This window comes from Triticum urartu, chromosome 6A (genome assembly GCF_056163025.1).
Source record: "Triticum urartu cultivar PI428250 chromosome 6A, HENAU_Tu73, whole genome shotgun sequence".
In the NCBI taxonomy this organism is placed as follows: Eukaryota; Viridiplantae; Streptophyta; class Magnoliopsida; order Poales; family Poaceae; genus Triticum; species Triticum urartu.
Genome location: NC_141878.1, coordinates 493,373,966 through 493,445,088, shown reverse-complemented (window position 1 = coordinate 493,445,088; position 71,123 = coordinate 493,373,966). Strand labels below are relative to the sequence as shown.

General features: G+C 43.3%; 8 protein-coding genes across 8 annotated transcripts in view; 2 read left to right on the top strand and 6 right to left on the bottom strand.

Moving 5' to 3' along the window:
• The window catches only part of LOC125527654 (pyrophosphate--fructose 6-phosphate 1-phosphotransferase subunit alpha), a 5,385-nt gene extending 1,378 nt beyond the window's left edge, over window positions 1–4,007 (top strand). Inside the window, exons 4-18 of the mRNA XM_048692164.2 lie at window positions 247–435; window positions 523–590; window positions 702–785; window positions 1,023–1,076; window positions 1,499–1,579; window positions 1,666–1,759; window positions 1,868–1,941; window positions 2,122–2,232; window positions 2,318–2,362; window positions 2,463–2,519; window positions 2,634–2,738; window positions 2,818–2,934; window positions 3,052–3,155; window positions 3,329–3,494; window positions 3,604–4,007. Of these exons, the coding sequence (XP_048548121.1) occupies window positions 247–435; window positions 523–590; window positions 702–785; window positions 1,023–1,076; window positions 1,499–1,579; window positions 1,666–1,759; window positions 1,868–1,941; window positions 2,122–2,232; window positions 2,318–2,362; window positions 2,463–2,519; window positions 2,634–2,738; window positions 2,818–2,934; window positions 3,052–3,155; window positions 3,329–3,494; window positions 3,604–3,729 (1,475 nt within the window). The 3' untranslated portion in view covers window positions 3,730–4,007. The remainder of the gene's footprint in view (window positions 1–246; window positions 436–522; window positions 591–701; window positions 786–1,022; window positions 1,077–1,498; window positions 1,580–1,665; window positions 1,760–1,867; window positions 1,942–2,121; window positions 2,233–2,317; window positions 2,363–2,462; window positions 2,520–2,633; window positions 2,739–2,817; window positions 2,935–3,051; window positions 3,156–3,328; window positions 3,495–3,603) is intronic.
• Window positions 4,008–9,100: 5,093 nt separating this feature from the next.
• On the top strand, window positions 9,101–10,541 carry LOC147965864 (uncharacterized). Its single transcript, XM_087527797.1, has 6 exons — window positions 9,101–9,322; window positions 9,582–9,658; window positions 9,742–9,844; window positions 10,116–10,216; window positions 10,319–10,397; window positions 10,491–10,541. The coding sequence occupies exons 1-6, from the start codon at window positions 9,101–9,103 to the stop codon at window positions 10,539–10,541; spliced, it is 633 nt and encodes a 210-aa protein (XP_087383923.1).
• A 4,137-nt stretch (window positions 10,542–14,678) lies between these two features.
• Window positions 14,679–16,424, bottom strand: LOC147965863 (UDP-glycosyltransferase 92A1-like). The gene has a single exon (XM_087526972.1). It carries the CDS (start codon window positions 16,367–16,369, stop codon window positions 14,927–14,929), a length of 1,443 nt encoding a protein of 480 aa, XP_087383098.1. The 5' UTR covers window positions 16,370–16,424; the 3' UTR covers window positions 14,679–14,926.
• Window positions 16,425–17,157: 733 nt separating this feature from the next.
• LOC147965862 (uncharacterized) lies at window positions 17,158–18,012 on the bottom strand. The gene has a single exon (XM_087530638.1). The coding sequence runs from the start codon at window positions 18,010–18,012 to the stop codon at window positions 17,158–17,160; it is 855 nt and encodes a 284-aa protein (XP_087386764.1).
• Window positions 18,013–34,247: 16,235 nt separating this feature from the next.
• On the bottom strand, window positions 34,248–34,832 carry LOC147965861 (uncharacterized). Its single transcript, XM_087528189.1, has one exon. It carries the CDS (start codon window positions 34,830–34,832, stop codon window positions 34,248–34,250), a length of 585 nt encoding a protein of 194 aa, XP_087384315.1.
• Window positions 34,833–35,602: 770 nt separating this feature from the next.
• On the bottom strand, window positions 35,603–36,041 carry LOC147965860 (uncharacterized). Its single transcript, XM_087526971.1, has one exon. It carries the CDS (start codon window positions 36,039–36,041, stop codon window positions 35,640–35,642), a length of 402 nt encoding a protein of 133 aa, XP_087383097.1. The 3' UTR covers window positions 35,603–35,639.
• Window positions 36,042–39,306: 3,265 nt separating this feature from the next.
• On the bottom strand, window positions 39,307–39,708 carry LOC147965859 (uncharacterized). The gene has a single exon (XM_087526969.1). It carries the CDS (start codon window positions 39,706–39,708, stop codon window positions 39,307–39,309), a length of 402 nt encoding a protein of 133 aa, XP_087383095.1.
• Window positions 39,709–43,761: 4,053 nt separating this feature from the next.
• On the bottom strand, window positions 43,762–44,163 carry LOC147965858 (uncharacterized). The gene has a single exon (XM_087526968.1). The coding sequence runs from the start codon at window positions 44,161–44,163 to the stop codon at window positions 43,762–43,764; it is 402 nt and encodes a 133-aa protein (XP_087383094.1).
• Window positions 44,164–71,123: the final 26,960 nt, after the last annotated feature.

Sequence of the window (71,123 nt, the reverse complement as noted above, 5' to 3'; positions counted from 1 at the left end):
AGTTTCTCCGAACGATATACTACAAGGTCTCCCTCACATAATTTGTTTTATGTCTGCTATCCAAAATATAAGACACACTGATACTTAAAACTCTGGCCAGGGCCTTAATTCCACTTGGCTGTGGCTGTATCCTTGCATACCTGTTTCCCTACACGGCTACACATAGTTAACATTTCAACTTATATTTAGTTCATTGAAGTATGTAGACCTCTTACATATCCATTATGTGTTTTTTGGTCGATACAGGAGGAACCGACGGTCTTCTTGCACAAAAAACCTTGGAGATCACAAATGAAGTTCTTTCTTCCTACAAAAACCAAGGTGGTTATGATATGCTTGGTCGGACTAAGGATCAAATCAGAACAACGGAGCAAGTCAATGGTGCAATGGCTACTTGCCAGGCTTTGAAGTTGGATGCTCTTGTAATAATCGGAGGTATGCTATGTGACAACATGAACCTAGCAAGATTTTAAGTACACTATACATTTGTTTTAATCCTAAATCAGTGTTCTTTCTTTGAAGGTGTCACATCAAATACAGATGCTGCTCAACTTGCTGAGACTTTTGCTGAGGCAAAGTGCGCAACAAAGGTAACCTGAAAATCCTTGTTAACTGATTCTTCACCTTAATTCTGGATCTCTTGTGTCCAGTGCAAGTATGTACCTTCTGTAAATGATTCTGACACATTCTGTATTGAATAGGTTGTAGGTGTTCCTGTAACTTTGAATGGGGACCTTAAGAACCAGTTTGTTGAGACAACTGTTGGTTTCGATACCATATGCAAGGTAGGGAGTACTGAATTCAATTACTGTGTTGATACTTAACTTTATGATGGTTCCACTATCTCCATACATAGTGCATAATCATATCTTGTGGTTGCATTTGTGAGTTCATCTTATTAGCTATGTAATTGTTTTCCCAGCTTGCAAATTTCTTTGTATTGCTATGCTATCTTTGTAGTTTTTATTAATTTATTTCATGGTTTCTAGTGGTTCCTGAACTTGCATATACTGTTCTAACAGGTGAACTCGCAACTTATAAGCAATATGTGCACTGATGCTCTATCTGCTGAGAAGGTAATATAACGCAACACATAGTAGATGTCATTCTATTTTGGCATACTTTCTTGTCATGGCTTTTTTTCAACCTATAGCTGCTTCATTGATTTATTTGGTTAACACCTGGAGACAAGAAATGTCTGATAGAATAGGATATGCTATTATATTCACAGTTTACTTGACCCTACTATGAGGTCCACATATAGGGTGTACACAAGTTTGGCCTAGGCTATTTGCTCCATAGTGTGGTAGTAAATGTCTTTGGATTCTTCCACTGTTTCCTGATTTTTTGATTTCCTATATGAAGCATGCTCCCTATTTTCTCAGTATTCATATTAGGTAAATACTTAGATTCCCTAGAAGGCTTTCTGCTCGTTTCTGTACAAATTCAAATTACAGAATTAAACTATTCTACTTTGTTGCTTTATTCTTTCTGGCAGTATTACTATTTCATCCGTATGATGGGAAGGAAGGCTTCTCATGTGGCATTGGAGTGTGCTCTTCAATCGCATCCAAATATGGTTTGAATATTTTCATTTCACTTGTCCCTGCTTGTTGTATATCCAAAAATTCCTTACATGTTTTTTAACCCGTATCATATGCTCAGGTTATCCTTGGCGAGGAGGTTGCAGCATCAAAACTCACAATTTTTGATATCACAAAGCAGATATGTGATGCAGTTCAGGCGAGAGCTGAAAAAGGTAAGTCTTCTTTTGTTTTGTTTTGTCTATGAGTTGTGAGATCATGTAACCTTATCTTGCCATTTGAATGTTTTAATTTATCAATGCTTTGAATTATAATTTTCACAGACAAGAATCATGGAGTTATACTTATTCCTGAGGGCCTTGTGGAGAGTATTCCTGAATTATATGCTCTTCTACAGGTAAATATATATACATATATATATATATGTATTTGTTGTATGATTAAGGATTTACGAGATATCCCAGCTCTGAGATAAATAACAGTTTCCCTCCTACATAATTCAAACACAGATCACCTGCTTGTTATGTAAAAAAAAGTATTGATTTACAACTTCACTGATGATAGCTGTTGACTGTAGGAAATTAATGGCCTCCATGGTAAAGGTGTTTCCGTTGAGAATATCTCTTCTCAACTTTCACCTTGGGCATCTGCGCTATTTGAGTTTTTGCCCCAATTTATTAGGCAGCAGGTATGCATTGTCTCAGTTAATTCACAGAATCCCACAATTGACATCAGGTTTCTGTTGCTTCAACATAGTTGTTTTTATAATGCAGCTGCTTCTCCGTCCTGAATCTGATGACTCAGCTCAACTTTCTCAGGTACTGCAACACATGAAATCATCTTTCGATCATTGATGTAAAGTTGATATGTTTTTTTTATCCTTTATTATTGCTGATTCAAACATGTTCATCTGTGCAGATTGAAACCGAAAAGCTTCTAGCTCAATTGGTTGAGACCGAAATGAACAAACGTTTGGTATGCATTTTCTGTGGATTTGCTCGCAACTGCCAGTTTAATTGGATGCCCAGTTTTGATGGCACAAGCAATGGTTCTGTGAGCTCATAATGTGTTTCTCTTGTAATCTTGCAGAAGGAAGGCACTTACAAAGGAAAGAAGTTCAATGCAATCTGTCACTTCTTTGGCTACCAAGCTAGGGGTGCAATGCCTTCGAAGTTTGACTGTGATTATGCCTATGCAAGTTCCAGCTCACCTTACTAATTTTGACTTAGCAAATTGCTTTGCTGTCTATTTATCTTTGAGCTGTTGATTTCAGGTTCTGGGACATGTGTGCTACCACATCTTGGCAGCTGGTTTGAACGGTTACATGGCTACTGTGACAAATCTTAAGAGTCCCCTGAACAAGTGGCGATGTGGTGCTGCTCCTATTTCGGTAAGTTTGTCACTATCACCACAAAACCTTTTAGTTCATGTAACCAGTCCATTTTTACAAGTGTAGTAGTAGCGGGTAAAGGGAATGCGGAACTCACATCTGTTTTCTTGTGATCAGTCCATGATGACCGTGAAGCGATGGTCACGTGGCCCTGCAACCACACAAATCGGGAAGCCAGCTGTGCATATGGCTAGCGTTGACTTGAGAGGAAAAGCATACGAGTAAGTACGGAATTTGTTGATTTTATTTTTGAAAAGAAAGGCTGTCATGTTTTTCAACTCGTAACTATGTTAGCCAAGGAGCTGCTTCTTCATCTGTTAGTTTTATGCTAGTATAGTAAAGATATGTAAACCTCATCTGCAAACGTTTGGTATGCACTTGACTTGTTTTCCAGGATGTTGAGGCAGAATTCATCCAGCTGCTTGCTGGAAGACATCTACAGAAACCCTGGGCCACTCCAATTCGAAGGGCCAGGTGCTGATGCCAAGCCTATTTCACTGTGCGTCGAGGATCAAGACTACATGGGCAGGATCAAGAAATTGCAGGAATACTTGGAGAAGGTAGTTTTCATGAATCAATAAGATCTTAGCTCGAGGCCATCAAAGCACAGCACCTCTCATTGATAACAAGATTCTGCTTCGTGATGTCTAACTCTTGTACGTGGTGCAGGTGAAGAGCATAGTGAAGCCTGGGTGCTCGCAGGATGTTCTCAAGGCGGCACTGAGTGCCATGTCTTCGGTGACGGAGACACTGGCTATCATGACTTCCTCTTCCACTGGCCAGCCCCCACTCTGAAGGCCAAGCACTTGAGTTGGTTACGAATCTACTACGCATTTCCTGATTCTCTTTTGCTCCATCTGACGGTTGGGTTTCGAGACAGTGATCTTGTCATCACATGGTTTATTCTTTTCCTAGATTTTCGGGAAGTTTTATGATCATTTTTGGCTCTGATAGCGTATGCGGGTGTACTATTGGCGAGATTCAGCTTGAATAATTTTGATCAAACTGTCGGCTGTGATCTATTAATAATCTAAATTTTGAGAGGGTCCATCTCTAGCTCTCTCTTTGATTCATAGGAGAACCACAGGAGCAGTTCAATTCTGATGGGAAAAACAAATGGTGGCCGTGATCATTGTTGTGATTTCCATCTTGAAGAAAGGTGGCGGCGTTGCGTCATCGGGACGTGGATGCAATTCCTGTTTCTTAGTTTTTCTTAGGAGATCCTTCAGAAATTTCACTCCATTGGCAGCCACCTAGCTTTTTAATGAAACTACTGTGTCAGATCACTTGCTGCAATTTAGTTTATGAATGGAACCGGCGCTGAAGGGATAAGGTAGATATAAAATGGGAAACGAGTGATTACCGAGGAAAGAGTGGTGTGTGGTCCCAGCATAAATCAGCCGGCTGTTTTAAAGTGTTTTCTTATTTATTTTCACTTGAAGTAAATCCCATGTTAGTCTAAAATTGTCTAATCCTAATTGGACTATGGACGCTTCCGTGTGTTCTAACCTGTGTATATGTTAGTGTCTGATCCTAATTGAACTTTGGATGTTGTTTGTTTTCTTTTCATCTTCCATGGTCGTAGCGGTCCGTGAAGGACACAAACAACACCAAATCCAACTTCATTAAGAAAGATATATACTATATCACTAAGCTCCTCAGGATTAGAGGTCTCTAATTGGAATTTGGCCATCTAATTTTGACCGGGTCAACCACTTCTCAGAACTCTGTCATCTAATTTTTTATACAACATTTTGCTTTCTAATTTTTAAATCTTCACAATAATCGAGGATTCAATTTACAATTGGATTACCAGATTTTGAGCGGGTCAACAATTTCTCAAGGAGCTCCCCCATTTAATATTTTTATTATCTATGTTTCCTAATTTTGAAGCTCTTTCATTTGATTGAGGTATTTAATTTTGTATTTGGTTGATGATTTTGATTGGGCCAATGGCTTTTCAAATCAATCAGCAGCAACTGGCCTATGAAAAACATATCAACCTCTCGCAGACTCCCATCATCCAAAAAAAAGCGCCACCATATGATACTATAGCACAAATATAGTACGTGCAACCATGGAGGAAAAAATATCTCACATAAATATGGGTTGATTAGCGAATAACACAAAATCACGTAGCAAAAGGCCCACCAAATAACCGCATTATAAATAAACATAAAACACACTCCATTATCTCCCAAATTTCAGCGGCAATCGGCCAAACTATATATGGTTATTGGCTTTTTGAAAGTCAAATTTCTTTAACGCTGAGCAAGTTCAGAGCCAAAACTATCGACATCCACAATATTAAACAAAAAATATATAAAAATTCATTTCATGACGAATCTAATAACACCGATTTGATATTATGAATTTTGATATATTTCTCTACAAATTTAATTAAATTTAAAGAGGTTTGACTTTTCAAAAAGTAAAAGACCATATATTTTGAAATAGAGTGAGTAAATAAATTTAAGAATCTCAACAAATTCAAGCAACAAAGCGCGCCAACCCTTGCAGTCATCACTAAACCTGACATGTTTTTTTGTGGGACTTTCACAGCGGCAGCGTGAATTGAGTTTGAATTATTTTCTTCCTTGGCGTACTCAGTCGCCCTAAGGCCATCTCCAACGCAGGAGTGCCACAACCGCATGTTGGCTAGCAGTAATATTTTGTACACATTTTCTAACGTCCAATTCTTAGTGATGCATCAGGAAAATGACTGAAAATCAATAAAAAAATTATGAAAACTGCCGGGATTTAATCCCCCTAGCACCCAGGCCGGTGCAACCCCAACATCATGCAACGTGAGTTATTCTGTTGGAATAATGGCCACCACCATATATATATAGAAGTCTATAATTATTTTGTTGGAATTGTGGCCACCACCATGTATATAGAAGACCCCTTTCATTCCTTATTTTCTCTCTCAAGTTGTGTTCATGCATGTCTCATAATCCATTTAACAGTCCTCTCTTTTTCTTTCCTTATTAATCTGTCACGTATAAAGATGGACAAATTAGCTTCTCTTTCTTTTCTTACTTCTGAAGTTAATTAGACTGTCTTTCCTTCCTTTAGACCCTCTTTCCTTCCTCATATGTCGTAATTCCCGAGACGGGTCTTTTCTCGTTTACAACTCATATTACAATGCTAAGTAGAGTTATTTTTTGTCTCCATAAGCTAACTTGCCGAACTGTCTCTTATGTTTCTCTTTCTCCTAATTTTTAGCACAAAGCTCTTCCCTGAATCTGCACAGTACAGATAGCTAGCACACTATCGCACTAGGTTTTGGGCAAGCATAGGTAACAATTCTTGCATATAGGTTTGGCTGCAACCTGGAACATTTTGCAGCACATATTTGGTTTTGTCTCTCTGTTCATAGGCTTAAACATACAGGTTCATAAATGATCCCTAAAGATCTCACAGACAGGTCTATATCCAATTGCTTTAACAAAGGCAGGTGCATATTACACTGATAATCCTCCATCCCAACTTATCATGAACATATATGAAGTATGTCAAGAGAAAGCTAAAACAACTGCATAGGCCCTACAGAATTTCTTTATAGGTGGCAGGTGCGACAACTATTGATGGCTGGCATTGCCTGTTTCCATACTTGAATGGAAGGATGTACACATACTTAAAAACGATGGAGGATTAGTAAATAAACTGGGATGGTTACATGCTAGGTAATAAAGCTCATCGATCATGAATAAAGCAAGTGAGCAAGCCTAATAGTAACATTGGCTTAAGTAGAAGAACATGATGTTGAACATATATCAGTGGATGCCTTATTTGTGGAGCATTTCTTCAATCACTTCAGAGACGAAATTAAAGTGTCAGGAATTTTCCGAAAAATTTGTTGACATATACCAAAAATTTAGAATAATTACCAAAAGAACAAAGAAAACCAAAAAAGAACAAAATAAACAAAAGAACATACCAAAAAAATGAAGAAACAAAGTGCATAAGAAAAGAAATGAAAAAATAATGAAAAGATGGAGAAGAAAAAAGAAAACAAAAATAAAATAAAAATGTTGACTATGTATCAAGTAGTCCGCGCTTCCCCTGTAACCCCGAACGGAGATAGGAAAAAAAAGTAGAAACAAGAAAAACTCCAAACTTTTACCTCAAGTAGTATGCGCCTCCTTTGCATCCACAAAGGCAACATTGGAGTATTGGCTAGTAGCTCGTATCGCGATTGACGCAAGCCCCCGCACACTCCCATTTTTCTTCATAATTTTTTTATTCTTTGTATGTATGTGCTAATGGGCCGGTCTGATTATCCCACACGCTTCAGCGAAAAAACCATCCCTCTATCTTCGTAATTTTTCTATTCCTTGTATGTATGTGCTAATGGGCCGGGCCGATTATCCCATACGCTTCACCGAGAAAATCATTCTTTCTTTGTAAATTTTCTATTCTTTGTGTGTATGTGCTAATGGGCCGGCCCGAGAAATCCATCTTTCTTCTTAATTTTTCTATTCTTTGTATGTATGTGCCAATGGGCCGGCCAGACTATCCCAAACGCTTCAGCCAGAAAACCATCCGTCTCGCGCTTAAGGCGCGACCTAGTGCTCGCGGCAATTTGTAGGGCTACAAACTAAAACTACAATGGAGCCAATGGGCCGGCCCAGGGTTGAGCGGCGTGGATGCGTCCGCTATAAAGGAAGTGGAAACCTCTCCTCTCCCAAATCGTGTAGTTACAAGTTCAGAAAGAACCCTAAGATTCCGCCCCCTTCAAAAAAAAAAAAAAGATTCCGCCCCCTTCACTCCTCTTCGATCCTTCCTTTTTTTAGAAAAGGAGGATGCACCCCAGCCTCTACATCTGGACGATGCATACGGCCACTTTATTAATTATTAAGTACAAAAGACCTTACAAAGTAGTACATCAGTAAATCTGAAGCCATCATCTAGACAATATCTGTCGCTACTCTTACCCCCTTGATGCAGTGGTGCTGAATGTCCGAGCCTAATACCAAACAGACATCGCACCAAATCCTAACATCTAATGCCGGATGCCCCATCCTAGCCACATACCGGGACTGGGTCATGCGCCGATCCGGCGCACTCACCGAGGCTGCCGCCGTCTTCTTTCACTGATCTATCTTCAGAGCAGGTACTCACGCACAGACCTTGCCAGGCCTGCCGTCGACGCCACCATGGCGCCAAATAGCTCGACCACCCTGCGCTCGTCCATCCAGCTGCATCCGTCGTCGATATGCAGCTGCACCATGCCGCCACCACTCGTCGTCAATGACGCGGTAGATACAACGCCGCACCACCTGACAACCTCCACACCATCGCCACTGCTGGAGCTACTCGGAGCCCACCATCCACAACATCTCTCCCCCGAACAGCAGTTCCTCCCAAGACGACGCCTCCATGGAGGATGCGACGCGCAGGACGCCGCCGCCACCGCCCAATCCAGACTGAATTTTGGACTTTCGTCCGGGAGGGGTTCAGGGGTGGATAGGGGGGACCTCGACTTCACCTCCAGGAAGGGTAACGGCATCAAGTGACGTCGCCGATGCCGGGCCGAACACGCCGACCAAAGTTTCCTCCGGTCCCCATCCTATGTCACCAAACCTCCGTGTACACCGGATCCGGCAAGCCACGATCCGAAACCCGCGATGATGAAAGAGCCATGGGGCTCAACCCACCAGAAAGGAGGATCGAGAAGAACTCCTTGTATATCTTCAGACGCCGAATCCAACGATCTGACGTGGCCAGCGACGATCATCACCACCCCGCAACGGCCGACGGAGTCCGAAGAAAAGATCCCGATGGATCCAATCTGGATCCGGCGGCACCTGCGACCACCGGTCAGGCCAACGTAGCCACCACCTCACAACATGCAGGTCACCACCGCCGCGCCGCGCATGACGCCGATGGAAGACCCGCCCGCCGTGCCGCCGGACTCCACGTTCGCCCGGCGTTCCTCTGGATCCCGCTGTCCCGCGCCAGCCAAGACGGAGAGGATGGGGAGAAGCCCCGCCGCCGCCCAGCCGGCCAGGCTTCGCCCGGCGGCGCTATGGACGGCGGCGAAGAGAGGGAGAGGAGGAGGAGACTCGAGGGGTGGCGGCTAGGGTTTTCCCCCTGGGTCGCCCGCGGGGGCGACGCGACTTCGATCCTTCCTTTGGATTAGTCTTATCGGCGGCCACCGATGCTCTGCATCCCACCATACCAGGTTACGAAGGCAGGCCCCCGGGTACGCAACGGGAGCGGTGATTTCTCCGGGGGGTATTTTCTACCACCATCTCCGGCTTTACCGGACTGGGGGCTGGAACCTGCCGCGTCGAGTTGGATCCGTCTAGATCTTACTACCGATGCACGCCAGGAACACCATCTTCATCTTCACCCACGCGAGGAACGTGAACCAAAGAAGGTGATCCTAATCCCAACTCAGTTTCTACAGATGATACACAGATTCATACAACTACTGAAACTGCGACTGGATCACATGATTTTTGCATCAAACTGGCTTATCACATCAGTATTTTTCCCCATTGGCCTTAAACATTATTCCCTCTTAAACAAATGTAAGATCTTATACTATTTGTTTACAGAGGGAGTGCATCCTCTTTTTTTGATTCTTTCCTAAACCACAACAGCTCACTAATTTTTTGGGACTGTTAATGGCGCAGTCAAGAAATAATGTTGAACCCGAAGTGACCACAATTATGATCTGGAACGTGCCCCACTCTGCCTACTGTGAGGACCTGTAAGTTTGTCTCGCAATGATTTTGGATCAAGATGTTGTCCCTTTTGCCTCTTACCCCTTCCTTTCTTTGGATGGTTGTGTAGGAGGAGCATCTTTGAGGGAGTCAATGGGATCGTTGCTGTTTACTACAGTAGTTTGAGACGTATTATGCTTGTGGATTTTGTGACCAGGCAAGCTGCACGCAAGGTAAATTGGTTGTCATACCTCAACGTTCCTGTGGGTTCTGGAACAAACACCCAGTAGTTGCTAGAGTTGCACAGCAAGAATATTTACAAATAAATATTTATGCAATCTGTTTGAGTTGTTTATGGCATGTGAGGTTTATGCAATAGCACCATAAAACGTCTGTATATATGATTTGATCTGCCTTCACTCCAGGATAATTTTGACACCTACTGCTTATTTCGATTTCACTATGTGAGGTATCTGATTATGGCACTGTAAATCAATCCTGCAGGCTCGCAATTTGCTGAGGGACAATCGGGCGATGAGCAATTGGCTGAGGAATTACTCACTCAACACTGCATTCTTTCACAATAAGAAGTATGTCTTTGACAGGTGACCTCTTTCCCTCTCTTTGCACACCCTTTGCCTTACTTGTTATTCTAGATCTGTAGTGGGTTAGTTTGTTGTTTCTCTTTTGACTTCAGAAAGTTTCAGATATTCGTCATTGCCTTGGGCAAGGTCTGGAACTTCTGTATGCATTCATGGCCTTGATTCATCTCTCCATGTTGACGAGGTAAAATCATCTTGTACATAATTGACTGCTAAGTCCTTGGTCACTTCAGTTTGCCGTTATATTGTAATTTAATTAACTGATTATCCTCTCCAGATAAGAACAATGCTTGCAGGACACTTCGGCCCCAACAATGAAGGAATTTGACTGCTGTTATCCGTATGCAACATGCATCATATTGTCACAAATATCCGTATTGTCGGGTGGCTTAGTTGTAACTCTGCAACCTTTGCAATTTGACTGCTGTTATCACATACATTGCTTTTGTCTGGTGGTGCTTGAAGATATCTAATTCTCTGATATGCCGTTTGTGGTCGGTTGCCTTCTTAGAGCCATTCAAGTGATATATAAATTTGTCCTCGAGAGATGATTTTGAAATTGCTATGGATTCTCTTGGTTGAATGACTCGGTTTTCTTTTAGCAGCCATTTGATCCTAGATGGGACACTGGGACCCATAAATTTGGATGAATTGGTTATGGTTGATTAATTATTCATGTTTACAACACCATCCTCTAGTCTCTCTTATCACGTATGCCTTTATCTTTGCTACTAAGTGTTAAGTTGGGAAAATATTGTACTAAGTGTTAAGTTCACTCATCAAGGACCTTCTGCACACGATCCTGTTCACTCGTCAACTGTGTGGATTCGTGGAAGGGGTGTTGGGACCGGTGCTACACATAGAAAATGGAACATGTTTACATAATATAATACTAGTAAATATGCCCGTGTGTTGCTATGGGTTGATTTAATTGAATTTTCGGGCCATGGAGAATTTAGTCAACGTCAATTTTTCACATATTTGTAATTTGAACCCAAATGTTAACCTAGCATTATTATATGTTTTTTTGAAGTAAAAATATGAACCGGATATTGCTGAAGTTATTTATTTGGCCGCTGCGAGGCGTCATCCGACTGATTTCTGAAAATCAGCAGGGGCATGAGTCGTGCGATCCGTGTTGCATGACCGTCAGATGTCAGTGCGCGTGGAGCTACGGACGCAAACAAATTCTCGTACAAGAATCGTATGCATGGTGACGTATGCATGGTGACGTATGCATAGCACGTCTGAGCTTTTGGCCTGCATCATTAGGAAGCCTGTAAGCCACGACATACTGCTTCCATGAACTTATCAAGGCCACTCCTTCAGCATGCAAAACATTGCTGACAGAATCACAGAAGACGGAGCAAAAAGCTCACCAGTGTCTGTTCTTCCAAGTTCCAACATCCCCAACCTACGTACATGCTGGCTTCTAGAGATGCACATCAAGATAATGCAAGGTGCTTTGCCGTATCCTGCATCAGTACAACCGTATGACTCTGAAGAAATCTCGCAGCGACGTCCTCCACCCATGCCCTCTTCATCACCTCCTGAGCCTCTGCCACTCCCCGCCGCAACACCATGTCCCCATCATCGTCTCGACCACCTCAACCACCTTGCGACTCTTCACGACTGGGATGGTACCTGCACGGTGGATGGTACCACCTGAGGCGGATGGTATCTGCATGACGGATAGATGAGAGGTGGGACGACGACGTAGGCAAAGCGGCACGGTGACTGGGTGGAGAGGCTTGGATGGTGCAACAACGGGCCGACTAGGGAGGAAGTGCATGTAGAACAAGAGGGAAGGGTCGGAGACGCGAGTGGGGTTTTAGGTGGGCCCGAGGTGTTCAAGTCCTAGAAGAAGAAGAAGAGGAAGAATGTCGATAGATGCTCCAACAACAACACCTCCAGGAAGGGAATGGCACTAGATCACGGGTTTTCACTTCGATGGAGAGTCTGAGTAAACTCCATTTAATGCCTTTAACGAGGGAACACTGTTGAAAGTGCAACTAATCCCCGGTGGTTTTGGTAATTCTTAACAACATATACATCATTGAACTAATGCCTATTCAAAGAATATTTCAGGAAAGTTCAGTTTAGGTATGGCTATGAGATATGAATGTGGACCCCTCAAATGCAAAGGACAAAGCATTGGCAAAATCTCCAAGACTCTACATTTTTTGGTTAAGTGATCAAAGATCACATTAAGTTCATAGGAAAGCCAGCACTATTAAAAGAGGACAAGGTTTTGATCATGAGTCATTTGCTCAAGTGCTTAGAGATATTGCTCCAAAAACCCTCAACCACACCCTCACAATCCTATTTGTCCAAAACCCTAAAGTCACTCCCGTCCCACTGAGATACACTTGATAGAGCCACTGCCTAAACCCTAGAAACTCGGTCTCACCGAGATGACATTTGGTCCCACCGAAGTGCATTGGCAAACCTTCTGTAACCTATTTGTTTCATCTCAAAATTTCCGAGTGAAATGGATCGGTGTCACCGAAGCGTGGAAAGTGCTAAGGTCATCATCAATCGGTCCCACCGAGTGGATTCATCCGGTCTCACCGAAATGCCTAAAGTTCAAACTTTTTGCACTGGTCGGTCTCATCGACTGTTTTCACCTGGTCCCACCGAGTTGTGCATAAAGTGTGTAACAATTAGATTTTTGGTGAAGGCTATATATACCCCACCCACACCACCTACTCTCATACAGAGGACGAAGCTACCACTTCCCATATCATTTTCTGAGAGAGAACCACCTACACTTGTGTTGAAATCAACAGGATTCCACTCCAACCTTTGATCCTTGATTTCTAGCCCCCTCAAGTTGCTTTCCACTTCAATCCTTCTTCTACTACTATGCCAAATCTGTGAGAGAGTGATTGAGTGTTGATGAGACTATCTTTTGAAGCACAACAGAAAGGAGTTCATCATCAACAACGACATCTATTACCTTTTGGAGAGTGGTGTCTCCTAGATTGGTAGGTGCCACTTGAGAGCCTCCAAATCTCGTGGAGTTGCATCAAGGAGTTTGTAAGGGCAAGGAGATCGCCTACTTCGTGAAGATCTACCCCGAGTGAGACTAGTCCTTCGTGGACGGAAGTCATGATGTCATAGACAAGGTTGCTTCTTCGTGAACCCTTCGTGGGTCGATTCCTTCGTGGAATCACGCATCCGTTACCCTTCATGGGTTGAAATATCCATCAACATGGACGTATGATAGCACCATCTATCGGAACCATGCCAAAAATCACCATATCTTCATTGCGTTTGATTTCTCCGATCCCTCCTTTTACGTTCATATGCAAAGTCTTTGCTTTCCGTTGCCTACTATCTAGACTTGCATGCGTAGGGTGTTGTTTGACTTGTGTGAATTGCTAAAGCTTGCAAAGAACTAACATTGGAAAAAGGCTAGGTTTTATTTGTCAAGTACCCTAATCACCCTCCTCTAGACCTACTTATGATCCTACAGTTGCGTGAACGACACCATTACTAGGTTCGCCTAATTAAGGTTGTACTTACAATTTTACCACTGGGACTCAAGCCCCTGCACTCAAAAAGCACCGTCGAGGTCGCTCTAAGATGCCACCACATGCCTATCTAGCGTTGCATAGCTGCGCAGACGCACAATCCTGATATGTACCTAGCTAAACAATTAGAACTATACTCACACAACACATGCCGCCGAGCTTCTCGTAGGGATGCCCGTTATCACCTCCGGCCACATGCCGCCCAGAGTCCATACCACCCACACAGAGCCAATTTAGGCCAATCACATGAGGCACTTCAGGCAAGTGGAAAGCCACACATAAAAAAGAAGTTGAGTCGACTTCTTGGCCATGTCGAGCACTCCAATCCTCTCCACTGAGGGATACATCCAATCATCGAAGCGTGCTGCCTGGAACGTGTATTCGAAGGCTAAAACCCACTGACCTTGCGCCCCATAGAGACAGTTGAATAGCGAATGTGCGCAACCATGCCAGTCCGCAAATCACCTTCATGTAGGAGCAAGAAGATGTGTCGCCGCTGCCAACGAGAACGAGAATTAAGAAAATTCACCATGTTGTGAATCAGGAAATAAAAAGCCCCCACCGCAAATCGCCGCCACCGTCATTGACGCCACAACCCGTCGTCGCAGTGCCCCCACAGCCACTATGGCATGGCCACTGCCTAGACGCCTGGGGGTCGCCGCCCTGGCGTTCGACCTCCATAAATTCGTGCGCCGTGCAGGGCCATCACAACACTTCAGCTACGAGAACCTTTTTAGCGCAAGGAGATGTTCCCGCCATGCAGGCTTTGCCGGTCATCTTCCTCTGGCTACAGCAACGTGGGTCGAGAGGGGAGGAGGCGGGGGTGGTGGCTAGGGTTTCGCCCAACCGCACCATGAGTGAGTCATTGTATCACAAGTATATGCACGCCACAACTAGCAAAATATCTTTTTCGGGCGAGTACTTGAACGAAGGTGTTTCCAAAACAGGCGGACAACTTCTCGCAAAAAAACAACATGCCGACAACAGTTTTCAGCGACTTGTAGAAATCGTTGGTACGATGCTCAAAAAAAAAGAAAAAAAGAAATCGTTGGTACCACAGCGTTACAATCATACAAAGAAGTGCAGCGGGGCTGCACGCTCCTGCCAAATTAGCTCACACACGTGCTGTCTGCTACTAGAATTCACACTGCACGCCTGCATGCATGCAGGACAAGATTCAGTGCAGCTGCATGGCTGTGAAGAACTCTCCGAGTGCCGTCCTGGACGATCTGCCATCCTCCGCCCACGCCCTCTTCATCAGCTCCCGGACCTCCACCACCCGCCGCCGCATCGCCGTGTCCCCCATCACCGTCTCGATCACCTCCGCCACCTCGCGGCTCTCCGCGACCGGGCTCTCCGGGTCGTTCCCCCGCGCCAGCTCCACGCACGCGCCCCAGTCCTCCGCCAGCATCTTGACGTTGTAGAACTGCTCCGCCGAGAGCGGCCACCCGACGATGGGCACGCCGTGCGTCAGGCTCTCCAGCACCGAGTTCCACCCGCAGTGGCTCAGGAACGCCCCCGTGGAGACGTGCGCGAGGATCCTCACCTGCGGCGCCCATCCATGGAGCAGGAGGCCCCGGCTAGCAGCGCTCGCCCGCGCCTCGAACCCCTCCGGCAGACACTCTTCGGCGCCGTCGACGTCGAGCGCCGCCGGCAGCCGGAAGGCCCAGACGAAAGGCCGGCCGGTGGACTCCAGTGCCGTGGCCAGCTCCATCATCTGCTTCGGAAGTATCGAGTTCTGCGGCCCGAACGAGATGTACAGAACGGATGCCCTCTGCTGCGAGTCCAGCCAGCGCATGACGGCGGCGTCGGTCTCGGACGGGGCCGTATCCGAACCGGAACCATCGCGGACGAGAGCGCCGATGGGCCAGACCTGGACCTTGCTGCCGATAGTGCGGTGCACCATGGCTAGTCCGGTTGGCTCCAGCTCCTCTACCGTGTTCACCAGCACCGCGTCCGTCAGGTACCCATGCCGTATCTGCCGGTGCATGTACGCAGTCACCCGGTCCATGCCGGGAGACGGGCCGGAGAGAAACACCTGTGACAGCTGGGATCGGTGGAGCTCCACCTCCGGGTGCTCGAGCAGGCGGAGCAGCTGACCGTCGTCGTGGAAAGGCAGAGCCGGCATGTTCTTCCACAGGGCGTGCAGGATGGCCGTGCCGAGCGCGCCGCAGAACACGAGGATAGCGTGCCCGCACCCGCGCCGGCGCGCGACGCGCACCGTCCACGCGACGAACACGTCGGCGATGACGACGCAGTCGTCCTTGTCCTCGACGAGGCCGGAGACGTAGGCGTCGAAGGCGGGCTCGAGCGACTCGAAGGCCTCGAAGAGGAGGAGGAACGCCGGGAGCGGGAGGGAGATAGTGGACTCGCAGTCGGCTGGGAGGCCGTGGTCGGCCGGGACGAACGGCAGCGCGTGGAAGCTGATGACCGAGGACGAGGGCGACGCGGAGGAGGAAGCGCGTAGGGCGGCAACGTTGCGCGGGGTTGAGACGATGGTAATCTTGACGTCGGCGGGGAGGGCTCGGCGGAGGAGCCGCGCGACTTCTAGCAAGGCGGCGAGGTGGCCCTGGCCGGGGAAGGGGAACAGAAGGACGTGCTTGGTGCTGGTCGTGGCCATGGATGCGGGAATGGTACGTGCGGCTGTTTTTCTGTACGCGGCGTACGCTGCTGGCATGAGAGCATCTCCAACAGGCGCCGGTCGCGTCGCGCGCAAAAAGCAGATATGCCGCGTGCGTATCGTCTGGTTTGACGCGGCACGCAGTGCTGGCTCCAGGAGCCGCGTTAAAATGCAGCGCGTGCGCGCCGTTCCAACAGCACACGCGACTCACACAAACAACATATACATTAGAAAACAAAAGCAAAAAAATAAAAAACAAACAAAAATAAATAGTTTAATTTCGTTTATTACAACTCAAACAAACAGTTTATCGTTTAATACAACAAATAGTGCAATTAAACACAACAAATAGTTCAACAATACAATAACGAACGCACAAATCATGATGCTCTTTGTCGTCCATTCCATGCCCACCACTCCCCAATGAGATCCTTCTGAAGATCATTATGCGCTGCAGGACGTCGAATGACATGATATGAGGCAACAAAACGGGCCACCCTTTCAGCCGTCCGTCGCACTCGCATGGGATATCCCAAGAGCTCATACTGAGAGTAGTCTACATCTTGGCCACGCTCATTCTCGATGATCATGTTATGCATGATCACACAAGCGTGCATTATGTACCAAAGCATCTTTTGATCCCAAAATCTAGCTGACCCTCTCACAATAGCAAATTGGGCTTGCAAAATCCCAAAAACTCTCTCCACATCTTTTCTAGCCGCCGCCTGAGCATTGTGGAAATCAAGATTTTTCTTACCTTCTGGCTTTTTCAACGGCTTGACAAAGGTTTACCACTTTGGATAGATGCCATCCGCTAGATAATAGCCATAGTTGCATGTACGACCATTTGCTACAAACTGCACCGGTGGCAACTCCCCATTTGCAATCTTACTCATCAGTGGTGACCGGTTGACAACATTGATGTCATTCAAAGATCCAGGCATTCCAAAGAATGCATGCCAAATCCAAGTCTCTTGATCGGCCACCGCTTCAAGGATTATAGTGGAACCCTTTTTTTGGCCGTGGAATTGCCCATGCCATGCCTTTGGACAATTCTTCCAAGTCCAATGCATGCAATCTATTGAGCCAAGTATGCCAGGAAAACCGCGAGCTTTGTTCATCGCTAAAAGCCTTGCGACGTCTTCAGCTTTGGGAGATCTCAAATACTCCTCGCCAAAGACTTGCACAATTCCGACTGCGAAACGCTTGACACACATGATGGCTTGGCTCTCACCCATAGCCAAGTGATCATCAACTAGATCAGCCGGTATACCGTATGCCAACATACGCAAAGCGGTTGTCACCTTCTGAAAGGTGCTATGCCCGAGCTCTCCGACGGCATTCCTCCTTTGCTGAAAAAAGCGGTCATGACTCGCTAGTTTCTCTGCAATGCGCCTGAACAACTCGGTGCTCATCCTAAATCGGCGACGAAAATACGACTCGGGGTATGTGGGATTCTCCGCAAAATAATGCCTGATCAATCTGTTGTGGGCATCGATCCTATCCCTCCAAATTTTTTGCCGACCCATAACCGAACCACCGTGCTTCGATTTTTTATTAATATGCATAGCTAGGATCATTGCAAGATCCTCCTCCTCTTTCATATCAAATTCTTCTTCGGAAGAATCATACGACGAACTCATCTACAATGTTGAATACTATGCTATAAATAAAAAACTACAATCAACATGCATGAAATTCATGGCTTTTGGGCAATACATACCTTCTAGGCGTTTTGTCGAACACCTTGCGGGCGCCGAGCGGCAGCGAGCGCGCGGGCGCTGTTCGTCGGCGGACCAGCACGCGCGTGGGGCGGCGGGCCTAGAGGGGGGCCGGAGAAAGCGCGCGCGGGGCGGGGATAGGCCGGGGAAGCGCCGGAACGGTCGCCGAGTGGCGCGGTCGGCGGCGGCGGCGCGGCTGGATGGGGGGTGGGAGGTGCGAGCGAGCGCGCGAGAGTCCAGCGCGCGGGAGCGGACACAGCAAATAAGCGGCGCGCGATTGCGTTTCGGCTCGCGCGCTGGACTACGTATGCCGCGCACGTGGTTTTCGCACGTCCGCTGAAGCAATTATTCCGGTTGCGCGCGTGTTAAAAGAGAAGATTTTACGGCGCGGCGCTAGTTTGGCGCGCCTGTTGAAGATGCTCTGAGCACGATACGCATGAGCATTACTCCTATTTATGGTGTCAAGTCTGTTGTCTGCTTCATTGCCGCAACTCAACCGCTTGTCTTCCAGGGAAGCGGGGACATGGTAGTATAAGTTTTTTTCTTTTGGCTTTACAAGAAGTATTCGGTAAAAGGGAGAAAAAAAACCCTCCAATCACTGATTGATGGTGATTTTCAGTTTGATTATGTGTATGTACTCTATATTATGCTGGATGCTGCATATTCATTCATTTGAAGTAACTTCAGTTTCGGGGCAAGGTCTCACGGACTTGCAAGATGATTAGCAAAGCAGTAAAAACAATCTCAATAAATGGAACAGTTCGTATTTCACCGCTTCGTTCAGATTCAGGGGTAGAGAAACTGAGATGACCATTTTACCCCATTAAGCAACAACAACAACCTAATTAAGCTTTGGGTAATATTTAAAGACACCAATACCGTATTTTCCTGCCGCATACTAGACGGGCAGTCATTAATTATGTACTCCCTCCGTTTTTTTCTTTTTTTAGAAAAAGGAGGATGACCTCTGGCCTCTGCATCTGAACGATGCATACAGCCACTTTATTAATTATTCTCATAAGACCTTACAAAGTCATATAACAGCTAGACTAAAGCCACCGTCTAACCAACAACTGTCGCTACACCTATCCAATTGATGAAGGGGCGCTGATAGTCTGGGCCTAATACCAAACAGACATCGCAGCCAAACATAAACATCTAAGACCTGAGGTCCCAACCAGGACGCCTGCCGGATATGAGGCCGCCACAGCCACCTGCCACGAGTCCTTGCATCTACCGTGCCAGGTCTCTCTGCCATCGACACCACCTCGACGCCAAACAACGCCGTCCTCCTGCGCGAGTTGATACGTCAACAACGTATCTATAATTTTTGATTGCTCCATGCTATATTATCTACTGTTTTGAACATTATTGGGCTTTATTATTCATTTTTATATTATTTTTGGGACTAACCTATTAACCGGAGGCCCAGCCCAGAATTGCTGTTTTTTTTGCCTATTTTAGGGTTTCGAAGAAAAGGAATATCAAACGGAGTCCAAACGGAATGAAACCTTCGGAAACGTGATTTTCTCAACGAACAAGACCCAGGAGACATGGACCCTACGTCAAACAACCAACAAGGAGGCCACGAGGTAGGGGGTGTGCCCTCCACCCTCGTGGGCCCCCTGTTGCTCCACCGACGTACTTCTTCCTCCTATATATACCTACGTACCCCCAAACGATCAGATACGGAGCCAAAACCCTAATTCCACCGCCGCAACTTTCTGTATCCATGAGATCCCATCTTGGGGCCTGTTCTGGAGCTCCGCCGGAGGGGGCATCCATCACGGAGGGCTTCTACATCAACACCATAGCCTCTCCGATGAAGTGTGAGTAGTTTACCTCAGACCTTCGGGTCCATAGTTATTAGCTTGATGACTTCTTCTCTCTTTTTGGATCTCAATACAATGTTCTCCCCCTCTCTTGTGGAGATCTATTCGATGTAATCTTCTTTTACGGTGTGTTTGTTGAGACCGATGGATTGTGGGTTTATAATCAAGATTATCTATGAACAATATTTGAATCTTCTCTAAATTCTTTTATGTATGATTGGTTATCTTTGCAATTCTCTTCAAATTATCAGTTTGGTTTAGCCTACTAGATTGATCTTTCTTGCAATGGGAGAAGTGCTTAGCTTTGGGTTTAATCTTGCGGTGTCCTTTCCTAGTGATAGTAGGGACAGCAAGGCACGTATTGTATTGTTGCCATCGAGGATAACAAGATGGTTTTTTTTATCATATTGCATGAATCTATCCCTCTACATCATGTCATCTTGCTTAAGGCGTTACTCTGTTTTCATGAACTTAATACTCTAGATGCATGCTGGATAGCGGTCGATGAGTGGAGTAATAGTAGTAGATGCAGGCAGGAGTCGGTCTACTTGTCTCGGACGTGATGCATATATACATGATCATACCTAGATATTCTCATAACTATGCTCAATTCTGTCAATTGCTCAACAGTAATTCATTCACCCACCGTAAAATACTTATGCTCTTGAGAGAAGCCACTAGTGAAACCTATGGCCCCCGGGTCTATCTTCATCATATTAATCTTCCAATACTTAGTTATTTCCTTTGCTTTTTTACTTTGATTTTTATTTTAGTTTGCATCTTTATCACAAAAATACCAAAAATATTATCTTATAATATCTATCAGATCTCACTCTCGTAAATGACCGTGAAGGGATTGACAACCTCTTATCGCGTTGGTTGCGAGGAGTTATTTGTTTTGTGCAGGTACGAGGGACTCGCCCGTAGCCTCCTATTGGATTGATACCTTGGTTCTCAAAAACTGAGGGAAATACTTACGCTACTTTGCTGCATCTCCTTTCCTCTTCAAGGAAATCCAACACAGTGCTCAAGAGGTAGTAAGAAGAATTTCCGGCGCCGTTGCCGGGGAGTCTACGCAAAAGTCGACATACCAAGTACCCATCACATACCCTTATTTCCCGCATTACATTATTTGCCATTTGCCTCTCGTTTTCCTCTCCATCACTTCATCCTTGCCGTTTTATTCGCCCTCTCTCTCTATCCTCCATCTTTTTCTCTATTTGCCTCTTTTTGCCCGCTTGCCTTTTTGTTTGCTTGTGTGTTAGTTTGCTTGCTTGTCACGATGGCTCAAGATAACACTAAATTGTGTGACTTTACCAATACCAAAAACAATGATTTTATTAGCACTCCGATTGCTCCTCTTACCGATGATAAATCTTGTGAAATTAATGCTGCCTTGCTGAATCTTGTTATGAAAGATCCGTTTTCCGGCCTTCCTAGTGAAGATGCCGCTACCCATCTAAATAGTTTCGTTGATTTGTGTGATATGCAAAAGAAGAAAGATGTGAATAATGATATTGTTAAATTGAATCTATTCCCTTTTTCGCTTAGAGATCGCGCTAAAGCTTGGTTTCCGTCTTTGCCTAAAAATAGTATTGATTCTTGGAACAAGTGCAAAGATGCTTTTATCTCTAAATATTTTCCTCCTGTTAAGATCATCTCTCTTAGAAACGATATTAAGAATTTTAAGCAACTTGATCATGAACATGTTGCACCAGCTTGGGAGAGGATTAAATTAATGATACGTAATTGCCCTACTCATGGTTTGAATTTGTGGATGATTATACAAATTTTTTATGCCGGATTGAATTCTGCTTCTAGAAAATCTTTTAGATTCGGCCGCGGGAGGTACTTTTATGGAAATCACTTTAGGAGAAGCTACTAAACTCCTAGATAATATTATGGTTAATTATTCTCAATGGCATACTGAAAAATCTACTAATAAAAAAGTGCATGCGATAGAAGAAATTAATGTTTTGAGTGGAAAGATGGATGAACTTATGAAATTATTTGCTAGTAAGAGTGTTTCTTCTGATCCTAATGATATGCCCTTGTCTACTTTGATTGAAAATAATAATGAATCTATGAATGTGAATTTTGTTGGTAGGAACAATTTTGGTAACAACGCGTATAGAGGAAATTTTAATCCTAGGCCGTATCCTAGTAATCCCTCTAATAATTATGGTAATTCCTACAACAATTCTTATGTAAATTATAATAAGATGCCCTCTAATTTTGAATTTAATATTAAATAATTTATTACTTCGCAAAAAAAATTCAATGCTTTGATTAAAGAAAAATTGCTTATGATTGATGAGTTGGCTAGGAACGTTGATAGAATTTCTCTTGATGTTGATTCTTTGAAACTTAGATCTATTCCTCCTAAGCATGATATCAATGAGTCTCTCAAAGCCATGAGAATTTCCATTGATGAGTGCAAAGAAAGAACCGCTGGGATGCGTGCTAAGAAAGATGCCTTTATAAGAGCGTGTTCTTCTAGTTCCTATGAAAATAAAGATGAAGATCTAAAAGTTATTGATGTGTCCCCTATTAAATCTTTGTTTTGCAATATGAATCTTGATAATGATGGCTGAATATGATCCACCTTTACCTAGAAGGCGTTCCAAAAACTCGGAGTTTTTAGATCTTGATGCTAAATTTGACGAAAGTGGGATTGAAGAAATTAAAACCCTAGATGTTGCTAAACCCACTATTTTGGATTTCAAAAAATTTAATTATGGAAATTGCTCTTTGATTGATTGTATTTCCTTGTTGAAATCCGTGCTAAATTCTCCTCATGCTTATAGTCAAAATAAAGCGTTTACTAAACATATCGTTGATGTCTTGATGCAATCTTATGAAGAAAAACTTGAGTTAGAAGTTTCTATCCCTAGAAAACTTTATGATGAGTGGGAACCAACTATTAAAATTAAGATTAAAGATCATGAATGCTATGCTTTGTCTGATTTGGGTGCTAGTGTTTCCACGATTCCAAAGACTTTGTGTGATTTGTTAGGTTTCCATGATTTTGATGATTGCTCTCTAAACTTGCACCTTGCGGATTCCACTATTAAGAAACCTATGGGAAGAATTAATGATGTTCTTATTGTTGCAAATAGGAATTATGTGCCCGTAGATTTATCATTCTTTACATAGATTGCAATCCTTCATGTCCTATTATTCTTGGTAGACCTTTCCTTAAAACGACTGGTGTAATTATTGATATGAAGGAAGGAAATATTAGATTTCAATTTCCGTTAAGGAAAGGCATGGAACACTTTCCTAGAAAGAGAATTAAATTACCTTATGAATCTATTATGAGAGCCACTTATGGATTGCCTACCAAAGATGGCAATACCTAGATCTATCCTTGCTTTTTATGCCTAGCTTGGGGCGTTAAACGATAGCGCTTGTTGGGAGGCAACCCAATTTTATTTTTATTCTTTGCTTTTCGCTCATGTTTAGTAATAAATAATTTATCTAGCCTCTGTTTTGGTTGTGTTTTTTGTGTTTGAAAGTGCTAATGGCACTTAAGCTATATTTTGGTGTGATGACAATGTGGTTAGTTGAACTAATATCGGTTGATAAAGTTTATCTCAGGTTATTGGTTCTAAGTGCCCGTGATGGAGATGTGCGACCCCCCCATTTCAAAAAGGACAAAGACGTGGTCTTTTGATGCTTCGAAGGTTTAGTTTTGGTTTGCTTCGAGTCGTAGGAAAGACCGCACTATTAAGAGGGGTTTGTGTGGATAAATGTCGTGTGGGAATGCCTTTGCCGAGCCTTACTCTCTTACCCTTCCCACTCCGACCACCTCAAATGAACCTAGTGTGTGTGCTGTGGTACTCAGAAAGTTGCAAAAGTAAGTTACTGGGTACCCCGTGCGCACGGGGTCTTTTTACCCCCCTGCGCATGGGGTACTGGGTAACTCTCTGGGTACCCCGTGCGCACGGGGGTCAGGGTACCCCGTGCGCACGGGGTCTTTGGACCCCCGTGCGCACGGGGTACTGCGTAACTCTCTGGATACCCCGTGCGCACGGGGGTTGGGTGGTGCGATTGTCTCTGGATACCCCATGCGCACGGGGCTGACTTAGCCCGTGCGCACGGGGTCCAACGGGCAGAAATCCCCACCAACCCATGAACACTATAAAAAGGCCCTTCTTCCACCTCCAACCCTCAACCTTAATGTCTTGTTGAGCTCCACCATTGCTACACCCCATTTTGCTCAATACTCTCAATCCCTCCACCCAAACTTGTTGAAACTTTGGGGATTGGGAGAGCAAGACCCGATCTACAACTTGACCAAACCAAATCGCGTTCCCTGCAACATTTCATCCCCATTGACTTGTTAGGCGGTTAGAGGTTCCTCCGGAAGCTTCCTTGCTTGTGGTGTGCTTCGGAGAAGTTTGTAAAGGTGTGGTGGTTACCTTCAAGACCAACCCCGAGTGGTTCGAGGATCATCCGTTGGGGGTGACTCGAAGGAGAATACGGTGAGCCTTTGGTGGCATTCCGCAAGCTTTGGCTACGGCACCGCTCCAAACGGAGATTAGCTCTTCCCCAAGGAAGAGTGAACTTCGGGTTAAAATCCGCATCCTCGTCTCACTTGTGATTAATCCTTTCCCGCACCTTTCTTTGTTGTTGTATGCTTGTTGGCTTGCTAAGTAGTTTGTTGCCTAGCTTTTCTTCTTGGAGCTTGCTTGTCATATAGGTTGCATTCACCTAGTTGCATATCTAGTGAACTGTTTTATCCGCTAAGCCTTAAAATCTACAAGAAAGATTAAAATTTGTAGTCTCCTATTCACCCCCCCTCTAGTCGACCGTATCGATCCTTTCAGTGTTTAATTAGTGTTTGTGCCAAGTAGAACCGTTGGGAAGACTTGGGGAAAGTCTTGATATCTTAGTGTAAAAAACAGAAACTTTAGCGCTCACGAGAAATGCTTCCATTTTTATTTGGAAGTGCTATTTAGTTAATTCTTTTTGCAGATAATTAATAGATAAATTCCTCACGCCCAGCAATTTATTTTAGAATTTTTGGGGTTCCAGATCTTGTGCTAGCTACAGATTACTACAGACTGTTCTATTTTTGACCGATTCTGTTTTTCGTGTGTTGTTTGCTTATTTTGATGAATTTATGGCTAGTAAAATAGTTTATAAACCATGGAGAAGTTGGAATACAGTAGGTTTAACACCAATATAAATAAACAATGAGTTCATTACAGTACCTTGCAGTGGTCTTTTGTTTTCTTTCGTTAACGGAGCTCACGAGATTTTCTACTTTAAGTTTTATGTTGTGAAGTTTTTAAGTTTTGGGTAAAGATTTGATGGATTATGGAACAAGGAGTGGCAACATCCTAAGCTTGGGGATGCCCATGGAACCCCAAGATAATCTAAGGACACCTAAAAGCCAAAGCTTGGGGATGCCCCGGAAGGCATCCCCTCTTTCATCTACTTCTATCGGTAACTTTACTTGGAGCTATATTTTTATTCACCACATGATATGTGTTTTGCTTGGAGCGTCTTGTATGATTTGAGTCTTTGCTTTTTAGTTTACCACAATCATCCTTGTTGTACACATCTTTTGAGAAAGCCATACATGATTTGGAATTTGTTAGAATACTCTATGTGCTTCACTTATATCATTTGAGTTATATAGTTTTGCTCTAGTACCTCACTTATATTTTTTTAGAGCACGGTGGTGGAATTGTTTTATAGAAATTATTGATCTCTCATGCTTCACTTAGATTATTTTGAGAGTCTTAAATAGCATGGTAATTCACTTAAATAATCCTAATATGCTTGGTATTCAAGAATAGTAAAAACTTTCTTATGAGTGTGTTGAATACTATGAGAAGTTTGATACTTGATAATTGTTTTGAGATATGAAGATGGTGATATTAAAGTTGTGCTAGTTGAGTAGTTGTGAATTTGAGAAATACTTGTGTTAAAGTTTGTGATTCCCGTAGCATGCACGTATGGTGAATCGTTATGTGATAAAGTACAACCTGCCATGTGCATTTGCATTCAAAAGGCAAATTACTTATATGCACATCTTCAGGGGGAGCCCTTGCAACTTATGAAGACAAATTCCTTTACTATTTCTTATGAAGCAGAGGGGTTAGTTGCCACATCAACAGTTGAAGATATTGGAACAGTAGTAGCAGTGGAACATTCAGCAACAGAATTAGCATTATTACGCTCAATGCATTTAAGACATGGTGGTTCAAATCCTTCCTGAGCGGGACTAATCTGTTCGGCGCGAAGTGACTCGTTTTCCTTTTGAAGATCTTCATGAGCCACCCTCAATTTCTCAAGTTCTTGCTTCCTTTGAAGATAGTCATAGGAAAGCTTTTCATGAGTTGTTGAGAGAGTATCATGACGATCTTCAAGTTCCTGATACTTAACGTGAAGGTTTTTTATGTCTTCAATTAAGGATTCAGATCGAGTCATTTCAGCACCCAACAGATCATCGCTTCTGTCTAACAGTTTTTGAATATGTTCCATAGCTTTCTGTTATTCAGTTGCAATTTTAGCAAGTGTTTTGTAGCTAGGTTTTGAATCACATTCAGAGTCATCGTCACTGGTTGTTTCATAGCGAGTGGTGCGTGTGTTTACCTTGCCACCGCGTGCCATGAAGCAGTAGGTAGGAGTGGAGTCGTTCTTGTCATTTGCGTCGGTGTCGGTGATGCAGTTAATGTCTTCAGTGTTGAAGATGGACTTGGCGACGTATGCTGTAGCCAGACTCACAATGCCAGAATCAGACTCCTCCTCAGACTCCACCTCTGCCTCCTCAGATGCGGACTCCTCTTCTGAATCCATCTCCTTTCCAACAAACGCATGTGCCTTGCCAGATGAGCTCTTCTTGTGTGATGAAGACTTTGATGAAGACTTGGAAGAAGACTTTGAGTGTTTCTTCTTCTTCTTGTCGTCAGAATCATATTCCTTGCTCTTCTTCTTCCTTCTGTTCTCATTGTCCCACTGTGGACACTCAGAGATGAAGTGCCCAGTTTTCTTGCACTTGTGACATGCTTTCTTCTTGTAGTCATGAGCAGAAGCTTCATCATTCCTAGAGCTTGATCGTGAAGATTTTCTGAAGCCTTTCTTCTTGGTGAATTTTTGAAACTTCTTCACTAGCATTGCAAGTTCTCTTCCAATGTCTTCAGGATCATCAGAACTGCAGTCAGATTCTTCTTCAGATGAGGAGACAGCTTTTGCCTTCAAGGCACGAGTTCGCCTATAGTTTGGACCGTAGATATCTCTTTTCTCAGAAAGCTGAAACTCATGTGTGTTGAGCCTCTCAAGTATGTCAGACGGATCAAGTGTCTTGAAATCAGGACGTTCTTGAATCATCAGGGCCAGAATGTCAAACGAACTATCAAGTGATCTCAGCAGCGTCTTGACGATTTCATGTTTGGTGATCTCAGTGGCGCCGAGGGCTTGAAGCTCATTTGTGATGTCAGTGATCCGGTCAAATGTGTGCTGGACATTCTCATTGTCATTTCGCTTGAAGCGGTTGAAGAGGTTGCGAAGAACACTGATTCTTTGATCTCTCTGGGTTGATATGCCTTCATTAACTTTGGAGAGCTAGTCCCAGACCAGTTTGGATGTCTTCAAGGCACTCACACGGCCATACTGTCCTTTGGTCAGATGACCACAGATGATATTCTTGGCAGTAGAGTCCAGTTGAACGAACTTCTTGACATCAGCAGCAGTGACACCTTCTCCAGCCTTGGGAACGCCGTTTTCGACGACATACCATAGGTCGACGTCAATGGCTTCAAGATGCATGCGCATCTTATTCTTCCAGTAGGGATATTCAGTTCCATCGAAGACGGGACAAGCAGCGGAGACTTTGATTATCCCTGCAGTCGACATAGCTAAAACTCCAGGTGGTTAAACCGAATCACACAGAACAAGGGAGCACCAAGCTCTGATACCAATTGAAAGTGCGTTATATCGACTAGAGGGGGGGTGAATAGGCGATTTTTATGAAAGTCTTCAAAACGTGAGAGTTATGAAGACAAACAGTGAAGATTATGCCTATTACTATGCAGCGGAAGTTAGATTACACTAGGCCAGCCATGGTCATGTATTCAATAGAGTGAAAGCGCAATGACAAACAGCTTCAGTGTAATAAGGATCAGGTAGGAAGAAGTTATGAAGCCGAACAGATCATACATTCATGTTGTGAAGACAAAAGATAAAGCAAGCATGCAATGGCTTCACAATGAATAACTGTAAGTGAAGGGAAGTGAAGATGAAACCAGTGACACGTTGAAGACAATGATTTGTTGGACCAGTTCCAGTTGCTGTGACAACTGTACGTCTGGTTGGAGCGGCTAGGCATTTAAACCAAAGGACACACAGTCCCGGACACCCAGTCAAGGACGCTTAGTCCAAGACACCCAGTCCTCACCGTTTTCTCCTTGAGCTAAGGTCACACAGACCTCGCTCAATCACTCAGGTAAGTCTTCAAGGTAGACTCCCAAACCTTCACAGACTTCGTTCACTGGCAATCCACAATTTCTCTTGGATGCTCAGAACGTGACGCCTAACCGTCTGGAGGATGCACAGTCCTCAAGTGTAATAAGTCTTCAAATCACACAGACACGAAGACTTAAGTGATGCCCAATTTACTCTGGCTCTGGGTGGTTAGGGCTTTTCTCCTCACTAGGAATTTTTCTTTCAAAGGCTTCGAGGTGGGTTGCTCTCAAACGACAAAAGCCGTGCACTGAAATCTGAGCAGCCAATCGTTTATGGTTGTGGGGGTGGACTATTTATAGCCACTTGGCAACCCGACCTGATCTGTCCAAAATGACCCTGGGTCACTAAGGAACTGACACGTGTACCAACGGTCGAATTTTGAACTCACACGGCAACTTTACTTGGGCTACAAGTAAAGCTGACTTGTCTGACTCTGGACAAGATTTTCTCTCAAAGTCTTCGCTCGAAGACATAGGATTTGAATTAGGCATCACTACAGTCATTCTGACTGGTTCTTTTGGACCCCACTTAACAGTACGGTGATTCCTATGACACTACATAAAATGAAATAAAACTACGAAGGATCTAAGTCTTCGAGTTCCATAAGCTTCATAGGGAGTCTTCTCATGTCATTGTCTTCAATATGAATATCTTCATAAACCACCATTCTCTTCAATGTCTTCGTACATTTTTAGGGGTCATCTCTGGTAATAAACCCGAATCAATGAGGGACTTCTACCTGTGTTTGCCTGCAATTCTCACAAACACGTTAGTCCCTCAACTAGGTTTGTCGTCAATACTCCAAAACCAACTAGGGGTGGCACTAGATGCACTTACAGTGGTTACCTTCAAGACCAACCCCGAGTGTTTCGAGGCTCATCCGTTGGGGGTGACTCGAAGGAGAATACGGTGAGCCTTTGGTGGCATTCCGCAAGCTTTGGCTACGGCACCGCTCCAAACGGAGATTAGCTCTTCCCCAAGGAAGAGTGAACTTCGGGTTAAAATCCACATCCTCGTCTCACTTGTGATTAATCCTTTCCCGCACCTTTCTTTGTTGTTGTATGATTGTTGGCTTGCTAAGTAGTTTGTTGCCTAGCTTTTCTTCTTGGAGCTTGCTTGTCATATAGGTTGCATTCACCTAGTTGCATATCTAGTGAACTGTTTTATCCGCTAAGCCTTAAAATCTACAAGAAAGACTAAAATTTGTAGTCTCCTATTCACCCCCCCTCTAGTCGACCGTATCGATCCTTTCAGTGTTTAATTAGTGTTTGTGCCAAGTAGAACCGTTGGGAAGACTTGGGGAAAGTCTTGATATCTTACTGTAAAAAACAGAAACTTTAGCGCTCACGAGAAATGCTTCCATTTTTATTTGGAAGTGCTATTTAGTTAATTCCTTTTGCAGATAATTAATAGATAAATTCCTCACGCCCAGCAATTTATTTTAGAATTTTTGGGGTTCCAGATCTTGTGCTAGCTACAGATTACTACAGACTGTTCTATTTTTGACCGATTCTGTTTTTCGTGTGTTGTTTGCTTATTTTGATGAATTTATGGCTAGTAAAATAGTTTATAAACCATGGAGAAGTTGGAATACAGTAGGTTTAACACCAATATAAATAAACAATGAGTTCATTACAGTACCTTGCAGTGGTCTTTTGTTTTCTTTCGTTAACGGAGCTCACGAGATTTTCTACTTTAAGTTTTATGTTGTGAAGTTTTTAAGTTTTGGGTAAAGATTTGATGGATTATGGAACAAGGAGTGGAAACATCCTAAGCTTGGGGATGCCCATGGCACCCCAAGATAATCTAAGGACACCTAAAAGCCAAAGCTTGGGGATGCCCCGGAAGGCATCCCCTCTTTCATCTACTTCTATCGGTAACTTTACTTGGAGCTATATTTTTATTCACCACATGATATGTGTTTTGCTTGGAGCGTCTTGTATGATTTGAGTCTTTGCTTTTTATTTTACCACAATCATCCTTGCTGTACACATCTTTTGATAAATCCATACATGATTTGGAATTTGTTAGAATACTCTATGTGCTTCACTTATATCATTTGAGTTATATAGTTTTGCTCTAGTACCTCACTTATATTTTTTTAGAGCACGGTGGTGGAATTGTTTTATAGAAATTATTGATCTCTCATGCTTCACTTAGATTATTTTGAGAGTCTTAAATAGCATGGTAATTCACTTAAATAATCCTAATATGCTTGGTATTCAAGAATAGTAAAAACTTTCTTATGAGTGTGTTGAATACTATGAGAAGTTTGATACTTGATAATTGTTTTGAGATATGAAGATGGTGATATTAAAGTTGTGCTAGTTGAGTAGTTGTGAATTTGAGAAATACTTGTGTTAAAGTTTGTGATTCCCGTAGCATGCACGTATGGTGAATCGTTATGTGATGAAGTCAGAGCATGATTTATTTTTTGATTGTCTTTCTTATGAGTGGCGGTCGGGGACGAGCGATGGTCTTTTCCTACCAATCTATCCCCCTAGGAGCATGTGCGTAATACTTTGCTTTGATAACTTGTAGATTTTTTTACAATAAGTATATGATTTCTTTATGATTAATGTTGAGTCCATGGATTATATGCACTTTTCTTCCTTCCATCATTGCTAGCCTCTCTAATACCGCGCACACTTCGCCGGTATCATACACCCACCATATACCTTCCTCAAAACAGCCATCATACCTACCTACTATGGCATTTCCATAGCCATTTCGAGATATATTGCCATGCAACTTTCCACTGTTCCGTTTATTATGACACACTCCATCATTGTCATATTGCTTAGCATGATCATGTAGTTGACATCGTATTTGTGGCAAAGCCACTATTCATAATTCTTTCATACATGTCACTCTTGATTCATTGCATATCCCGGTACACCGCCGGAGGTATTCATATAGAGTCATATTTTGTTCTAAGTATCGAGTTGTAATTGTTGAGTTGTAAGAAAATAAAAGTGTGATGATCATCATTATTAGAGCATTGTCCCAGTGAGGAAAGGATGATGGAGACTATGATTCTCCCACAAGTCGGGATGAGACTCCGGACGAAAAAAAGAGCCCATAAAAAAGAGAGAAAAGGGCCAAATAAAAAAATGAGAGAAAAAGAGAGAAGGGACAATGTTACTATCCTTTACCACACTTGTGCTTTAAAGTAGCACCATGATATTCATGATAGAGAGTCTCTCATTTCGTCACTTTCATATACTAGTGGAAAATTTTCATTATAGAACTTGGCTTGTATGTTCCAATGATGGGCTTCCTCAAAATGCCCTAGGTCTTCATGAGCAAGCAAGTTGGATGCACACCCACTTAGTTTCTTTTGTTGAGCTTTCATATACTTATAGCTCTAGTGCATCCGTTGCATGGCAATCCCTACTCACTCACATTGATATCTATTGATGGGCATATCCATAGCCTGTTGATACGCCTAGTTGATGTGAGACTATCTTCCCCTTTTTTGTCTTCTCCACAACCACCATTTTATTCCACATATAGTGCTATATCCATGGCTCACGCTCATGTATTGCGTGAAGATTGAAAAAGTTTGAGAATGTCAAAAGTATGAAACAATTGCTTGGCTTGTCATCGGGGTTGTGCATGATTTAAATATTTTATGTGGTGAAGATAGAGCATAGTCAGACTATATGATTTTGTAGGGATAACTTTCTTTGGCCATGTTATTTTGAGAAGACATGATTGCTTTGTTAGTATGCTTGAAGTATTATTATTTTTATGTCAATATTAAATTTTTATCTTGAATCTTTCGGATCTGAATATTCATACCACAATTAAGAAGAATTATATTAAAATCATGCTAAGTAGCACTCGACATAAAAAATTATCTTTTTTATCATTTACCTACTCGAGGACGAGCAGGAATTAAGCTTGGGGATGCTTGATACGTCTCCAACGTATCTATAATTTTTGATTGCTCCATGCTATATTATCTACTGTTTTGGACATCATTGGGCTTTATTATCCACTTTTATATTATTTTTGGGACTAACCTATTAAATGGAGGCCCAGCCTAGAATTGTTGTTTTTTTTGCCTATTTTAGGGTTTCGAAGAAAAGGAATATCAAACAGAGTCCAAACGGAATGAAACCTTCGGGAACATGATTTTCTCAATGAACAAGACCCATGAGACTTGGACCCTACGTCAAGCAACCAACAGGTACGCCACGAGGTAGGGGGCGCGCCCTCCACTCTCGTGGGCCCCCTGTTGCTCCACCGACGTACTTCTTCCTCCTATATATACCTACGTACCCCCAAACGATCAGATATGGAGCCAAAACCCTAATTCCACCGCCACAACTTTCTGTATCCACGAGATCCCATCTTGGGGCCTGTTCTGGAGCTCCGCCGGAGGGGGCATCCATCACGGAGGGCTTCTACATCAACACCATAGCCTCTCCGATGAAGTGTGAGTAGTTTACCTCAGACCTTCGGGTCCATAGTTATTAGCTTGATGGCTTTCTTCTCTCTTTTTGGATCTCAATACAATGTTCTCCCCCTCTCTTGTGGAGATCTATTCGATGTAATCTTCTTTTGCGGTGTGTTTGTTGAGACTGATGGATTGTGGGTTTATAATCAAGATTATCTATGAACAATATTTGAATTTTCTCTGAATTCTTTTATGTATGATTGGTTATCTTTGCAAGTCTCCTCGAATTATCAGTTTGGTTTGGCCTACTAGATTGATTTTTCTTGCAATGGGAGAAGTGCTTAGCTTTGGGTTCAATCTTGCGGTGTCCTTTCCCAGTGACGGTAGGGGCAGCAAGACACGTATTGTATTGTTGCCATCGAGGATAGCAAGATGGTTTTTTTTATCATATTGCATGAATCTATCCCTCTACATCATGTCATCTTGCTTAAGGCGTTACTCTGTTTTCATGAACTTAATACTCTAGATGCATACTGGATAGCGGTCGATGAGTGGAGTAATAGTAGTAGATGCAGGCAGGAGTCGGTCTACTTGTCTCGGACGTGATGCCTATATACATGATCATACCTAGATATTCTCATAACTATGCTCAATTCTGTCAATTGTTCAACAGTAATTCGTTCACCCACCGTAAAATACTTATGCTCTTGAGAGAAGCCACTAGTAAAACCTATGGCCCCCGGGTCTATTTTCATCATATTAATCTTCCAATACTTAGTTATTTCCTTTGCTTTTATTTTACTTTGCATCTTTATCACAAAAATACCAAAAATATTATCTTATCATATCTATCAGATCTCACTCTCGTAAGTGACCGTGAAGGGATTGACAACCCCTTATCGCGTTGGTTGCGAGGAGTTATTTATTTTGTGCAGGTACGAGGGACTCACGCGTAGCCTCCTACTGGATTGATACTTTGGTTCTCAAAAACTGAGGGAAATACTTACGCTACTTTGCTGCATCTCCTTTACTCTTAAGGAAATCCAACGCAATGCTCAAGAAGTAGCACGAGTCCATCCTCCCACATCGAACTCCGAATCTGCACTGCACCACGCCGTCAAGATCCGTCGCCATCAATGTGTAGAATGAAGCACCGCTCCACCAAAGAAGCCGTCCGCTGGTCCCGCGAGGCCGAGTGCACCTCCAAGAATGCTGCCCCAAAGGGGGTTACGACACATGAATGCCGTCCACATCCGATCAGCTGATCTAGGGTTTCCCCCGGAGGTATTGAGTGGAGTTGGGAGCTTCACCTCAAAGGGCATCGTCATCACTGGCTCTGGCCATCAACCGAAGACCAGGTTTTCACCCGGATCCGTCCCAAGAAATCCACCCAACAACCTGTGCACCGTCTCGACCTCCTTCAAAGCCCTAGATCCAGCCGCCTAGATCCGGCGACCAACCGCAGCAACGGTGCCACCGTGGGATCCCTGGCGCACCGGCCACTGCCTGAGTGTGCCACCACTGGAGCCTAGGAGGAGGGCTCCCACCCCGCCTTGCCAAGCCTCGAGAGCCGCCGAGATGGATCCCGCGCGCTCGTCACCGTCTCTGATCCGAACCAATCCAAAGCAGATTGCCGTCACAGATCCTCCTTGGACAGGGACTACACCACGCCATGCCACCGCGGGAAGCCCTAGCTTCACCAGCCGCCACCCTCTAGGGCCGCCGCCCCGGCATCCAGACAGAACCTCGTCGCTGCCACCGGCCAAGTTCCGCCACCGCCGACCGGCCACGGCAACCTCCGCCGCCATGCTGCCGACGGATCTGGGCGAGGATAGCCATCCTCCCCGAGGACACACGCCGCAACCTCTTCTCCGCGTACTCGCACGAGAAGCCACCTTGGCCGCGTCCCCACCCCTCGCCGGATGTCGCGCACGTGCCGCCCCGCCGCCGGCGAAGGCCGCCGCCACGAGGAGACCCGCACGCAGCCGCCACACAGCTCGGCACCGACCCATCTGCAGCCGCGCCATGGGGCCGCCGTCGTCTAGATCGTCGCCGCCGCGCCGCCAGGATCCACCCGCCCCGGTGCCTCCGCTCGGCCTGGCCGCTCCCGCAGGCCACGAACGCGAGGAAGGGAGAAGGACCCCGCCGCCAGCCACCGCGGGGGGCTTTGCCCCGGCGGCTCTGGCCGACGGCGGCGGGGAAGGGGAGGAGGAGGAGGGCTAGCGGCAAGGGGTGGCGGCGCCGCCCGTGTCGCCCGCGGGAGGAGCGACGCGGGGGCTAGGTTTCGTATGTGATTACATATGAAACAAAATGAATAAATCTACACTCTAAAATGCATCTATATACATTCGTATGTAATCCATAGTAGAATCTACAAAGATTTATATTTATGAACAGATGAGAGTATAATACTGTAGGATATAGCTCAATCCCACACTCGCCTCTGCATGAGCACATAGATGGAGTATATACGAACCAGATGACAAGCCTGGTAAGCTATCTCGATCAAAAAATAAAAAAACATACCACCTCCGTCCTGATTTATTAGTTTGCTTTATAATTTGTGCTAAACTTTGACCAAAGATTTAACTAGAAAATGTTAATGCATGTCAATAAAAGTTATATTGCTGGATTCGTATTTGAACATAGTTTTCAATGGTATAATTTTTTGTGACATACATAAATATTTTGTTAGTTAAATTTATGATCAAAATTTGGTATAAAATACAATAAGAACCAATAAAACAGGACGGAGGTAGACGTAGCTACTTTTGTACTGCAGATCTTCATATGGTACGAGTTCTATGCCTGTCGAATGGCAGGAACTTGATTAATTACTGTGCGTAGCCGCAGAAGCCGTAGCTACACTTGTTGTCGCACTGGTTAGAGCAGGTGCCGCAGTTCTTCTTGTCGGAGAGCAGATCCACGCAACGCCCGCCGCAGCAAGTCCGGCCGTGCTTGCACGCCTTGTTGCAGCCGCCGCAGTGCTGGGCGCTGCCGACGGTGTCCACGCACTGGCCGCTGCAGCACGTCGTCCCCGTCGCGAGGCATGCTTCAGCCGACTTCTTCGAGCACTGGTACGCCGACAGAGGCAGGTGGGCAGCGCCACCAACAAGCAGGAAACGGCTCCTCCTTGTCGGCGGCTGCAGGCTCGCGCTGCCGCCGGCCGTGGCTGCGGGAATGCCACCGGCAGTGACCAGCACCGTGATGAGGAGAAGCAGGGCAGCGTTCGCCATTTCGGAGACAAGGAGAAGTAATGCAAGTGTTTGGCTTACTGGCTAGTTGCTCTTAATTAGCAGGGAGCTCAAGGGTGTGCTTGTGTGTGGGGGGAATACCTCTCAACTTTGAAGCATCACGATTTATATATAGAAGAGAGCATGGGTAAGAAAAGTCAGCGGGGTTAGCTCTGCTCTCCTGAGGTTGACTTTTGATGCAAATTCAACTTCAAGATGACACCAAGAAGCCACTTTTGTGCAGAACAAAACTAACTGAAAATAAACGAAAGGTTCCTGGTACAATGTTCACATGGAGTGTAGAGGTTTGAGATTTTTTTTTTTTTTTTTTTTGCGGATTGAGAAAGATTAGTTAGAGGTTGATCAATCCATAGTCCAGGTACTTGCAATTTTGCAAAGCAACCAGTTCGCAACAATAGTATTGAGAACAGAGAATGGCTGCGAGATTGTCGTAGCTCGAAGTGTAACTAAAGTAAACTTCAGTAAAGCTCCACGTAGCATTAGTTTTGAATAAGTAATGCACGGGATGCAATGAACCAAGCGCCGGCTATCCTCGCATGCTAGACGTGTTGCGTGATCATAAGCAGGAAACTTATAATGTGTAAACGACGATTACAAGTATCATAAAATCAATACTCAAACTAATGCACATGGTGGTGGCTGGTGGTTTTACATGCTGCACCCTCAAATCATGCAGAAGGGCAAAGACCATCAAGTTATCCTCTGTTAAATTACATAAACCATACATTGTACTTAGCTGAGATAAAGAAAAACCGTTCACATATATATACACGCCAAGATCATCCTTCCCAAGATTGTGGTGGCTATGGATTGTCTTTCGGTGGTGAACAACATCCATGCGAATAATATATGAGACTATGGAGTGATCATACAGGCGTTACTTGAATGTCACCTAGCTTTGCAGGAAGTCATTTTTATTCATGAAATGTGACAGTTTAATTTTGAAGCCCATAAGCCAGGTAGGGGGCAGATCTAAGCCTCGGGTTTGGCCATCATGTTTAGTTATCACCTGCCATATAATCCGTCCATTCCAAATTATGTTGTGTATAAGTTCTCTTTTGGACAAATCTTTGATCAACATTTACACTATTAGTATATAACTTTTGTCATACACAATCATAATGACAAACAAATACTTTGGAATACATATCTAATGGCATCAACTTTACGTCAAATAAAATACACACTAATAGGTAACAGGGTATTTATTGGTCAAAAACCCATCCTAATGAAACATAATATGTGCAAAGGTGACATTTTCCTGAAATACTATTTTGGGATTATCAAGCTGTTGACATTTTCCCTAAAAAAAGGGTTAATTCATATTGATGTTCTAAAAACGTCTGCAGAAAAGAAAACTCCTCTACTTTGGTATTTACACCAACTATGCGCAAAGTTGTGCCATTATAGAAAGGCCGTCAAGCTAGGAAATAGACTAACAAGTCATCTCACAAGCATACAAATTACCATTTTTACACTGATACTAATCTAAGATGTGACACCAATGACGTCATGACAATTGGTTTCTCCATTGTCATTCACAATTGTAGCGTCATAGTGATGTAGTCTTTAAAGGCGACATCACAAGAATAAGTTGGTAATATAAAATAGTGTCTTCAAGAAATAGAAAACTTGTATGTTCATGGTTTTACATGCGGTTACAAGATCACATTCCGCGTCCACATTTATCGGACAAACTAGCTAACCGCTTGCACTAGCTTGCCTAGCTACCTCACCAAAGAATGTAGCGAGATCACCCTTTAGGAGGCCTGCTTGCTTCTGCGCTCTGCTTCTAGCTTCAATTTTCTAGAGCACCACAATTGTTGATGGAGTAGCACCATCGAAGACCACCGCGTTTCTATGTTTCCACATCACCCAAAGGCCTAGTGCTATCAAGGTTCACAGATCCCTCTTGTCTTTGTTAAGGGCTTGGCAAGATTTATACCAATCGACAAGGGAGCTATGAATAGTGGGCGCCCAATCCGGCTTGCCTAAGGGATTCATCATCACCGCCCACACAATTCTTGCGAGTACACACGTTAGGAGGATATGGTTGATGGTCTCTTGGTGCTGGTTGCCGAATGGGCATGATGCCTGGTGGGGTAGTCCACGTCGAGCTAAGCGGTCCGACGTCCAACATCTATTCCTAGCAGCCAGCCAAGTGAAAATCTACATTGCAGGGGTGCCTTCAATTTCCAGGCGCATACAACTTAGGGAGCACCTACCCCAGAAATTGGCTGCATAGGCTGAGCTTGCTGAGCACTCTCCGTTTTGTTCCAACAAATGCAGAACAATTATTCTCTAGAATTAGTTTTTATTTCACTCTTGATCGGAAAGTTCTTTAATAGAACCTATAGCAAGCACCACCATCGTTTGTTCCAAAAGGACTTGGGCTACGGTTGAACTTATAGAAAACACGCCACCTGTCGCAACCCAACCACTTCCTTACAAGGTAGCGGGAACGTGGTACAAGTTGTATCCGGTAGCCTACATCATGTGATCCGCTGTTAAAAGGAGAAAACCACTAGTCACTAGTTGCTAGGGATTTTCAGTTGAACTGTATGTATATGGAATTTGCAAGTGATAACATTTGTGGATGTCATGAACACCCTTGAAGCTAGGGCAACGGTTATCTGACGGTGTTCCAGAGAATGAGAGACGTCGTCGAACATTGCTTAGGCGCCGGCGGCGAGGGCAGGAGGACAATATTGATATACCCAGGACCCATGTTTTTATTTTCTAATTTTAAAGATGGTCTTGTAAAGCTAGAGAATTTTGATATGTATATGGTTTTGGCCTTCCCACAATTTTTTAATCATTTATGCGTGTACACTCTCTTTTGAAGTAACTGTAATATCATTGCAAGGATGTTGATTAAACTGCGGTTCCGCACTCACGAACTTGTAGATAGCTAACAAAGCACTAATTAATTACAATCTCAACATGCCGGGAAGTTCGGATTTCACCGCTTTCGTTCTAATTCATGGGTTGATAAACTGATATGACATTTATTTAGTTATAATCAACAACATTACAAGCGGATACCCACTGCTACAACGGCAGCAATATACCACTTGCCACAATTTCATGCCGTGCTAGAAGGGCTCTCAATAGTAATTATAGTAAATCAATAATAGGTTGGGAGTTAATGCCTCCCTTGCCTCTGCATGGGCATTTACTATATATGGTGCAGATCTTCAGCTATGACTTTTTAGCTATATATGGTGCGAATAGTGTTGAACTTAGGTTACTGCGCGTAGTCGCAGAAGCCGTAGCTGCACTTGTTGCTGCATTGGTTAGAGCAGGTGCCGCAGTTTTTCTTGTCGGAGAGCAGATCCACGCAGCTCCCGCCGCAGCACGTCCGCCCATGCTTGCACGCCTTGTTGCAGCCGCCGCAGTGCTGGGCGCTGGCGACGGTGTCCACGCACTGGCCGCTGCAGCACGTCGTCCCCGTCGCGAGACATGCTTCAGCCGACTTCTTCGAGCACTCGTACTCTGACAGAGGCAGGTGGGCAGCGCCGCCAACAAGCAGAAAACGGCTCCTCCTTGCCGGTGGTTGTTGGGTTCCGCTGCTGCCGGCCGTGGCTGTAGCGACGCCGATGCTAGTGGCAAGCATCGTGATGAGGAGAAGCAGGGCGGCGTTCGCCATTGTGGAGACAAGAAGTAATGCAGATGTAGGCGGTTGGCTTATTGGCTCGTTGCTCTTGATTAGCAGGGAGCTGAAGGATGTGCTTGTTGTGTGGAGGGAATGTCTCTCAAGGGTCACTCTTTATATAGAAGAGATCATAGGCAGGAAGTCAGCAGGGTAGCTATGCTCTCTTGAGGTTGACTTTCTGGTGCAAAATTTCACTTCAACATGAAGCCAAGAAGCCACTTTTGTCCGGAATAGAAAACTGATTGAAAATAAACGAAGGGTTCCAGGTACAACGCTCACATGGAGTCTGGAGGTTTGAGAAAGATTAATTAGGAGCCGATTGGTCAATCCATAGTCCAGGTACTTGCAAAGCAACCAGTTCGCAACAATAGCGTTGAGCAGGCACAGAGAATGGCTGCGGCACTGTCGTAGCAAGAAGTGTAACTAAAGTAAACGTCAGTAAAGCTCCACGTAGCACTGATTTTGAATAACTAATGCACGGGATGAAATGAACCAAGTGCCGGCGGTCCTCGCATGCTAGACGTGTTGTGCGATCATAAGCCGGAGACTTATAATAAGGTAAGAAAAGATTAAGTATGATAAAATCAACACTCAAACTAATGCACATGGTGGTGGGCTGGTGGCTTTACATGCTACACCCTCAAATCGTGCAAAAGAGCAAAGGCCAGCAAGTCATCCTCTATTAATTTACATAAGCTATACATTGTACTTAGCTGTAATAAATATATACGCCAAGATCATCCTCCCCAAGATTGAGGTGGCTACAGATTGTCTTTTGTGGTGAACATCCACGCGAATAATATATGGGACTATGGAGTGATCATCGAGGAGTTAAATGAACTGTCAACTTGATTTGCATGAAATCAGTTTTATTCATGAGAGGTGACAATTTAACTTTGAAGCCCACAAGTGAGGTAAGGGGCAGATTTAAGCCTCGGGTTTGGTCGTCGTGTCTAGTTATCACCTGCGATATACTCCCTCTATTCCAAATTATCTTGTGTATAAGGTCACTTTCGGACAAATGTTTGATCAAAAATTACACTATTAGTATAGCGTTTGCGATATACAATCATAATCACAAACAAGTACTTCAGAATACGAATCTAATGACATCAATTTTAAGTCCCGTAAAATAAATACATACTAGTAGGTAATAGCGGAACCGAATATGCAGCGTATTTTGAAGCGGTGAAAATATTGGCCTTGTTCCTAAAACTACAATGTAAGGATTATAAAGCCGTTGCTCAAAAAAGGTTTTGTTCATTTGGATGTTCTAAAACCGTTTGGAGAAAAGAAAACCCCTCTACTTTGGTATCGGCACCAACTATGGGCAAAGTTGTGCCAAGGCTGTCAAACTAGGAAATAGACTAACAAGTCAGCTCACAAGATGAAAACACACCATTGCATGCAGGTTACCATTTTGTTACACTGATACTAACCTAAGACGGGACACCATTGACGTCATGACGATTGATTTCTCCATTGGCATTCACAATGGTCGCGTCATAGTGATGTAGTTTTTAAGGACGACATCGCAAGAATAAGTTGGTAATCTAAAATTGTGTCTTCAAAAAAAAAAACTTGTATGTTGAAGGTGTTGGCTTCATGCATTCTCACCTTCTCGAACTCTGAACACCACCTAAAGATGGAAGACAACACATACATAGATGGTGTCGATTAATCAGTGAAAGTTGGATAGAGGTTGCTCACCCTAGAGAAACAACATAAGATCCTTGTCGTGAATTCAACAAGTGAGCCATGTTACCAGACTAACCCTTTGCTAACGGAGCTTACCTAGCAATATTTAATTGGGACTTTAATTTCTAGCTAGCCTAACTATTTTCCAAATATTTGTTGGTAACTGTGTGGCTGCCTTATGACTGCCGACTATTTACCAAAATTTCAAATTATTCGAAAACATAAATTCCAATTGTGATGAGAAACCTCATAGAATAATACTATGGAATATTCCCGTATACATGTTAACTACAAACCCCATCCTCACGTCATTTGGTAACCAAAGTTTAGGTCTCACTTTATCATGGCAACTTATATGCTTGCCTTGTTTTATTTTATTTTCACGGAAAAGAGTGGGGATTTTTCCTACTACACGTATCTTTAATATTTTAGGAGTATTTGTACATGATATATACGAAAGGAAGACAGAAAAGGGCACCAGAAAAGAGAGGCCAAAATGCTAGCCTTATAGAGAAGCAGCATAATTGTATAAGATGTGTTTCATGGTTGCATCATGACAAATCTATTAGTTCACTTGATCAAGTCAAATAAGTTAAATATATTTCACATACTGATAGTCAAACTTAATTATAAAATGTTCTATTGCACACATTTTAGAATGCTACTTGTTTCCTAGTGGATGCAGTAAGTCTTAAAGCATTGTGTTCCAACAAATGCAGAACAATTATTCTCTAGAATTCGTTTTTATTTCATTCTCGATCAATAAGTTATCTTGTTTTGCAACAAAAACTTTCAATCTATTCATCATTATTCATGGTAGTATAAAGAACACCAAAAGTAAGAGAAATTACATCCAGATCCGTAGACCACCTATGAACGACTATATGCACTGGAGCAAGCCGAAGGCGTGCCGCCGTCATCGCCCCTTCCTTATCGGATTCGAGCAAAGCTTGTTGTAGTAGACAGTTGAAAAATCGTCATGCTAAGGCCCCATAGGGCCAGCGCAACAGAACAGCAACCATCGGCGATGAAGAAATGCGTAGATTAGAAGTATCCAATCTGTAGAGCCACAAACATAGACGAACGAAGACAGGATCCAAGTAGATTCACCAAAGACAAATGCCGACCAAATCATGCGAGATCTGCTGGAGACACACCTCCACATGCCCTCCGACGACACTAGTCGCACCGTTGAGATGGAGGCTACGCGAGGACAACCGTATTCCATCTTCAGAAAGTTGCCGCCTTGTCTTTCTGAACAGGACACAAACCCTAAAATGAAACAAAAATACATCTAAAAACGGTGGAGAAGCCTTCCCATGGGTAAAGGCAGAGATCCACCAAGCCTCCATGGGCCAAGTCCAGAGAAGACGAGGTAGATCTGCGACGCAGCCGGCAGGAGGCGAGAAACACGGGTCGCCCTTGCCTCGCGATAGCAAAGGCGAACGGGTACTATCCCTTGTCTGATCAGTAAGTTATCTAACACAACCTAGAGGAAGCACCATCACTGCTTGTTCCAAAAGGACATGGCGCTTCGGGGTTCCTACCGTGACTCAACCGCTTGTCTTACAAGGTGGCGGGAACATGGTAGAAGTTTTATCTGGCAGCCTGCGTCATGTGGCCACAGTAAAAAGGAGAAAATCCCTCCAGTAATTGGTTGCTAGGAATTTTCGGTTTGACTATATGTATATGGAATTTGCAAGTGATAACAATTGTAGATCTCAGAAACACCCTCAAAGCGAGGGTAACGGTTATCCTAGGGTGTTCCAGTGATGTAGTTGAACAGGCGCGGCACACGAGGGCATGAGGAGGACAGTGTTGATATGCCCAGGTCCCATGTTTTTGTTTTCTACTTCCAAAGATGGTCTTGTAAAGTTAGAGAATTTTGATATATATTGTTTTGGGCCTTCTAACAATTTTTCTAATCATTTATGCATCTACATTCTCTTTTGAAATAACTGTAATTCCATTGCAAGGACGTCGATTAAAATACGGGTTCCGCACCCACGAGTTTGCAGGATAGCTAACAAAGAACTAATTAATCACAATCTCAAGATATCGAGAAATTCAGATTTGATCAGTTTCATTCTGACTCACGGGTAGATAAACTGATATGACAATTTTCCAGTTAATCAAAACCACTATAGCGGATACCACTGCTACAGCAGCAGCAATACTAATTATCACAATTTCATGCCTTATTAGCAGACTCGTCAATAATTATAGTAAATCAGTATGTTGGTAAACTGTAGCTCAATGCCTCCCTTTGCCTCTGCATGCGCATGCACTATATATGGTGCAGTTCTTCAGCTAAGACTTTCGACGGCAGACAGTAGTGTTGAACTCTGATTATTGCGCATAGTCACAGAAGCCGTAGCTGCACTTCTTGCTGCATTGGTTAGAGCAGGTGCCGCAGTTCTTCTTGTCGGAGAGCGGATCCACGCAATGCCCGTCACAACACGTCCGTCCATGCTTGCACGCCTTGTTGCAGCCGCCGCAGTGCTGCGCGCTGGCGACGGTGTCCACGCACTGGCCGTTGCAGCACGTCGTCCCCGTCGCGAGGCATGCTTCGGCCGACTTCTTCGAGCACTCGTACGCCGACAGAGGCAGGTGGGCAGCCCCGCCAATAAGCAGGAAACGACTCCTCCTTGCCGGCAGCCCGGGGCTCACGCTGGCGCGTGCCATGGCTGAGGCAATGTCGCTGGTCGTGGCCAGCACCGTGATGAGGAGAAGCAGGGTGGCGTTCGCCATTGTGGAGACGAGAAGTAATGCAGATGCAGGCGGTTGGCTTATTGGCTCGTTGCTCTTGATTAGCAGGGAGCTGAAGGATGTGGTTGTTGTGTGGAGGGAATGTCTCTCAAGGGTCACGCTTTATATAGAAGAGATCATGGGCAGGAAGTCAGCAGGGTAGCTATGCTCTCTTGAGGTTGACTTTCTGGTGCAAAATTTGACTTCAAGATGACGCCAAGAAGCCACTTTTGTCCGGAACTAAAAATGATTGAAAATAGACGAGAGGTTTTAGGTACAATGTTCATATGGAGTGTGGAGGTTTCAGAAGATTAATTATAGGTTGATCAATCCATAATCCGGGTGCATGCTAAGCAACCAGTACGCAAGAATAGTGTTTGAGAACAGAGAATGGCTGCAGAGATTGTCGTGGTACAAAGTGTAACTAAAGTAAACCCACAGTAAAGCTCCACGGAGCACTAATCCTGCACAAGTAACACACGGGATACAGTGAACCAAAATGCCGTCCTTCCTCGCATGGTAGACGTGTTGCACGATCATACGGTGAGCACTTAAAATAAGGCTAGCAACGAGTAAGGATGATACAATTAACCCTCAAATTAATGTATAGGGCGGTGGCTTGACACCCTACACCCTCTTCTCGTGGACAAGGAAAAGACCATCATCAAGGCATCCCCCGTGGATCAAACGGTACTTTTTCTTTTTTTTGAAAGCAAAGCAAAGCTTCTTTTACTGTACCCCCTAATAGATATGAACCGTCTATTATCAAAATCTAAGGGTGGCGATCCATCCATACTGCTCAACTGCGGGAGGACCATCGCCAGCGGCATAGGTACCATTGGCCGCTCCAGGTGGAGCAGTATACTTGCCGTGAGGATGATTTAGGAAGAGAAAAAAGTCAGCCCGCCTCATGACCGAGCGAACCCGTTCTCTTCACTTGTTCTGCTGGGCCGTAAGCACGCGCCCGTCGGCTAGGATTCCAGCGGCCGCCTCATCACTTCCATATTGTCGACCATGCTCGTGGACCGATGCTGCTACCACCGCCCGTGCACCTGTAACGTCTTCCTCGACGAGGCCTTCTTTCGTCCCGGCTCCCCTTCCGCTCCTTCCGGCGGTCGCTGCTGCATCTCATCTTCTTCCGCGTCCTTACTCAGCCATGGCCGTGGACTGAGCGCGATTCCGACGAGCTCCTCTTCTTCGGCAGGGCCGCTCGCGACCGCTGGGCGCCATATAGCTAGGGAAATTAGAGGTGGTATTTCAGAAGCCACCAATCATCGACTCTATCAATCAACCAAAAATAGAACATTTCCATCGAGAACGTGATCTATACTGACTAGGACGTGGACGTACAACAAGGGTGATACGAGGCACGGCTGGAGGTTCGAGAATACTACGGCCAGGTCGACCAATGTCCGACGGTCAAGGTCAAGCACGCGGGCGGAAGCCAGTGGCGAGGGCGAGCTGGGAAGCCAGGACGTAGTGGCGAGTTCGACGACGGCGGAGCCGACTAGTCGTCAAGTGGGCGGCGGGGAACAGGGCGACAGCACAACCAGGACGAACATACCAATTGCTGATGGGTTAGCGTTATTCTAGAAAACGGAAATCTGACGAGACTGCCCTCGGGAAATCAACGGCGTGGATAATTGTATACTGCTCACTTTCATCTATAGCAGTATAGGATACCATAAAAAAGCTCTTATAAATTAGCGGTGCGTAGGCAAATCACCCAATGCACAAGCAGCCACTGAGGGCGGTACATCATTTTCCCACTCCATGCATATACCAGGCATACACATACGACCAATCTGGCCCAATTCATGTGCTGCGGTATTCTCACTCCGTCTACATGCGCGAACCCTATGTCTCGCAAACCAAAGCTTGAGCTGGAGCTTAATGTCTTCAAGGGCGACAGTGTAAGGCGACGAGTCATTTTTGCGTACGTCAAGCGCCTCGGCCAGCAGCTGGGAGTCGGTCTCGAATATAACCCGGGCAGCGCCAATGTCAGCCGCAAGAGCGACGGCTCCAGCCGTTGCCTGGATTTCCGCTCCAAAGGCATCCTCATTTTGCTCTTGTCGACTTGCTCTAGCCGCAATGATGTGCCCTGTAGAGTCCTGGATCACAGCGCCCCACCCGCAGAAATTATTGCCGGGTATAAAAGCTTCGTCGAGGTTAACTTTGAGCTCGTCTGCACTAGGTGGCTGCCATTTCCCCGCCTGTCTATCCTTCTTCTTAGGCACAAATCTTTCCTCATACTCCAAGGCGCTGCATCTCATCCTTTTTATAGTTTCAAAGACCCCTGGAGCTAGCTCCCCCTCTCTGGTCTTGTTTCTAATGTTCCACCAATGCCACCACAAAGTGATGACAATTACCCGTCTGTTTTCAGAAAAGCCCCACAGGGCATCCAGCATGGCGCGCACACTTGTGAATTCCTCTAGCTTGCTTCTCTCCTCCTCCATGCCCAGCTCCCTCCAGGCTTGCTTGACGTGCTTGCATTTTATGAACAGATGCACTCCATCTTCCTCAGCTCTACTGCAGAAGAAGCACTTCGACTGATCTAACTTAAGGCCCCTCCTCATCAAATTTACACATACAACCAACGATTCATGGCACGGCCGCCAGACAAACATTTGAAGCTTCCGTGGGCACGACATTTTCCAGATCCTTTTCCAGGACTGATCTCCGGTTGCATCCAGTCGCCCTCTGCCAGCTGAGCTCGTCCCTGGTGCCCCATTCTGCTCATGTTTGCCTAGCTCGACGTGCAACTTATAAGCGCTTTTGACCGAGTGGTTCCCCTTGCTATCAAAGTGCCAGGCGATGAAATCATCCACACCGTCTCTCAAGGGGATTTGTAAGATATACCGGGCATCTTCTTCATAAAAAGTGTCTCGCACTAGTTCTTCGTCCCACTGTCTGGTAATCGGGCTTATAAGTTCCTCGACCCTAGTCAGCAGGCTCGCCCCTCTCGGCGCAATGACACGTCTCGACCAGGTCCTTGGAAGCCACGGGTCGCTCCAAATATCCACTATAGCCCCATCACCAATCCGCCATATGTATCCTTGTTTCACAAGATCCAGCCCATGTAGGATGCTGCGCCAAGAATATGAGATGCCATCATGAGCTACCGCCTCAATTGCACTGCTATGCGGGAAATACCGGGCCTTGAGAACTCTAGCACACAAACTCTCAGGGTTTTGGATCAATCTCCAACCCTGCCTCGGTAGCATAGCAATATTGAAACTATGCATGTCCCGGAAGTCTAGACCTCCCATTGTTTTGGGTTGAATAAGTTTGTCCCAGCTTAGACAGTGCATCAGATTCTGTTTGTCTTGTTGACTCCACCAGAAGTTGCCCAGTAATGTGTTCAGTTCCGCGCAAAAGGTTTTAGTCAGATCGAAGCAGGACATTGCGTAAGTAGGAATTGCCTGCACTACACCTTTAACAAGCACTTCCTTGCTCTCCTTTGCCAGTAGCCTCTCGTGCCAGCCATAGACCCGCCCACACATATTCTTCTTTATGTATGCAAATGTCTCCCTTCTAGAACGCGCGACGTGTACAGGGAGGCCAAGGTACTTCTCATTCCAATTTTCACTCATTATATTGAGTGTATTCTTGATGCTCTCTTTAAATCCATCCTCTGTATTGGGACTGAACATGAGGGCTGACTTCTCTACATTGATGCATTGACCCGGACGTTCTTTGTACAGCTATAGTATCTCATGTAGTGCCTCGGCCTCTTGTTGCTTCGCCTTTATCAACAACATCGAGTCGTCTGCAAAGAACAAGTGTGATACGCATGGTGCTCTCGGGCACACCTTGATCCCACTTACCTTCCCTTGCTGTTTTGCATGATGGAGTAAGGCTGACAGCCCCTTGACACATATCACAAAAAGATAAGGGGAGGCCGGATCCCCCTGGCGCAATCCTCTAGATGGGCAGAACTGGTGTGTAAGACCCCCATTAACTTTGATCTGGTATCAAACCGTTCTGACGCATTTCATGATTAAGTCCACCCACTCTCTCCTGAAGCCCATCTTGCACATCATCGCCTCAAGGAAGCACCACTCCACTCGATCATATGCCTTGCTCATGTCAGCCTTCACCGCCATGTACCCATCCTTCCAACTCTTCTTGTTCATGACATAGCGATAAAGCTCATAAGCGATAAGTACATTATCCGTTATTAATCTTCTCGGAACAAACGCACTCTGGTTGTCAGAAATCAGCGATGGGAGAATCATCTTCAGTCTGTTGGCTATCACTTCGGAGACTAACTTATACAGAACATTGCATAGGTTGATCGGCCGTAGATCCTTTATCCTCTATGGATTCTTTACCTCGGGAATTAGGATCACATGCGTGTCGTTCCATCCTTCAGGCATGTCTCCTCCATTTAGCACTCGCAGCACCTCATCCATTACTTGGTCCCCCATGAAATGCCAATGCCTTTTAAACATAATCACCGGCATGCCATCCGGTCCCGGGGCCTTTAGATCGCCGATATGGTCAAGGGCCGCCTTTACTTCCTCACGAGTGAATTCAGCAAGCAAGATGTTGTTCATGGCCTCAGTTACCCGCGCCTGCACCTTTTCAAGGAGTTCCGGCAATCGATGAGGATTAGAGGATGCTAAGAAAAGGTCCGGAAAAAACGAACACACATAGTTAGTTAACTCCTCACCTTCCTCTACCACCGTTCCATCCTCCTTCCACAACTCCTTTATTCGGTTAGTTTTCTTCCTAGCCGAGGCTTCCGACTCCAGATATTTAATGTTCCTATTGTCATCCCTAAGCCACCACATATGGGCCCGTTGCTTCACTTGCGCATGCTTCTTCTCCTCAAGCTCCTCAATCAGACACCGCAGCCGAGCCTCTTCTTTGATTTTATGCTCCGACACTATCTCCCTCACGCACGCTTCCAGCTCTTTTTTTGCCCTTTTTAGTCTTCCCCAAACTCCCCTACTACCTCCCTGCTCCATATGCTCATATCTCCCGCCACTTTTTGTAGTGCTTTGGCCACCTTTCCACCCCCCGTCTCCCAGCTCTTCTCCCAGGCTCCACGTACTATACCTTCACACCCTTCCTCTTATAACCAGTGAGCCTCAAACCAAAAACTCCCATCCCCTTTCTACCACTCCCTATCAAGAGCTTCTGTATTCAAAATAATAGGCTGATGGTCAGAGTGTCTGGGCAGGCCATTAATCACCGTGTACTCCAGGAACTGCTTGCACCATTCTGCATTCAATGTGGCCCTGTCCAATCTCTCACAAATATATGTGCGCAGCTCCTTGCTATGATTCCTCCACGTGAAAATGTCCCCCTCAAATCCAATGTCACCAAGCTCGCAGGTCTGCAAGGCCTCCCGGAAGCCATCCAGGTAATGTTGGGGCCGGGCTGCCCCTCCTGCTTTCTCCATGGTCGTCAAAATCTCATTAAAGTCGCCGAGACATAGCCAAGGCCTTCCACCCTGATGTTGTTGTTTCAGAATGCGCATCATTCTGCAGGTCTCCTTTTTCCTATCCATTTCCGATTCTCCGTACACACCCGTGAGCCTCCACACCAAACCATCATCCCTCCTTACATCAACATCTATATGCCTCCTCCCAGACGATCTCAGAGTCACATCCACTTCCTTCCTCCAGAACTATGCCACACCTCGACTCCTCCCCTCTCCCTTCCATGAGCACATGTGGGTGAGCCCTAACAGCCACCTAAACCGGTCCAACTGCTTCTCCTCCATCCTAGTTTCACACAAAAACAGAATATCAGGTTCCTCCACTCTTCCCAGATCGAGAAGAGAACGAACTGTCGGGCCATTCCCGAGCCCCCACCAGTTCCAACTTACAATTTTCATTGGTTCCGATAGGGCTGCCCTAACAGCCCGGCCGATATAGTCGTGTTGTTCTCTTCATCCTTCTGATCTTCTGCCTCTGCCATCCTCTCCCCCGCTTGCCCCTCTTTGCGTTAGCAGCAACATCTATGTCCATCTCCTCCCCACCTTGTTTACCCAACTCAACACCCAATTTCTCTTGTTTATCGTCTCCTCCTATGCATACCTTACACCTGAATGTTTTGCCCCTATTGCCTTTACCTTCCTTCCCTTCAGCCCCTTCCCATCGCTCCTGCATTCTGTTCTCCAACGCCCCTTCCTTACTCTCCTCTACCAACTGACTACCACTCCTTGCATCCACTGAATCCTTTCCAAGCTCATAGCCAACCATTTCCTTCGCTCCTTTATCAGCACTGTCAGGTCCAAAAGTAAGCTGTTTCACTGTGTGATTCTTCCCTGCTTCTATCTTCTCCCTGACCTATTTGCCTTTGATTGGACTATTGACATCCATCTCCTCTCCTACCCCACCATTATCAATGTTTTTAGATGATGTTTGATCCTTTCTCCAATTTGATGCATCGCTCCCCGAACCACCAGTGCCCCTCTCCAGGTTGTACTGTCGCCGCTCGCCCACTAACTGACTGCTTCCGGTGCCTCTACCCGTACTGTTTGATCTTGTGCCACTACTGCTCCTACTGCCTGATACGTCTCCAGCGTATCTATAATTTTTTATTGTTCCATGCTATTATATTATCTGTTTTGGATGTTTAATGGGCTTTAATATACTCTTTTATATTATTTTTGGGACTAACCTATTAACCGGAGGCCTAGTGGTAGTTTCTGTTTTTTTTGCCTATTTCAGTGTTTCGTAGAAAAGGAACATCAAACGGAATCCAAACGGAACGAAACCTTCGCAAGGATCTTTCTTGGAACAAACGCAAACCAGGAGACTTGGAGTGGAAGTCCGGAACTCCGTGAGGCGTCCACGAGATAGGAGGGCGCGCCCCCACCCTCGTGGACCCCACTGAGCTCCACCGATGTACTTCTTTCATCTATATATACTCTTATACCCTAAAAGCATCAGAGGGAGCCACGAAACCACTTTTCCACCGTCGCAACCTTCTGTATCCGTGAGATTCCATCTGGGGCCTTTTCCAACGATCTGTCGGAGGGAGATTCGATCACAGAGGGCTTCTACATCAACACTATAGCCTCTTCGATGATGTGTGAGTAGTTTACCACAGACCTTCAGGTCCATAGTTATTAGCTAGATGGCCGCTTCTCTCTCTTTGGTTCTCAATACAAAGTTCTCTTCGATGTTCTTGGAGATCTATTCGATGTAATACTTTTTGCGGTGTGTTTGCCGAGATCCGATGAATTGTGGATTTATGATCAAGTTTATCTATGAATAATATTTGGTTCTTCTCTGAATTCTTATATGCATGATTTGATATCTTTGCAGGTCTCTTCGAATTATCGGTTTAGTTTGGCCTACTAGATTGATCTTTCTTGCAATGGGAGAAGTGCTTAGCTTTGGGTTCAATCTTGCGGTGTCCTTTCCCAGTGACAGTAGGGGCAGCAAGGCACGTATTGTATTGTTGCCATCGAGGATAAAAAGATGGGGTTTATATCATATTGCTTGAGTTTATCCTTCTACATCATGTCATCTTGCTTAAAGCATTACACTGTTCTTATGAACTTAATACTATAGATGCATTCTAGATAGAGGTCGATGTGTGGAGTAATAGTAGTGGATGCAGAATCGTTTCGGTCTACTTAACACGGACGTGATGCCTATATTCATAATCATTGCCTAGATATTCTTATAACTATGCACTCTTCTATCAATTGCTCGGCAGTAATTTGTTCACCCACCGTAATACATGCTATCATGAGAGAAGCCACTAGTGAAACCTATGGCCCCTGGGTCTCTTTCTTATTATATTGCATCTCTTTTTATTTACATCGCATCTTGTTTACTATTTTGCAATCTTTATTTTCCAATCTATACAAAAAAAATACCAAAAATATTTATCTTATTATCTTTATCAGATCTCACTTTTGCGAGTGACAGTGTAGGGATTGACAACCCCTTTATTGCGTTGGTTGCAAGGTTCTTGATTGTTTGTGCATGTACTAGGTGACTTGTGTGTTATCTCCTACTGGATTGATACCTTGGTTATCAAAAACTGAGGGAAATACTTACGCTACTTTGCTGCATCACCCTTTCCTCTTCAAGGGAAAACCAACACATGCTCAAGAGATAGCAAGAAGGATTTCTGGCGCCGTTGCCAGGGAGATCTACACTCAAGTCAAGACATACCAAGTACCCATCATAAACTCTTCTCCCTCACATTACATTATTTGCCATTCGCCTCTCGTTTTCCTCTCCCCCACTTCACCTTTGCCGTTTTATTCGCCCATTTTTTGTTCGCCTTCTTTCGCTTGCTTCTTGTGTGATTGTGTGTTGGATTGATTGTTTGTCACGATGGCTCAAGATAATACTAAATTATGTGACTTTTCCAATACCAACAACAATGATTTTATTAGCACTCTGATTTCTCCTCTTACTGATGTCGAATCTTGTGAAATTAATGTTGCTTTGTTGAATCTTGTCAGGAAAGATCAATTTTCTGGCCTTCCTAGTGAAGATGCTGCTACCCATCTAAACAACTTTGTTGATTTGTATGATATACAAAAGAGGAAAGATGTGGATAATGATATTGTTAAATTGAAGCTATTTCCGTTTTCTCTTAGAGATCATGCTAAAACTTGGTTCTCTTCTTTGCCTAAAAATAGTATTGATTCATGGAATAAGTGCAAAGATGCTTTTATCTCTAGGTATTTTCCTCCCGCTAAGATCATCTCTCTTAGAAACGATATTATGAATTTTAAGCAACTTGATCATGAGCATGTTGCACAAGCTTGGGAGAGGATGACATTAATGATACGTAATTGCCCTACACATGGTTTGAATTTATGGATGATTATACAAATTTTTTATGCCGGATTGAATTTTGCTTCTAGAAATCTTTTAGATTCGGCCGTGGGAGGCACTTTTATGGAAATCACTTTAGGAGAAGCTACTAAACTCCTATATAATATTATGGTTAATTATTCTCAATGGCACACTAAAAGATCCACTAGTAAAAAAAGTTCATGCGATTGAAGAGATTAATGTTTTGAGTGGAAAGATGGATGAACTTATGAAATTGTTTGCTAATAAGAGTATTTCTTCTGATCCTAATGATATGCCTTTGTCCACTTTGATTGAGAATATTAATGAATCTATGGATGTGAGTTTTGTTGGAAGGAACAATTTTGGTAACAACGCATATAGAGGAAACTTTAATTCTAGGCCGTTTCCTAATAATTCCTCTAAAAATTATGGTAATTCCTACAACAACTATTATGGAAATTTCAATAAGATGCCCTCTGATTTTGAGACTAGTGTTAAAGAATTCATGAGTTCGCAAAAGAATTTCAATGCTTTGGTTGAAGAAAAATTCCTTAAGATTGATGAATTGGCTAGGAACGTGGATAAATTTCTCTTTATGTTGATTCTTTGAAACTTAGATCTATTCCACCTAAGCATGACATCAATGAGTCTCCCAAAGCCATGAGAATTTTCAATGATGAGTGCAACGAAAGAACCGCTAGGATGCGTGCTAAAAAAGATTGCTTTGTAAAAGCATGTTCTTCTAGTTTTCATGATAATGATGATGAAGATCTAAAGGTGATTGATGTGTCTCCTATTAAATCTTTGTTTTCCAATATGAATCTTGATAAATAAGGGACTGGAGATGAGTCAACTTTAGTTAAAAGGCATCCCAATTATTCAGAGTTTTTAGATCATGATGCTAAAATTAATAAAAGTGGGATTGAAGAGGTCAAAATTTTACATAACAATGAACCCACTATTTTGGATTTCAAGGAATTTAATTATGATAATTGCTCTTTGATAGATTGTATTTCCTTGTTGCAATCCATGTTAAATTCTCCTCATGCTTACGATCAAAATAAAGCTTTTACTAGACATATCATTGATGCTTTAATGCAATCCTATGAAGAAAATCTTGAACTAGAAGTTTCTATTCCTAGAAAACTTTATGATGAGTGGGAACCTACTATTAAAATTAAGATTAAAGATTATGAATGCTATGCTTTGTGTGATTTGGGTGCTAGTGTTTCCACGATTCCAAAAATTTTGTGTGATGTGTTAGGTTTCCGTGAATTTGATGATTGTTCTTTAAATTTGCACCTTGCGGATTCCACCATTAAGAAACCTATGGGAACGATTAATGATGTTCTTATTGTTGCAAATAAGAATTATGTGCCCGTAGATTTTATCGTTCTTGATATATATTGCAATCCTACATGTCCTATTATTCTTGGTAGACCTTTCCTTCGAACGATTGGTGCAATTATTGACATGAAAGAAGGAAACATTAGATTTCAATTTCCGTTAGGGAAAGACATGGAACACTTTCCTAGAAAGAAAATTAAATTGCCTTATGAATCAATTATGAGAGTCACTTATGGATTGCATACCAAAGATGACAATACCTAGATCTATTCTTATTTTTATGCCTAGCTAGGGGCGTTAAACGATAGCGCTTGTTGGGAGGCAACCGAATTTTATTTTTGTTCTTTACTTTTTGTTCATGTTTAGTAATAAATAATTTATCTACTGTTATGATTTTTTTATGTTTTAATTAGTGTTTGTGCCAAGTAAAGCCTTTAGGATCTTCTTGGGTGATTGTTGTTTGATCTTGCTGAAGAAAACAGAAAGTATGCGCTCATGAAAATAATTTTCATTTTTTCACATAGAGCGATAAAATACCAATTCCAACTGCAGTCGATCAATATACAAATTATTTAAGTCGTCCTAATTTTTCAGAATTTTTGGAGTTACAAAAGTATTCGAAACCTCCAGATTGCTACAGACTGTTCTATTTTGATAGATTCTATTTTTCGTGTGTTGTTTGCTTATTTTTACGAATTTATGGCTAGTATCGGGGGTATGAACCATAGAGAAGTTGGAATGCAGTAGGTTTAACACCAATATAAATAAATAATGAGTTAATTACATTACATTAAAGTGGTGGTTTGTTTTCTTATACTAACGGAGCTCATGAGATTTTCTGTTAAGTTTTGTGTTGTGAAGTTTTCAAGTTTTGGCGGTAAAGATTTGATGGATTTTGGAACAAGGAGTGGCAAGAGCCTAAGTTTGGGGATGCCCAAGGCACCCCAAGGTAAAATTCAAGGACAACCAAAAGCCTAAGCTTGGGGATGCCCCGGAAGGCATCACCTCTTTCGTCTTCGTCTATCGGTAACTTTACTTGAGGCTATATTTTTATTCACCACATGATATGTGTTTTGCTTGGAGCGTCTTGTATGATTTGAGTCTTTTCATTTTAGTTTACCACAATCATCCTTGCTGTACACACCTTTTGGGAGAGACACACATGAATCGGAATTTATTAGAATACTCTATGTGCTTCACTTGTATCTTTTAAGCTAGATAATTTTGCTCTAGTGCTTCACTTATATCTTTTTAGAGCACGGTGGTGGTTTTATTTTATAGAAATTATTGATCTCTCATGCTTCACTTATATTATTTTGAGAGTCTTTTGGAACAGCATGGTAATTTTCTTTGTTTATAAAACTAGTCCTAATATGATGGGCATACAAGATGGGTATAATAAAAACTTTCATATAGAGTGCATTAAATACTATGAGAAGTTTGATACTTGATAATTGTTTTGAGATGTAAAGATGGTGATACTAGAGTCATGCTAGTTGAGTAATTGTGAAATTGAGAAATACTTGTGTTGAAGTTTGCAAGTCCCGTAGCATGCACGTAAGCAGGGACGATTCCAAGGGGGGACAGGGGGGCTAGACCCCCCCCCCCAACGATCACGTTTCCCCTTAATCACGATGAGGTGTTAGCAGATATTTGTGTGTACGCACACGATTTGTGTTTGTCTCGCCCCCCCTATGGCCTCTCGTAGTGAAAGCCCATGTATATATCACGTAGTTTAGCAGGTCAAAGCCCATGTATATGCACACGTAGTGTAGCAGGAAAATTGGCCCAAATATTATAGGAGAAGAAAAAGGAAAGAAAAACAGCCCACCGTGAAAGAGGACCCAGGCTCACGCACGTCGCACGTACACGGTAGTTTTCTCTAATCACTTGTTTCCGATCTGCTAGTTTCTGCGATCGGAAAAAACTTGCCGCCGTCGCCGCCTCCGCCTAGTAGGCAAGCTCCGTCGCGCAGATCTACAGGCACATTCCGGCCGGCCGACAGCGACCAAGCGAGGAGAAAAGGTTGGTTTGTTCTTTTTAGGATTAGATGAGTTTGTGTCTTACAATGTCATAGTAGAACTACATACAAGGAAAACTAATAAGAAAATTTTCGATTCTCTAATTGTGTTTGTGTAGACATGAAGATGAAGAGAGATGAATCAATTCATAATTTTTTATGCCAATTGGTTCAAGCTGTCAGCTGTGAGCATGATGCAAATGCAAACGATCTGCAACCTAGCCAAGAGAACTACCCTAATCCTACCGAAGATGATCATCAACCTGATCCCACCATGGACCTAATGATGCATGACTTCCTCTATGCCTCCATGGTACGACTCCTCTCATCAACATCAAATCTAAAAAAATTGTCTAACATGAATGATCGTTGATTGATGGACATGAAAATCAGATTGGAATCAATTATTTGTAGTCCAGTGTACCAAATTTTGCTATATAAATTTAATAAAATTTGAAGTTGTCTTGTCAAAGATGGACAATTTGGTAGTCTTCTTCTATTGTTTACATCAATGAAAACATGGTTTCAGTCTTGTCCTTTTACACGGTCTTAATGTTTTTTGGCTGGGTTGAAGCTCACTAGTATGTAAGAGCTCAGGTGAGGGACTCGCCCCCCCTATACCAAATTTCTGGCTCCGTCCCTGCACGTAAGGTAACCGTTGTGTGACAAATTTGAAGCATGAGGTGTTCTTTGATTGCCTTCCTTATGAGTGGCAGTCAGGGACCAGCGATGGTCTTTTCCTACCAATCTATCCCCCTAGGAGCATGCACGTAGTGCTTGGTTTTGATGACTTGTAGAATTTTGCAATAAGTATGTGAGTTCTTTATGAGTAATGTTGAGTCCATGGATTATACGCACTCTCACCCTTCCACCATTGCTAGCCTCTCTTATGCCATGCAACTTTCGCCGGTACCATAAACCCATCATTTACCTTCCTCAAAACAGCCACCATACCTACCTATTATGGCATTTCCATAGCCATTCCGAGATATATTGCCATGCAACTTTCCACCGTTCCGTTTATTATGACACGCTTCATCATAGTCATATTGCTTTGCATGATCATGTAGTTGACATCGTATTTGTGGCATGGCCACCATTCGTAATTTTTTATACATGTTACTCTTGATTCATTGCACATCCCGGTACACCGCCGGAGGCATTCACATAGAGAGATATTTTGTTCTAAGTATCGAGTTGTAATTCTTGAGTTGTAAGTAAATAAAAGTGTGATGATCTTCATTATTAGAGCATTGTCTCATGTGAGGAAAGGATGATGGAGACTATGATTCCCCCACAAGTCGGGATGAGACTCCGGACGAAAAAAAGAGGCCATAAAAAAAAGAAGGCCCAAACAAAAAAATGAGAGAAAAAGAGAGAAGGGGCAATGTTACTATCCCTTTTCCACACTTGTGCTTCATAGTAGCACCATGATCTTCATTATAGAGAGTCTCTTATGTTGTCACTTTCATATACTAGTGGGAATTTTTCATTATAGAACTTGGCTTGTATATTCCAATGATGGCCTTCCTCAAATTACCCTAGGTCTTCGTGAGCAAGCAAGTTGGATGGACACCCACTTAGTTACTTTTGTTGAGCTCACGTACACTTATAGCTCTAGTGCATCCGTTGCATGGCAATCCCTACTCACTCACATTGATATCTATCGATGGGCATCTCCATAGCCCATTGATACGCCTAGTTGATGTGAGACTATCTTCCTCCTTTTTGAATTCTCCACAACCACCGTTCTATTCCACCTATAGTGCTATGCCATGGCTCGCGCTCATATATTGCGTGAAAGTTGAAGAAGTTTGAGAATGCTAAAGTACGAAACAATTGATTGGCTTGTCATCGGGGTTGTGCATGATGGGAGCATTTTGTGTGTCGAAAATGAAGCATGACCAAACTATATGATTTTGTAGGGATGAGCTTTCTTTGTCTATGTTATTTTGAGAAGACATAATTGATTGGTTAGTATGCTTGAAGTATTATTATTTTTATGTTAATATTAAACTTTTGTCTTGAATATTTTGGATCTGAACATTCATGCCACAATAAAGAAAATCACATTGAAAATTATGTTAGGTAGAATTCCACATCAAAAATTCTATTTTTATCATTTACCTACTCGAGGATAGCAGGAACTAAGCTTGGGGATGCTTGATATGTCTCCAATGTATCTATAATTTTTGATTGTTCCATGCTATTATATTATCTGTTTTGGATGTTTAATGGGCTTTAATATACTCTTTTATATTATTTTTGGGACTAACCTATTAACCGGAGGCCCAGTGCGAGTTTCTATTTTTTTGCCTATTTCAATGTTTCATAGAAAAGGAATATCAAACGGAATCCAAGCGGAACGAAACCTTCGTGAGGATCTTTCTTGGAACAAACGCAAACCAGGAAACTTGGAGTGGAAGTCTGGAACTCCGTGAGGCGTCCACAAGATAGGAGGGCGCGCCCCCACCCTCGCAGGCCCCACGGAGCTCCACCGACGTACTTCTTTCGCCTATATATACTCTTATACCCTAAAACATTAGAGGGAGCCACGAAACCACTTTTCCACCGCCGCAACCTTATGTACCCGTGAGATCCCATCTGGGGCCTTTTTCGGTGATCTGCCAGAGGTGGATTCGATCACGGAGGGCTTGTACATCAACACCATAGCCTCTCCGATGATGTGTGAGTAGTTTACCACAAACCTTCGGGTTCATAGTTATTAGCTAGATGGCTTCTTCTCTCTCTTTTGTTCTCAATACAAAATTCTCCTCGATGTTCTTGGAGATCTATTCGATGTAATACTTTTTGAGGTGTGTTTGCCGAGATCCAATGAATTGTGGATTTATGATCAATTTTATCTATGAATAATATTTGGTTCTTCTCTGAATTCTTATATGCATGATTTGATATCTTTGCAAGTCCCTACGAATTATTGCTTTAGTTTGGCCTACTAGATTGATCTTTCTTTTAATGGGAGAAGTGCTTAGCTTTGGGTTCAATCTGGCGGTGTCCTTTCCTAGTGACAGTAGGGGCAGCAAGGCACGTATTATATTGTTGCCATCGAGGATAAAAAGATGGGGTTTATATCATATTGCTTGAGTTTATTCCTCTACATCATGTCTTCTTGCTTAAAGCGTTACTCTGTTCTTATGAACTTAATACTGTAGATGCACGTTGGATAGCGGTCGATGTGTGGAGTAATAGTAGTAGATTGCTACCTGTTGAGCACTGCCTTGGTTTTCCCTTGAAGAGGAAAGGGTGATGCAGCAAAGCAGCATAAGTATTTCCCTCAGTTTTTGAGAACCAATGTATCAATCTAGTAGGAGACCACGGGCGAGTCACCTCGTACCTACACAAACAAATAAGAACCTCGCAACCAACGCGATAAAGGGGTTGTCAATCCCTTCACGGCCACTTGCAAGGGTGAGATCTGATAGAGATAATGATAATAAGATAAATATTTTTGGTATTTTTATGATATAGATTGAAAGTTAAGATTGCAAAATAAAAAATAGATTGGAAACTTATATGATGGAGAATAGACCCCGGGGCCATAGGTTTCACTAGTGGCTTCTCTCAAGATAGCATAAGTATTATGGTGGGTGAACAAATTACTGTCGAGCAATTGATAGAAAAGCGAATAATTATGAGAATATCTAGGTATGATCATGTATATAGGCATCACGTCCGTGACAAGTAGACCGACTCCTGCCTGCATCTACTACTATTACTCCACACATCGACCGCTATCCAGCATGCATCTAGAGTATTAAGTTCAAAAGAACAGAGTAACGCCTTAAGCAAGATGACATGATGTAGAGGGATAAACTCATGCAATATGATATAAACCCCATCTTTTTATCCTCGATGGCAACAATACAATACATGTCGTTTCCCTTTCTGTCACTGGGATCGAGCACCGCAACATTGAACCCAAAGCTAAGCACTTCTCCCATTGCAAGAAAGATCAATCTAGTAGGCCAAACCAAACTGATAATTCGAAGAGACTTGCAAAGATAAACCAATCATACATAAAAGAATTCAGAGAAGATTCAAATATTGTTCATAGATAAACTTGATCATAAACCCACAATTCATCGGATCTCGACAAACACACCGCAAAAGAAGATTACATCGAATAGATCTCCAAGAGAATCAAGGAGAACATTGTATTGAGATCCAAAGAGAGAGAAGAAGCCATCTAGCTACTAGCTATGGACCCGAAGGTTTGAGGTAAACTACTCACACATCATCGGAGGGGCCATGGAGTTGATGTAGAGGCCCTCCATGATCAATGCCCCCCTCTGACGGAGCTCCGGAAAAGGCCCCAAGATGGGATCTCTTGGGCACAGAAGGTTGCGGCAGTGGAAATAGGGTTTCGTGGTGCTCTTGGATGTTTTTGGGTATATGGATATATATAGGAGGAAGAAATAGGTCGGTGGAGCTACGAGGGGCCCACGAGGGTGGAGGGCGCGCCCAGGGGGGTAGGCACGCCCCCCTGCCTCATGGCCTCCTCAATTTTTTCTTGACGTCCACTCCAAGTCCACCGGATCACATTTGTTCCAACAATAACTCTCCCGAAGGTTTCATTCCGTTTGGATTCCGTTTGATATTCCTTTTCTGTGAAACACTGAAATAGGCAAAAAACAGCAATTTGGGCTCGGCCTCCGGTTAATAGGTTAGTCCCAAAAATAATATAAAAGTGTAAAATAAAGCCCAATAACATCCAAAAGAGATAATATAATAGCATGGAACAATCAAAAATTATAGATACGTTGGAGACGTATCAAGCATCCCCAAGCTTAATTCCTGCTCGTCCTCGAGTAGGTAAATGATAAAAACATAATTTTTGATGTGGAATGCTTCCTAACATATTTATCAATGTAATATTTCTTTATTGTGGCATGAATGTTCAGATCCGAAAGATTCAAGATAAAAGTTTAATATTGACATAGAAATAATAATACTTCAAGCATACTAACTAAGCAATCATGTCTTCTCAAAATAACATGGCCAAAGAAAGTTATCCCTACAAAATCATATAGTCTGGCTATGCTCTATCTTCATCACACAAAATATTAAATCATGCACAACCCCGATGACAAGCCAAGCAATTGTTTCATACTTTTAATGTCCTCAAACTTTTACAATTTTCACGCAATACATGAGCGTGAGCCATGGATATAGCACTATAGGTGGAATAGAATGGTGGTTGTGGAGAAGACAAAAAGGAGAAGACAAAAAGGAGAAGATAGTCTCACATCAACTAGGCGTATCAACGGGTTATGGAGATGCCCATTAATAGATATCAATGTGAGTGAGTAGGGATTGCCATGCAACGGATGCACTAGAGCTATAAGTGTATGAAAGCTCAACAAAAGAAACTAAGTGGGTGTGCATCCAACTTGCTTGCTCACGAAGACCTAGGGCAATTTGAGGAAGCCCATCATTGGAATATACAAGCCAAGTTCTATAATGTAAAATTCCCACTAGTTTATGAAAGTAACAACATAGGAGACTCTCTATCATGAAGATTATGGTGCTACTTTGAAGCACAAGTGTGGAAAAAGGATAGTAACATTGTCCCTTCTCTCTTTTTCTCTCATTTTTTGGGCCTTCTCTCTTTTTTTGGCCTCTTTTCTCTTTTTTTCGTCCGGAGTCTCATCCCGACTTGTGGGGGAATCATAGTCTCCATCATCCTTTCCTCACCGGGACAATGCTCTAATAATGATCATCACACTTCTTTTTACTTACAACTCAAGAATTATAACTCAATACTTAGAACAAAATATGACTCTATGTGAATGCCTCCGGCGGTGTACCGGTATATGCAATGAATCAAGAGTGACATGTATGAAAAAATTATGAACGGTGGCTTTGCCACAAATACGATGTCAACTACATGATCATGCATGGCAATATGACAATGATGAAGCGTGTCATAACAAACGGAACGGTGTAAAGTTGCATGGCAATATATCTCGGAATGGCTATGGAAATGCCATAATAGGTAGGTATGGTGGTTGTTTTGAGGAAGGTATATGGTGGGTTTATGGTACCGGCGAAAGTTGTGCGGTACTAGAGAGGCTAGCAAGGGTGGAAGGGTGAGGGTGCATATAATACATGGACTCAACATTAGTCACAAAGAACTCACATAGTTATTGCAAAAATCTATTAGTTATCGAAAAAAGTACTACGCGCATGCTCCTAGGGGGATAGATTGGTAGGAGAAGACCATCGCTCGTCCCCAACCGCCACTCATAAGGAAGGCAATCAATAAATAAATCATGCTCCGACTTCATCACATAACAGTTCACCATATATGCATGCTACAGGAATCACAAACTTCAACACAAGTATTTCTCAAATTCACAACTACTCAACTAGCATGACTCTAATATCACCATCTCCATATCTCAAAACAATCATCAAGTATCAAACTTCTCTTAGTATTTAATGCACTTATATGAAAGATTTTATAATGACAAAAGAAAATTGCCATGTTGTTCTAAAGGACTCTCAAAATAATATAAGTGAAGCATGAGAGATCAATTATTTCTATAAAATAAGACCACCACCGTGCTCTAAAAGATATAAGTGAAGCACTAGAGCAAAAACTATATAGCTCAAAAGATATAAGTGAAGCACATAGAGTATTCTAATAAATTCCGATTCATGTGTCTCTCTCTCAAAAGGTGTGTACAGCAAGGATGATTGTGGTAAACTAAAAAGGAAAGACTCAAATCATACAAGACGCTGCAAGAAAAACACATCTCATGTGGTGAATAAAAATATAGCTCCAAGTAAAGTTACCGATGAACGAAGAAAAAAGAGGCCTTTTTGGTGTCCTTGGATTTTACCTTGGGGTAGCTTAGGCTCTTGCCACTCCTTGTTCCATAATCCATCAAATCTTTATCCAAAACTTGAAAACTTCACAACACAAAACTTAAAAGAGAATCTTCGTGAGCTCCCTTAGTAAAAGAAAACAAACCACCACTTCAAGGTACTGTACTGAACTATTTATTTATATTTGTGTTAAACCTACTGTATTCCAACTTCTCTATGGTTCATAAACTCTATTACTAGCCATAGATTCATCAAAATAAGCAAACAACACACGAAAAACAGAATCTGTCAAAAACAGAACAGTCTGTAATAATTTGTAACTAACACAAACTTCTGGAACCCCCAAAATTCTAAAATAAATTGCTGGACGTGAGGAATTTATCTATTAATCATCTTCAAAAATAATTAACTAAATAGCACTCTCCAATAAAAAATGGCAGCAATTCTCGTGAGCACTAAAGTTTCTGTTTTTTACAGCAAGATCAAAAAGACTTTCCCCAAGTCTTCCCAACGGTTTTACTTGGCACAAACACTACTTAAACACAAAAAACACAAACAAAATAGAGGCTTGATAAATTATTTATTATTAAACAGGATCAAAAAGCAAGGAATAAAAATAAAATTGGGTTGCCTCCCAACAAGCGCTATCGTGTAACGCCCCTAGCTAGGCATAAAAGCGAAGATAGATCTAGGTATTGCCATCTTCGGTAGGCAATCCATAAGTGGATCTCATAATAGATTCATATGGCAATTTAATTTTCTTTCTAGGGAATTGTTCCATGCCCTTCCTTAATGGAAATTGGAATCTAATATTCCCTTCCTTCATATCAATAATTGCACCAATCGTTCTAAGGAAAGGTCTACCAAGAATAATAGGACATGAAGGATTGCAATCTATATCAAGAACAATGAAATCTACCGGCACATAATTCCTATTTGCAACAATAAGAACATCATTAATCTTTGCCATAGGTTTCTTAATAGTGTAATCCGCAAGGTGCAAGTTTAAAGAGCAATCATCAAATTCACGGAAACCTAGCAAATCACACAAAGTTTTTGGGATCGTGGAAACACTAGCACCCAAATCACACAAAGCATAGAATTCATGATCTTTAATTTTTATTTTAATAGTAGGTTCCCACTCATCATAAAGTTTTCTAGGGATAGAAACTTCCAACTCAAGTTTTTCTTCATAAGATTGCATCAAAGCATCAACGATATGTTTAGTAAAAGATTTATTTTGACTACAAGCATGAGGAGAATTTAGCACGGATTGCAATAAGGAAATACAATCTATCAAAGAGCAATTATCATAATTAAATTCCTTGAAATCCAGGATAGTGGGTTCGTTGCTATCTAAAGTTTTGACCTCTTCAATCCCACTTTTAACAATTTTAGCATAAAGATCTAAAAACTCCAAATTTTTGGGACGCCTTCTAACTAAAGTTGACTCATCTACAGTTCCATCATTATCAAGATTCATATTGAAAAACAAGGATTTAATAGGGGACACATCAATAACTTTTAGGTCTTCATCCTTATTATCATGGAAACTAGAAGAACACGCTTTTACAAAGCAATCTTTCTTAGCACGCATCCTAGCGGTTCTTTCTTTGCACTCATCAATGGAAATTCTCATGGCTTTGAGAGACTCATTGATATCATGCTTAGGTGGAATAGATCTAAGTTTCAAAGAATCAACATGAAGAGAAATTCTATCCACGTTCCTAGCCAACTCATCAATCTTAAGCAATTTTTCTTCAATCAAAGCATTGAAACTCTTTTGCGAACTAATAAATTCTTTAATACTAGATTCAAAATCAGAGGGAATCTTATTATAATTTCCATAAGAATTGTTGTAGGAATTACCATAATTATTAGAGGAATTACTAGGAAATGGCCTAGAATTAAAATTACCTCTATACGTGTTGTTACCAAAATTGTTCCTACCAACAAAGTTCACATCCATAGATTCATTATTATTCTCAATCAAAGTAGACAAGGCATATCATTAGGATCAGTAGGAGCACTCTTATTAGCAAACAATTTCATAAGTTCATCCATCTTTCCACTCAAAACATTAGTCTCTTCAATTGCATGCACTTTTTTACTAGTAGATCTTTCCGTGTGCCCACTACAAAAAAAATACACTTCCGTGATGATACATGTTTGTCACAGTAGGTCGCGTTTTTTTTCATGCATGTACATCCATGACGATTTCATGACAGAATCAAGATAGTCATACCTGTGCTGTCGTAGAAGTGTTCCATGACATTACCAAAATTATCATCACGGAAGTGTCCACTTCCATGATGATAAATCGCGCGTCACAGAAGTGCTTTCGTCAAGGGTGACCGACACGTGGCATCCACCGTAACGGAATGCCGTTAAGCTATCGGGTCGGGTTTTGGATCCGATAACCCGTTAACAGCCCCGACCAATGGGGATTTTCCACGTGTAAAATCATCATTGGCTGGAGGAGACACGTGTCAGGTCCGCGTTGGCACAGGTGTCACTCATCCAATGGGCGAGACGTGCCTATGATATGTTGACACGTGGACCGGCCCATCAATATTAAATGGGCCGGCCCAACTGAAGGCCCACAAGATTTTGCGGACCATAATGGGCTGGCCCAGCTAAAGTCCCATGATATTTTGCGGACCATAATGGGCTGGCCCAGCTAAAGGCCCACAAAATTTTGTGGGCCATAATGGGCCGGCCCAGGTAAAGGCCCACAAGATTTTTGTGTGCCATAATGGGCCGTCCCAGGTAAAGGCCCACAAGATTCTTGCGGATCATAATGGGCCGGCCCAGCTAAAGGCCCATGAGATTTCGCCGACATTAATGGGCCGGCCTAGCTGTAGGCCCACAAGATTTTGAGGACCCTAGTAGGCCAGCCCATTAACTGGCTACCATGTTTTGGGCCAAAAGCCGGCCCATATTTGATCCAGTCCATTAATGGCCTGCCACGCTCCGGGCCTAATAGTGGCCCATATGAGATCCGGCCCGTTAAAAGCCTACCACGTTCTGGGCCAAATTACGGCCCAGATCAGGTCCGGCCCTTTAAGAGGCTTTGGGCTCAATTATGGCCCATATCAGATTCGGCCCGTCAACTGGACACTATGCTTTTGGGCCCACTTGCTAAAGGCCCACTTAGTAATTCGACCTGATATTAGTTTTGGCCTGTTAAGGGCCCGTTTAACATTTCGGCCCTATATTAATTTCGGCCTGTTAAAAGCCCGTCATATAGTTGGGCCTAACTACGGCCCGCTTTGCATCCGGCCTGCTCGCAGCCGATATCTGATTGGGCCAAACAAGGACCAAGACAATTTTGGCCTATTAAAAGCCCATGATTTGGTTCGCACAATCATGGGCCGGGGTTCATTTCTGGCTGCTGCCAGCCCGTGAGCTGTTCGTCACGTTTCAGGCCCAACCTACATCGTGATTGCATGACGGCCCAATTATGTACCGTAATTTTACGGTTTGGCCGGTTTACTACGAAGACAGGATATATATACAGTAAAATAACTGCATCATCGTGAATAAGAAAAAACCTAGACTATACAATAAAGAAATTACGGCATATTACATCCACTGGGCATCAAAGTTCGCCACTATGATAATAAAGCACAAGCAGACAGCAGATTACATACACTGGGCATCAAAGATCGCCACCAGTGCAAATAAACACGCCGACAAAATAATATACAAAACCGACAGCACTTCAATAGAGTTCAAGAAAGGTTAGCCCTAACAGGGAGCTGCAGCGCAAGCAGCTGAGCAAGATGATGAGAACGCGCTTGTTCAACACTTATATCTTCCTCACTCTGAAAGATAAACAAACATACAGATGACATGTTTTGCACATAAAAGTATCAGTGCTGACAATTCATCACATTTCTTACTGACGAATAAAGTGACACAATTTAAAATTGCATTAACAGAATATGGTATTGTTCAGGTCAAGACATGGCAGGAAATGACATTATGAAGGAGTTGGCAGCTTCACGACACCACTGGATTACAGATCAAGAACTCATAAGTATCAATGGTTAGTGTGCTGTCAATTCATACCATTTCAGATTGGCAAATAAAGAGACGGTTTAAATAATAGTAGAATGATATGACATTGTTCATAGTTAAGACATTGCAGAATATGACATTGTGCTGTAGTGGGTAGGTTCACCACACCACTGGATTACGAATGAAGAACAGAAGCATACATGCAGTGCAAAAGAAGATCACTTGCTCTGTATAGTTTAATTTACATGGTATGAAGAAGGAACTTGGTTGTACAACTAAAAACTTAAATTGAGAAAGGAAAAACTTTTGTTTATGAACTACATAATAAACTTTAAACAAGCAATTTGATGCAAACACCAAAATAAACAGCTGTTGCAGTCATGCCTAACCAAATATATACAACAAAGTTTGAAGGCTTGAGATGGACAAACTTACATTATTGGTGAAGACATGCTCTATAAAGGCCTTGTCCATGCTGATGGAGGGGCAATTCAAGAAGTTTACCATAGAATCTTCTTCAAAAGCATTGCCTTTATTCTACATTTTGTTAAGAGTAAATATAGATGTGATAATATACGAAAAAATGGAGAATATTTAAGATAAGATGAAGAGTGATGCTACATACCAAGTAGCTATAAATGTAAGTGCAGCGATACAGGCAAAAGGTACAACCAAGAGCAATGCACAGCTAAACTTCTTCAGTACCAACCTTATGGTAAGAGTAAATATAGATCTGATGTGCAAAAAATGGAGGGAAAAGGAAAATAAGCTGCAGAGTGATGGTACATGAACAACTACCTGTCATTATAAGTACACTGATAAAGGACAACATGTACTTACAAGAACAATGCAGAGCTAAAAAACATTGGCATTGGATATATTCCACACTAATGTAACCATTCATACAGATCAGATAATTTGGAGCGAACAATTGATAAGCAAGCTATCATGCATACCGCTGTCACATAATGAACCAGGTATGTATGCAAGTACAGTGATACAGGACAACAGGTACTAACAAGAGCAAAGCAGTGGGCAGCATATTTGCGATATCCTGCCGTTCTTGTCAAACCGGAATATTTCTTTGAGCAGATTTCCTGCAAAAAAGATCCGTAAGGCACATGCGGAAAAGTAGAAGTTCAAATTGTCATGTGATTTCATAGACAGTACCTCATCCTGGGAACGAGACCAGTGCATAACAAGGTTTTTCCATTCAATGTCTTCTAAATTTAGCACAGGAGACTTCACCAGAAATTCGTTTATAGACTTGCCATCAAAGTGTGATTTGCTCAGGTAGCACCGATACTGCTGCAATTCTTCCTTGAAAATCACAAGCAAGCTTTGCTTGTCATGACTATCAAGATTGACCCTCGCCTAGTTACAACAATGTAATGTAAATCATTGATGTGTTCAATCAACAGAAAACAGGAAAACAATAACCATGAATAATAGCACTTACACGTAAATTGGACAGGAAGATGTGAAAATGGTGTTTATCTTCACAATAATCTTCCCATGATGGGAATATATGCATGTAGTCCCTAACAACATTGAAAGCATTGTCTTTTAAACTGGGAATAAATGGAACGGGGTTCCAATCTGCAGGAATTGGCCGTCTCTGCAGTTGGGATAGGTCTTCGGCCGGTGGACTTGCTGTACTTTTTGCTGGAGTGGGATTTTTCTATGGTAGAGCTGGTGCTATGGCAAATGAATTCGGTATACCTTTTGCTGGAGTGCAGGTCCTGTGTGGTGGGGCTAGTGGTGTGGCTAGTGAAGTATGGGTACAGTCTGCTGGAGTCGGTCCTATGTTTTGTGTCACTGGTTGTACAGCCAATATAAGTGGGGTGCTGTCTGATTTCTCCGGCACCACCACGTTTTTCAAGGACTTTGCTGGTGCTCCTTCAGGTTCGGCAATAACCCTCTTCCTTTTTGATGTCTGATGCACAAGAACAACATTTGAGTGGGAAAACATGGTATGATGACAGATGGAATATGTATTGATAATGGATGGGCATGGCATCTCGACATATATGATGAGTAAAATAAGCAGATGGCGGTGCAACAAAGTAGAAGAAATGCAAGACAACATATGCAAGATACCCGCAATCAATAAAACATTGCCAAATTAGAACAGGCACCTTGATGGGTGAATAGGACAGGCCATCTGCCTTTGACTCCTCGAGGTTAGAATATGAAGGAAATATGCCCTAGAGGCAATAATAAAGTTATTATTTATTTCCTTATTTCATGATAAATGTTTATTATTCATGCTAGAATTGTATTAACCGGAAACATAATACATGTGTGAATACATAGACAAACAGAGTGTCACTAGTATGCCTCTACTTGACTAGCTCGTCAATCAAAGATGGTTATGTTTCCTAACCATAGACAAAGAGTTGTTATTTGATTAACGGGATCACATCATTAGGAGAATGATGTGATTGACTTGACCCATTCCGTTAGCTTAGCACTCGATCATTTAGTATGTTGCCATTGCTCTCTTCATGACTTATACATGTTCCTATGACTATGAGATTATGCAACTCCCGTTTATCGGAGGAACACTTTGTGTGCTACCAAACGTCACAACGTAACTGGGTGATTATAAAGGAGCTCTACAGGTGTCTCCAAAGGTACATGTTGGGTTGGCGTATTTCGAGATTAGGATTTGTCACTCCGATTGTCGGAGAGGTATCTCTGGGCCCTCTCGGTAATGCACATCACATAAGCCTTGCAAGCATTGCAACTAATGAGTTAGTTGTGAGATGATGTATTATGGAACGAGTAAAGAGACTTGCCAGTAACGAGATTGAACTAGGTATTGAGATACCGACGATCGAATCTTGGGCAAGTAACATACCGATGACAAAGGGAACAACGTATGTTGTTATGCGGTCTGACCGATAAAGATCTTCGTAGAATATGTAGGAACCAATATGATCATCTAGGTTCCGCTATTGGTTATTGACCGGAGACGTGTCTCGGTCATGTCTACATTGTTCTCGAACCGTAGGGTCCGCACGCTTAATGTTACGATGACAGTTTCATTATGAGTTTATGTATTTTGATGTACCAAAGGTTGTTCGGAGTCCCGGATGTGATCACGGACATGACGAGGAGTCTTGAAATGGTCGAGACATAAAGATCGATATATTGAAATCCTATATTTGGATATCGGAATCGTTCCGGGTGAAATCGGGATTTTACCGGAGTACCGGGGCTTTACCGGAACCCCCCGGGGGTTATTGGGCCTACATGGGCCCTAAGGGAGAAGAGGAAAGGAGGCAAGAGGTGGCCGCGCGCCCCTCCCCTCCCTAGTCCGAATAGGACAAGGAGAGGGGGGCGGCGCCCCCCCTTTCCTTTCCCTCTTCCTCCTCTTTCCCACTTCTTCTCCAACTAGGAAAGAAGGGAGTCCTACTCCCGGTGGGAGTAGGACTCCCCCTTGGCGCGCCCTCCTTGGCCGGCCGCCCCCTCCCCTTGGCTCCTTTATATACGGGGGCAAGGGGGCACCCTAGAACACACAAGTTGATCTTCATGATCGTTCCTTAGCCGTGTGCGGTGCCCCCTCCACCATATTCCACCTCGGTCATATTGTAGCGGTGCTTAGGCGAAGCCCTGCGACAGTTGAACATCAAGATCGTCACCACACCGTCGTGCTGACGGAACTCCTCCCCGAAGCTTTGCTGGATCGGAGCCCGGGGAGCGTCATCGAGCTGAACGTGTGCCAAGAACTTGGAGGTGCCGGAGTAACGGTGCTTGGATCGGTTGGACCGGGAAGACGTACGACTACTTCCTCTACGTTGCGTCAACGCTTCCGCTTCGGTCTACGAGGGTACGTAGACAACACTCTCCCCTCTCGTTGCTATGCATCACCATGATCTTGCGTGTGCGTAGGAATTTTTTTGAAATTACTACGTTCCCCAACAGTGGCATCA

Excerpts from the sequence above, each read along its gene's own strand:
- LOC147965858 (XM_087526968.1), bottom strand. The coding sequence starts at position 44,163 with ATGGCGAACGCCACCCTGCTTCTCCTCATCACGGTGCTGGCCACGACC.
- LOC147965860 (XM_087526971.1), bottom strand. The coding sequence starts at position 36,041 with ATGGCGAACGCTGCCCTGCTTCTCCTCATCACGGTGCTGGTCACTGCC.
- LOC147965863 (XM_087526972.1), bottom strand. The coding sequence starts at position 16,369 with ATGGCCACGACCAGCACCAAGCACGTCCTTCTGTTCCCCTTCCCCGGC.
- LOC147965859 (XM_087526969.1), bottom strand. The coding sequence starts at position 39,708 with ATGGCGAACGCCGCCCTGCTTCTCCTCATCACGATGCTTGCCACTAGC.
- LOC147965862 (XM_087530638.1), bottom strand. The coding sequence starts at position 18,012 with ATGAGTTCGTCGTATGATTCTTCCGAAGAAGAATTTGATATGAAAGAG.
- LOC147965864 (XM_087527797.1), top strand. The coding sequence starts at position 9,101 with ATGCTCTGCATCCCACCATACCAGGTTACGAAGGCAGGCCCCCGGGTA. Across the intron at positions 9,659-9,741 it reads TCTGCCTACTGTGAGGACCT|GAGGAGCATCTTTGAGGGAG; the intron begins GTAAGTTTGTCT and ends ATGGTTGTGTAG. Across the intron at positions 10,217-10,318 it reads AAGAAGTATGTCTTTGACAG|ATATTCGTCATTGCCTTGGG; the intron begins GTGACCTCTTTC and ends AGAAAGTTTCAG.
- LOC147965861 (XM_087528189.1), bottom strand. The coding sequence starts at position 34,832 with ATGGCGCGGCTGCAGATGGGTCGGTGCCGAGCTGTGTGGCGGCTGCGT.